Source organism: Medicago sativa, chromosome 7 (assembly GCF_051527215.1).
Source record: "Medicago sativa cultivar Bolivia chromosome 7, Bolivia_mono, whole genome shotgun sequence".
NCBI classification, from domain to species: domain Eukaryota; kingdom Viridiplantae; phylum Streptophyta; class Magnoliopsida; order Fabales; family Fabaceae; genus Medicago; species Medicago sativa.
Genome location: NC_140755.1, coordinates 12,922,957 through 12,995,045, shown reverse-complemented (window position 1 = coordinate 12,995,045; position 72,089 = coordinate 12,922,957). Strand labels below are relative to the sequence as shown.

General features: G+C 35.8%; 2 protein-coding genes across 3 annotated transcripts; both read left to right on the top strand.

The window, feature by feature from the left end:
- Positions 1–9,598: 9,598 nt before the first annotated feature.
- On the top strand, positions 9,599–16,711 carry LOC146904366 (UDP-glycosyltransferase 83A1-like). 2 transcript variants are annotated; one of them, XM_085725563.1, is made up of 2 exons: positions 9,599–10,150; positions 15,627–16,711. In XM_085725563.1, exons 1-2 carry the CDS (start codon positions 9,676–9,678, stop codon positions 16,472–16,474), a joined length of 1,323 nt encoding a protein of 440 aa, XP_085581689.1. In that variant the 5' UTR covers positions 9,599–9,675; the 3' UTR covers positions 16,475–16,711. The 2 variants fall into 2 exon arrangements, with proteins under 2 accessions (XP_085581689.1, XP_085581688.1); XM_085725562.1 differs by lacking the exon at positions 9,599–10,150 and adding an exon at positions 13,894–14,441.
- A 16,972-nt stretch (positions 16,712–33,683) lies between these two features.
- Positions 33,684–64,730, top strand: LOC146904365 (UDP-glycosyltransferase 83A1-like). Its single transcript, XM_085727212.1, has 3 exons — positions 33,684–34,256; positions 35,252–35,531; positions 63,908–64,730. The coding sequence occupies exons 1-3, from the start codon at positions 34,037–34,039 to the stop codon at positions 64,320–64,322; spliced, it is 915 nt and encodes a 304-aa protein (XP_085583338.1). The 5' UTR covers positions 33,684–34,036; the 3' UTR covers positions 64,323–64,730.
- The last annotated feature ends 7,359 nt before the right edge of the window (positions 64,731–72,089 follow it).

Below are 72,089 nucleotides of genomic sequence, written 5' to 3'. Positions count from 1 at the left end.
AGGGGGAGATCTGTTCATCTCTTGGGTTAATATTTTGTTGTGGGACTGTAAAGAGGTTAGAAAATGAGTGATGTTATAATGGTGATGAAATTGTTGATGGGGCTGTTTAATTCTTAAGATAGGATTGTTGTTATGACACATAATTCCACTGAAAAATTATGATGAATGAAAATAAAATTGTTGTTGAAAGAGTAAAACTAAGGGAAATTAGTTTAGAGATTGCAGTTAAGAATTTGACCCTGAAAGAGTGTAAAATTGGATAGGTTAAGAGGGAATTAACGTCGAAACAGTAGGATGACCCTAAAGTGATGTTTAGGGACCATTTGGGTAAGTTAAGGGTCCCAAAAATGGGAGTTTGGGACGACTTAGGATTGATCCCGAATTACCGTACATGGGTCATATTGTGTTTTTCATGGAACTTCAACACAATCCTTTCAATGGACCTTAAAACATCATAGAATATAATAGTGAGTTTAAGAAAGGTGCTACAAGAAAGGTAAAATTAAGGATCCCTAGACTATATATCTAAATGAGGAAGTGTGTTTAGGCATAAATAGAAGTGATTACCTTAAGGAAATGGTGAGTCTAAAACATGAACTGGTGATAGTGGGGAAAACAATAGAAGATAGTAACGATGGAACTATATATGAAGATAGGATCCTAAACTTAATGAGCTTAAAAAAATAGGGGCAAAACATTATGAGGGATGATGAATGGAGTGAAAAATATCTTCAGACTAAGAGTGAAGGGTAAGACCTGTCACCAGGGCAAAAGATGTAGAAAATGGAGATATAACTAATGATGGATGTGTGTGCTAAACATGATGTTGAAATAACGAAGACGTAAACTATATATATGATGATGATATGTAGATATGATGTTAATCTATGAATGAGATGTTAACGTTATAACATGATGATGCATGATGATAGTATAAATGTTATATGACGATGATGAACAACGTAATAAATGATGCTTATGAAGGACTTGAAGGTAAAGTAGAGAGAGTTGCAATAGGTTAATTCTTGAACTAATAAAGATGAAAATAGTACTAAATTTAAGTAAAGGATAAATGTAGCGACAAGTATATATGAAGAGCGATAACATAGGCAGGTTGTTAGGTTGAAGAGAAGAAGAGTCAAGGTAGATGGTAATGATAAAGATACGATGAGGTGTAGGTAACCGATGATAGAGGGGAATAGGTTAAATAAAGGGATATGGTGAGAGATGTCAGTCACGGTAAGGATGAATGTCAAGTTACTCATGAATAATTGGACAAGATCTTAACGGAGGGGATTGATGAATAGGTTAAATTAGAGAATTGATGACGATGAGGGGATTGTTATGAAATGTAAACGAAGATAGGGAGTTGTGTATGAAGTAAATGAATGACGTGAGGGGTAGTAAGAGTTGTGAGTTAGGATATGCATCGATTATAAGAGAGAAAGATGATTAGGAAAGAGGATAAGAGATATTAGTTATAAGGTTAGACTATGATAATAACAACTGGTATCAAGAGAATAAAACATTGAATTATGATGAAGTTGTAGTGAGGAAAATTGCTGAAGTTGAAGGTAATGATAAGGTGTGATAATAATTTTAAATTAAAATGAAGTTAAGATTAAGAGAATGGTTGATGTATAGATGACGACGAATGTGAGAATTAGGTAATAAGAAATAAAGTCGCTTTAAGGAGAAGAGTAAGTATGAAAGAGTTAATGACAATGGTGAGGAAGAACCAAGTTATATAACGAGGAGAAGTTGTATGTAATGATAATGATTAAGAAAACATCTTGAGACTAAGAATGATGAATAGGGTATCATATCAAGGATAAAGTTTATAAAGAGCCTAAAATAAATGAGAGAATAGAGTATGTCTGTAAGATGAATAATAAAATAAAATAGAGGGATATTGACGTAGAAATGAGTCACGCGTAAGGGTTGGATTAATGAAGAGATAAGGTGGTGATATAAACAGCTTGATAAAGAGTAATGATGAGGAATCCTATAATTGTGACAAAGAGTGATGGCGATTGATATTTTACATATATATGTGTGTGTGTGTGTGTGTGTGTGTGTGTGTGTGTGTGTGTGTGTGTGTGTGTGTGAATAAATAAATACGATGAGGAACAATGTTTATATTATAATGATGAGGAGAGTACTGATGGTTAAATTATGATGAGGATGATAATGTCTATATTATAGAGACGATGAGAATGACGATAACTATAATAGTATGATGGAGAGAGATGATGTTTTATCTATAATGATGAGGAGAGTAATAATGTTTTGTGTGCTTGCAATAGAGTCGTGAATCTTAGGAAGAGTCTTGCATTAATATATGGGTTATGTGACTATGTGTTTAAGTGTATATGTGCAATACTTGCTGAATTTATTTCCTTGTGTCCATATAGAGTCTAGGGCATGAAGTCAGTAACATACCTCTGGCAAACTATGTAGAGAAAAGTCCAGTAACATAACTCTGGAAAAATGGAAGAGTAGGTGTGGTACCACATTCATATCGGTTGTTAGGAGAGGCCATATGCATGTATATGATGATGTTTGTACTTGATGTTTAAGTGTGAAAATGATGTGCTATTGTGATATGTGTAATGAAGTGATTATACATAATAACTGTTGAGAGTGATGAGATGGTGAGGATTATATTCTTTTGATATTTAATTAACGTGCGTGCTTTTCCCTATTATTATGTTATGGTAGGATTTCTCACCCCTTATTTTGTTGTGTTGTTTTTTTTGTTCTTTTAACAACATAATTGCTAACATTTGTTATTAAAAAAAATATTTTATTTTGAGGACAAAACTTATGTGCATTTTCTTACGTGCTTTTTTATGGTTCTTCACATGAATTTAACTTTGTGGTTACAGAAAATTTTCAGAGAATTGTGGATTTGAGAAATCATGGGTATATAGTTATAAGTATTTCATGTAAAGAACCACAACAAAAGCATTTAAGGAAATGCATATAAGTTTTATCCTTAGGTGCTTTTCATATGGTGCCTAACTAAACTACTCATGATTTTCATAAACCCACAATTTTCTCAAAGTTTGTTATAGGCACATAAAATATTTTTTTAGCTAAGAACCATATGTAAAACACATAAGGAGATCACACAAGCTTTGTCTTAAATTCTAACTATTTATTTGTTTAACAATTCATTATTTTTTAAATAGTAAATTGATAGAGAAAAATTTAGATAATTACTCTCTTTGTTTCTTTTTAATTGTCATATGAGTTTGATTTTATGTTTTTACTTAACTGTCGTTTTGATAGTTTAAGGGTACAATTTGTTAATTAAAAGAAAAATGTTACACCAAAACACAATATATAATTTTTTTGATGGAAAAACACAAGGTCAAAATAAATGTTTTTTTTATAGGTTTTTTTTATAGTTTCCCATAATACTTATGGATTATTCCTCCTATTGCTTTAGTGTATTCATATTTAATTGAGATTTAACTATTATTTTAATTAATAATTTAAATAATATTATAAAATTAATAAAATAGTTTAAATGAATAGTAAAAAAATGAAAAACTCAATTTTTTAGGGGTTTGTTCAGGGGTTTGTTCAACTAAAACAGTTGTATCCCCTTTATATACTGTTATGATATAGAATAAATTAAGGGATGTTTGTTTCAAATTATTATTGTCTAAAAAAAAGTATTTTTTTATGGAAATAAAAGGATATAATATATGCATTCTTATGTTTTCTATAAGGTTATTAAATTCTTTTCTTGGATGATAAAATTATTTTATTTCCCATAAAAAGAGTAGAAAAAAGTTCCCATTAAAGAGCTTTAAAGAAGTGATTTTCATTTTGGTAAATAAACACAAAACTTCTACTTTTTAAAAAATACTAGTTAAATTTTTAAAACACTTTTTTTTATGCTACAAAGTCATTTTCTAAATAAATTTTTATATATGTGTTTTACATCATTATGCTACAAATCCATTTTAGAAATAAATTTTCATAGATTTACCCCACATTAATGTACTACTTCATATATCTACTCCATTTTATAAAAACGATAGTAATAGATAAAAAAAAAGGAACAATAGATAAAAAAAATGTGATTCACAAGTTTGTTGGAAAAGAAAAACTATACATGTGTTATTTTTTTATCAATGGGACGACTACAATGGCAACAAGAAAAGATAGTAGAGAAAAAACTAAGGTGGGAGAATAATGTTCTCCTAACATCAACTAAATAGTATCTCAAGAGGAGAGATGGACAAGTTTGGGTGATCTACTCATGAGAAAGTGATGCATCCAATTTAGCAGGCCAATTTATGCAAGAGTTTCCTTAACGCAAAGCATGAGCAAACACAACATTCCAATCTTCGACATAAAGGAATGAATGTTATCAACGAGAGACGCATAAGAGTGAGTACATGAGACATCAATTGTTGTGTTAGAATGATTTTATAATACAAATTAGGTTACTGATAACGATGAGATCAATTCCACCGGTTCAAGAAGTATTTCTACTTTATATGAAGGAGTCATATCATGGAAGTATTTCAAACAAACTTGTATAGCATGTTCTACTATGGAGTCCGAGTTCATTGCTTTCTTGATCTGGTAGTTCAAGAAACATAATGGTTGAGAAACTTGAAGGCAGATGTGTAAGTCACATTCCATTCTTTACAAAACGCAAAATAACAAAAACACAAAATTGTGAATTAAAGACTAAACTCAAAATTGTGAAGTAAAAGCTAAACTACAAAAGCAAAACATAAAACCTTTGATAATGCAAACGCATTCAGAATCATAAAATTCATTACCATTATCTTGGACAGAAAATTCAAAATAAATTTATTTTTCTTTTGTCACAATATTAGAAGGTCAATCATTAACGTCATTGAAGAGGCAAAATACTTTTTGGTAATTTTGTATTGTATTCAATATGTGAGCCATCAAGAACAAATGACTCTTATATTTTGTGGCATGAATTTATTATCTTCACTAGTGAAAAGACGTGTCCGTCTTTCCGCTCTTTTTATTATACTAACGTTTACAAATTATGAACAGTTTTTTTTTTACGAAATTTTAATTTTGTTTAAAAGTAAAAAAATATAATTTTTTTTTCTTTCAAATTATTACAAATCAAACTAACCATGATTATCTATTTCAATGAAAGCAACAATATAACAAAAAAAATATAATCTAAATTTTTATTTTTTTTAATGACACTGTTTAAGGGTATAATTGGTATAATGAAAAAGTAAGTATAGACACACTCATCTAGTTTGTTACACTTTTTAAATGACATAGGAAAAAATTGGACATTTGTGTTTGTTACACTTTTATTTTAATATTTAAATTTATTCTTCTCTATTTGTTACATGTGTTATTTATATTGAAAATTGAGGGTATTTTTAGAAAGGAAAAATCCAGCCCAAAAGTGCTGAAAGATGTAGTTTTCTTTATATATAGTATAGATATGATAATTTGTTTGCTATTAATATGTTCAACAAAAAGTTGGAATTTAAATCTATGTGCATCAGCCTTTAAGAAAAAAAAACTATGTGCATCGATGCTACCATAAAACAATCAGAATCTATGTTGCTATAATAAAAAAAAATCTATGTGCATCGAGGATACCATAAAACAATCAGAATCTATGTTATTATATTACTAATAAAAAGATGGGCACTCACGTGCACGTCTTGCTGCTTTTTTAATTGCGCTAACGTATGTATATTATCAACGATAATTTATCAAAATTTGCGTGTAAAATACAAATTATATTTTATATAATTTTTGCGATTCTTCAAAAAATATAATTTTTTTGATATAGATTAAAATTATATAGTATAGATATTTGTAAAATACAAATTATATTTTATATAATTTTTGCGATTCTTCAAAAAATATAATTTTTTTGATATAGATTAAAATTATATAGTATAGATATTTGTGGCTTTCAAATGTAACAAACTCAACAAACCATATTTATCATTTTATATTGACAACAATAATCTAACATATATAATAAAAATTCTTATCGTTTTAATTTTTTTTTTTGAAAGAATTAGTTCTTATCTTTTTTAATAACACACTAGTATAACATTATTATAGGAAAATATGTTTAAGGGGGTACTTGAAATAACAAAAAGTCAGCCCAAAAGAGCTGAAGCATGCTATTTTCTTTATATAGCGTATAGATATAGATTTTGAAATCTATCCAAAGGTAGGTTTTATAAAAAAGTACGGATCTTGCAAAAAGTGTTGCACTTGAAATGAATGTTGAACAAGCGCCTTGTGAAATATTGTGAGATAAATTTGGTATGCCTACATATTATTTTACTTAACTTTGTTTGGTTTGGTTCGGCAATTTGGATTGCCAATATTTATGTTCCTGTGAAATATTTTGAGATAAATTTGGTACGCCTACATATAATTTGTTGCAAATCAGTTTTAATTATTTGTTGAGTTTGAGCTATTATTAAGGGAGTGATAATGTTGTTAAGGGAGCAATTATTTGTTGAGTTTGAGCTATTATTTGTTGAGTTTTAATCAGTTTTCTCATTTAATTTATTGCGTATTTGTTAATGCGGACGAAATGTTATGTCTTTTGGCTGCTTGTTTTCTTGTTTTGAGGTTCTCTGTATAAAAGTTTTGATTTCTTTTATGCCATGAGTAAAAATAAAATAAAAATGTTAGAATATTATATGATCTTGCTGCATTCTAAAGATTGTTATTGATATAAACGGCTTAATTAAGTGCTCATAATATAAGTGCTTGTATAAGCTATTTCTATAATAAAAGGTAAAATAAAGTCAAATCGTTTTCATAGTTGTTTCAATTTCTGCATCCAGTTATATTTTATAACCATTTCTATGATTTTGGCATCCATGATGTAATAACCAAGTTGATTGAGGCGCGGAGATGGGCTGGGATCCATTGTCGGAGCTCCATTTAAGGAACAATTTTCAGAATATGCCCTATGATAAGGTTATGTAGGTTAAGTTGGTGGAAAACCGTTTGGAAGGAAGCTGGAATTTTTTGTTGACAAAGCTTTTTTTCTATGATTGAAATTAAAATCTTCACTAATTCATCTAAGGAACAATTTTCAGAATATGCCCTATGATAAGGAAATAGAAAATTTCACTAGCATTGTTGATTTATATAATCATCTAAATTGAAATTGTCGCCTTAGGTCTTAGCAAGATTCAAAAGCAAATGAACTCATCTTTTCATGTGCATTGTCATCTTCATTAAAAAGTTATGTTAGTTAATTATTGTACCCTAAGAAAATTCCTAGGCCTTGCATAGGCACACACAATTGTAATGTGGAAAAATCAAAAATACAACTAGCATTGCAAATTGTAAAACAATCCATAATAAGTGCATTTAACTTGACTAACTTTAGTCTCTGCTTGAAGGATCTCCATAGAAGGATGATTGTGGCAATGTCCAAGTGGTTCCCTCACTTGATCGAATTTTGACGAATCTTCTTAGTATTTTGTTTTTTGAAAAATGATATTTTGTAACCATTCTCGAACAACTTGTAAGACAACTCTCTTTCATATTCATGTTCTGCTTTTATCATTGAATACAAATTCACGAGGTATCTCAAACGTATTCAAAATATATTTTTAAATCACTAAAAAATTGAATACTTCTACGATACATATTAGAAAGTATGTTAGGAATATCCATAAAATATCTCAAAAGTATCCAACAATATATATTTGGAAATTACTTTTTACACCCTGTTTTTTTTTTTAAGAAATTGCCCATGTGATTTTCGGATTTTAGAATCCAAACAGAGTTTTTCCTTTGTTATAGGATGAAAAAAATGAGTTTTTCACCAATTCATATTTTGTAATCTGAAACCCTAAAAAAAATAGGGCACGCTACTTGCTTTTTTCGGATTATAGAATGCGAACACCCCCCAAACACCCTTTTTCAAGTGAAAAACAGTTCGGATTATATAATCCGAACTGTATCAGCACAAATTTTGAGTATGTTTGTAACATGAATAATCAGTTTAAGGACCTTATTAATCTTCCTAATTCCCATCCTTCTGTTTTAGGTCATTGTTAGTTGTTCTTAATAAAAAAATCTGGCTTTTAGGCTACTTGATTAGATTGCTCTGAAACATCCCAGAAAATCAGAAGAAAAAAAATCAAGGATCAAGACTCCTGTCGAAGAGACTTCTTACGGAGTTCCGTCCATCAAAATCCAAAATTTATTCGTTTCGACCCATTTTTTTTTCTTTCATTTTTCATATTCTCAAGAAAAATTCTAATTTTTTTTGCATTAGTTTTATTTGATTTTTAGAATTTTTTGATCGTATTTTTATATTTTTAAGATTTTATTTGACAAGTTTTATTATTTTTAACTTTTTTTTTGTTGTTTTTAAAAACAAAATTCAAAACTGCCGAAATGAGAGAGATTCTAATTGTTGATTATTCATAAGCATATTTTGGATTATAAAATCCGAACTCAGATTGGATGTTTTCGGATTTTAAAATCCGAAAATCGCAGAGGCATTTTTATCAATTTTGCAGGATGCGTAAGAATAACATAGGTTGGGAAAAGTAATAATCTATATATATATATATATATATATATATATATATATATATATATATTCTTTTTTTTGTTTACCTATATATATATATATATATATATATATATATATATATATATATATTCTTTAAAATAATGGACCTAAAGAAAAGTTGTATTAAAGTGCTCGTCTTCTCTGACCTTTGGCTACGAGTGTAACGGGGTTACACTTGTAGCTATGGGAAAATAACGATTTTCTTGACCTTTCAACATTTTTGCATTTACTTGGTGCTCAAGTACCATAATTTATTTCATTATCCTCAAAGTTAGGTAATTTGCATGTTTCTCATAATTTTCTTCATTTTACTTGCTCTTCTCCTAAAAATAAAAAAAATAACCAAAATATAGTGAATTGAAACTAAAATCAAATAAAAACACGAGCATATTAAATAAAATAAAATCATAATGTTATATAAAACCTAGCATTATCGTTTATATGTGTCATTTCTAAACTATGATACTTTTTAATTTAACTTTTTATAAGGTTTCCTCAATTCTCTCATAGTTTTCTCAATTCATATATCTTAATCTCTAAAAAAATAAAATATTTGTTAAAAGTCTCATCCAATATAAACTTATTATTTTGATTTTTATTAACAAGTGCAACCTTTAAAAATAAAAAAAAGAAAAACCCATAAAATATAGTTGTAAAAAATATCTGATCATATTAGTCAAAAAAAGTCAAGATATTATATAATCATTTGTCAATGAAGGTGTTGAATTTTAGTGGTGCATCATTAAAATTATACTTCAAATTAAAATGAAAGACGTAACCCAAATCCAATCAAACATTTTAGAATAGTATTAGAGCATTGCTTCTGCCAATGGTCGCCAAGACTTTTCTCAAGAATTTAACATGTTGCAATGAAAGTTATTTTCAAATATTTGAAAAGTAATAATTGAAATTTCCATATTCACCAACCCTGACTTTGATTTGTACATAGTTTTCCCGAATATGTGACTATAAAATGAATACAAAGTACAAATATTTCACCAAGAACCATTCTTCTGTCCTAAAAATATTTTCACTTCTTGTCATAATAATATAATTAATTTCTAGCAACAAAGCAAATGGGAGTATTGCCACATTTTCTTGTTATACCATATCCAGGTCAAGGACATGTTAACCCCCTTATGCAATTCTCACAAGTTCTAGCCAAACATGGTTGCAAGGTCACTTTTCTACATACTGAGTTTAACCATAAACGATCGAAAACCGGTGTTTCCGAGCAAGACAAGATACAAGTGGTGACACTACCAGATGGTTTGGAACCTGAAGATGATAGAAGTGATATGAAGAAAGTTCTATTATCAATTAAAAGCACCATGCCTCCAAGACTTCCAAAGCTTATAGAAGAAGTTAATGCTTTGAATGTTGACAACAAGATCAATTGTATTGTTGTTACATTTATTATGGGTTGGGCTTTGGAAGTGGGACACAATTTAGGAATCAAAGGGGCTCTACTTTGTCCAGCTTCTGCCACTACTTTGGCGTGTGCTGTCTTCATACCTAAACTTATTGAAGATGGGATTATTGATTCTGAAGGTAATACTTTTTACTGTTTTAGTATAGATTTCACAATTAGTATTTTGGGAATAGAATTCCATAAAGCTAGTTTCTTATTCATCAATTTTGTTGTTATCATGATCATTTCTTCAGCTTCTGTGGCTTTTGTGTGTGTGGCTCATTTGGAAAGAACGTAATAATAGAATCTTTAAGAATATTAATTCTTCCATTCTAGAGATGACAGAAAAAGTTAAGTTCCACGCTTATTGGTGGTTAAAGGCGAATAATGCCTCTTTTGTGTACGGTTGTGAGCAGTGGCTGTAACACCCATACTAGACGTATCTAGAAAGTCTAGCAAGTGCGTTAATTTAGTACTGGATACATTAAAAATTTACAACAAATAATACTTCGAATGAATACATTATACAAATAAATGTGTTCGTACATAAAAATACAACTCAACTTGTCCAAAACATAAAAGGTGCATCCTTGAACGTCCATATCATCCTTTAACGGTACGAACGAACACTTGTTGTATCATCCATTCGGCATCTAGCTTGACGTTCATCCTGTTTATCTGAAACAAATAAGGATTGGGATGAGACATAATGTCTCAGTGAGTTCCACCTAATCCTAGGCTATAGGCAACCACGGGGGAAAACCTAAGGTCACCACGTGTCTATTTTACAACCAGACGGTTGATTATACGTGTGTGGGGACTTGCATGCTTAGACGGTGGTGCATACTAGGACCGTCATAAATCATCTTACTTGTTAAGGGCTTACTATAATCATATGTGTCATGGCGGTCGAGGGAACCTAAGACCACTATGCCAAGATACGGTAAACGCATCGAGGTCTTCATATAACATGTTCATGACACCATCCTAAGCCGGACGATTAGGGAAACCTAAGAACGTCATCGGCATCACATTCTTTACTTGTCCTAGTCTTGACTTGTACTTAACATTTCATACATAAGTTCATTCATAATCATAATCATGTCATATCATAATCGCATCTAAGTTCATTAATCATTATGTTAGCGTTGAACAAACATTCTTATCTTGATTCATTTTACGGATAGTCCCGGGTGGAGTAACCCCGAGTACAATCCCATACATGACCGATGTACGTACATCGGACTCCCTCGGTGTCGTGCGGGTCCCTTGCGGCTTAAACCGTTCCCCTCAGGTCGAGAACCTCCCGTATCCCCCTGGCGTGGATAACAAGAGACACGAGCACCTACATCTTGTTAATTTCAGTGAAATGCGGGTCCCTTACGGCTTGAATCGTTCTCATATTGAGAACCCCTTGTATCCCCCTGGCGTGGATAACAAGAGACATGCCACCTACTTATACTTGTCATGGTCTTGTCTTATTTAGGTTAAACCTATTCATACTTAAAGCTTACCTCGGAACCTTGATCGATCTGAATAGCGGAAAGTGTTCATACTTGTTCATTCATAACGTGGTGTAAAGATAACTATCTTGTCCACGACTTATGCATTGCTATATCTATCTTAATCATGTGCGAAGATAACATACTTCGCTCCTAATCATTCTAGTGATTCTTACTATCATTCCAGTTCTCGACTACTATGTCGAGGCCCTAGTCCCATTCCCTTACTTGGAATATAACTTGCTACCCGATTGTGATTCAAATAACGCCCTCATAAGCCATGCTTCTCTATACTAAATGAATACTTGCTTTACTTAATTTTCCAAAGGAAACATTTTTAAAGTCCATGTCTTGGAGTCATATGTTGAGGGGTTTAATACTGTAAAAGAATGTTCGAAGAAACTGGACCGAAGTACGCCAAAAAGGGCCTGAAGCGAGCAAACAGGGTGCTGCTCCCTGTAGCTCGCCATTGCGAGCTTGCTTACTCGCCATTGCGAGTTCACTAACACGCCGTTGCGAGTTGGTTGCGAGTGAACACTCCAGGACGAGTGTTTTGCTCGCCTAGGCAAGCTGTTTGCTCGCCGTGGCGAGTTATGACAGTCCAGACCTGCAAAAATGGTGTTTTTGACCCAAAAATCCTCAACACAAGCTTCCCAAGGCATGGCACACTACTAGAGATCATAAAGAACATGTAAAACCATTTTATAACAAGTATTCATTTGTATAAGGATGCATGATACAAAAAGGGGTGACTTTTCTATATAAAAACCCTAGGGAAAAATACATAGTTTTCTTGCAAGCTTAAATCACATGATCCCAAAGGTGGGAACTAACTAAGGAACTCACCTTGCAAGCTCTTAAAGCATTTCCAAGCCTCAAGCTCAAGCAAGCATCATCCTCCACTTTCCAACTTCCAAAACCCTAGCTTGATCCTCTTGTGTCCTTAGCTCTTGCTATACAATCCCCATGTTACTTCTTCCTTTATGGTTCTTGACTTCAAGGAACCCAAAACCTAACCAAGCTACCACTTAACAATTAACAAACCCTAGATTCCCAAAATAACCTCAAAGCTTCATACCAAATCATAGTTGTTCTTGCTTGCTATGTTGTTAATAATTCATGCTTAGTTCTCTCACAATAACTTGAAAGAATTCTTGCTTCATAGAAGAAAAGATGAAATGAACTTCATGGGAGAAAAGAAGAGATCCATCATAAAGCCAAGCTTCCACAACTTATAGTGACATGAGAGGGCAAGGGTGAATTCTTAACATGATAGGAGAAGAAGTTTGGAAGGTTTGATGGAGAAGAGAAGAGAGGGTGGCGTGGATGAAGGGAAGAGAGAAGGAAGAGAAAGTTGTTCCCAAACCTAGAGAGAGAAAAGAATAAGAAGAATGAAAATATCTTGCCCAAAAACACTTAAATATCCTTTATCCATGAAATTACCATTTTACCCCTGCCTTAAACGTGCTATATCCAACTCTGATAATTATTACGTAATGAGCTGACGTAGCGTAATAAACATTTCCATTCATACTTATTTTCCATGAACTTAATTCTCTGACACAAACGACTGATAATAATCCGTTACTGACAGGCGGGATATTACAGTGGCGGTCGGACCCTTTGTTTTTCTCTAACACAAAAGTTAGGTAATTTGCATGTTTCTCATAATTTTCTTCATTTTACTTGCTCTTCTCCTAAAAATAAAAAAAATAACCAAAATATAGTGAATTGAAACTAAAATCAAATAAAAACACGAGCATATTAAATAAAATAAAATCATAATGTTATATAAAACCTAGCATTATCGTTTATATGTGTCATTTCTAAACTATGATACTTTTTAATTTAACTTTTTATAAGGTTTCCTCAATTCTCTCATAGTTTTCTCAATTCATATATCTTAATCTCTAAAAAAATAAAATATTTGTTAAATGTCTCATCCAATATAAACTTATTATTTTGATTTTTATTAACATGTGCAACTTTTAAAAATAAAAAAAAAAAAAGAAAAACCCATAAAATATAGTTGTAAAAAATATCTGATCATATTAGTCAAAAAAAGTCAAGATATTATATAATCATTTGTCAATGAAGGTGTTGAATTTTAGTGGTGCATCATTAAACTTATACTTCAAATTAAAATGAAAGACGTAACCCAAATCCAATCAAACATTTTAGAATAGTATTAGAGCATTGCTTCTGCCAATGGTTGCCAAGACTTTTCTCAAGAATTTGACATGTTGCAATGAAAGTTATTTTCAAATATTTGAAAAGTAATAATTGACATTTCCAAATTCACCAACCCTGACTTTGATTTGTACATAGTTTTCCCGAATATGTGACTATAAAATGAATACAAAGTACAAATATTTCACCAAGAACCATTCTTCTGTCCTAAAAATATTTACACTTCTTGTCATAAAATATAATTAATTTCTAGCAACAAAGCAAATGGGTGTATTGCCACATTTTCTTGTTATACCATATCCAGTTCAAGGACATGTTAACCCCCTTATGCAATTCTCACAAGTTCTAGCCAAACATGGTTGCAAGGTCACTTTTCTACATACTGAGTTTAACCATAAACGATCGAAAACCGGTGTTTCCGAGCAAGACAAGATACAAGTGGTGACACTACCAGATGGTTTGGAACCTGAAGATGATAGAAGTGATATGAAGAAAGTTCTATTATCAATTAAAAGCACCATGCCTCCAAGACTTCCAAAGCTTATAGAAGAAGTTAATGCTTTGAATGTTGACAACAAGATCAATTGTATTGTTGTTACATTTTTTATGGGTTGGGCTTTGGAAGTGGGACACAATTTAGGAATCAAAGGGGCTCTACTTTGTCCAGCTTCTGCCACTACTTTGGCGTGTGCTGTCCTCATACCTAAACTTATTGAAGATGGGATTATTGATTCTGAAGGTAATAACTGTTTTGGTATAGATTTCACAATTAGTATTTTGGGAATAGAATTCCATAAAGCTAGTTTCTTATTCATCAATTTTGTTGTTATCATGATCATTTCTTTAGCTTCTGTGGCTTTTGTGTGTGGCTCATTTGGAAAGAACGTAATAATAGAATCTTTAATAATATTAATTCTTCCATTCTAGAGATGACAGAAAAGTTAAATTCCACGCTTATTGGTGGTTAAAGGCGAATAATGCCTCTTTTGTGTATGGTTGTGTGCAGTGGCGGTCAGACTCTTTGTTTTGTTTGGATATCGGCTGATGCCTACCTTTGTAATTATTTGACAGACACTTTGTTCTTGAGCGCCTTCTTTAGTACACCTTATGCTTAAGAGGCGTCTCTATTATTGTTAATATATCCCATTTTAGTTTCTTCGAAAAAAAAAATCAACTTTTTTTATTTATGGAATGAACATTTCACATTATTTTATTATTGTCAAAATTTAAGAAGATAGTTATATCAATTTTAATAGTATTAAAAACATTGTGTATTACAAAATATATAAAAAATATATATTTAAAGTAAAAGTTATATGAATTTAAATAACGTATGTTTTTTTAATAAATAATTTAAATAACATATGTTAATAATTTTTTTTAAACTAAACAATTTAAAATTCAAATAAAACAGACCACAATCCTGAAGAAGAAAGTTATTCAATAAAATTGTAGGAATAGGAGTAAATAGTCATATTTCTCATCAACAATTTTTTTTAATAAACTCATCATCTCAATTAAAACTTATCTAGCTTATGATTATTCTAATTTGTTTTCAATTAATTTGTTGAGCATGACTCTTAGACACATAAGAGAGGAAGGGGCGTGGGAGGTGATCATCTAGCATGGCATTGCAAAGTTCCCTTCTACATTAGAGATATTGTTGTAATCTGGACCGTAGTATCATACATATGACTTGGAAAATTATAAACCTTAATTCACTAAAGTAATATATGGAACTACCGTTACTCTTTAGTCGCAGTGGTAGGTACATTTGGCCGTGTTGCATAAACAAATGATCATGTTCCATTGTTTGTGAAATATGTTTCTATAATCTTTTGTAACTAATTCTTGATGTAACATAATATCAAATTCAGGTTGAGATTAACATAAAATATTTCATGATGTCCTTTTCGCATTGCAGGAAATCCCACCAAAAAACAAGAAATTCAAATCTCCCCTGATATACCTATGATGGACACAACAAACTTCCCATTGCGCGGCGTAGATAAGATCTTCTTTGATCATTCTGTGCAAGAGATACAAGCTATAAATTTTGGAGAATGGTGGCTTTGCAACACTGCTTATGATCTTGAGCCTGGTGTATTTTCCATATCACCAAAGTTCCTACCAATTGGTCCATTGATGGAAAGTAACAACAACAAAAGTTCATTTTGGCAAGAAGATACAACTTGCTTAGATTGGTTGGATAAACAAGCACCTCAATCTGTCATATATGTTTCCTTTGGTAGTGTGGTAGTAATGGACCAAAACCAATTTAATGAACTAGCCCTAGGACTTGATCTTCTAGACAAGCCTTTTCTTTGGGTTGTTCGTCCTAGTAATGACAACAAGGTAAACTATGCATACCCTAATGATTTCCATGGAAGTAAAGGTAAAATTGTTAGTTGGGCACCACAAAGTAAAATATTGAACCATCCAGCCATTGCTTGCTTCATAAGTCATTGTGGATGGAATTCTACCATAGAAGGTGTACATGCTGGTGTGCGTTTCTTGTGCTGGCCATTTTTTAGTGATCAATTTCTCAATAAATCATATATTTGTGATGTGTGGAAGACTGGACTTGAATTAGAGAAAGATGATAATGGATTTATATCAAGGCAAGAGATAAGGAAGAAGGTGGATCAAGTAGTTGGTGATGATGACATAAAGGCAATGTGTTTGAAAATGAAGAAAATGACTATTAATAATATAGAAGAAGGTGGCCAGGCATCACATAATCTCCAAAAGTTTATTAGTTGGGCGAACTAATGTGTTTATAATCTATTTCTTGTGGTTTTGAAGAAGTGGTGTTCTCTTTTTTCTCTTTTCATATAGGTGTGTCTTAGTGTCGGACACACGACATGACATCTATGATTATCTTGAATCATGTCATTTTTTTAAATTATTTTCCGCGTCGGCGTGTTTGTGTTGTGTCCCGTATCTCTGTGTTTCTTTGCTTTATAGGCTGAAAGTATTATCGAACACGATTGCGAACACCATTCTTAATCGAGGTTTGAATCTTAATTTGTTTATGGGAGTCTAACTATTGCTCTAAACCCAACTTCGTTTGTAGAGTAGTATTCTCCTTTTATAATAGTCAACCATAATCAATAATACTATTTTGAGGGAAAAAAAATTACCACCAAATGCTTTTCTATCTAGAAGATTGATTGATTTGGATGTAATACAAATTTGCCTCTCTTGAATGAAATCTCGTTCATCATTAAAAATAATTTTTGAGGCCACTATGGCCGGTATGTCAGTTTCAAGAACCTCGTTGATCCTTGAAATTGGCTAGAGCAAATTGTCCACTATGTCATTTTCATGAATTTTAGAAACCACACAACATTAGAGATATTTGTATGCATCAACAAACTAATGTCATATATACATCAATGCCAATTTTATTTGTATGCATAATGCCTTATATACATCATTGCCAATTTCATACTGGTATATTTAAAAAAAGGAGAAAAAATAACCCATCAAAACTATCGGAGCCTAGAACAAAATCCCTAATTCACGAAAAAACAAACTCTTAACTTATCCCAAAAAGCTCAACGAGCAGAGTTGTATAAAATCAACAAGGCAATATGTGAAACAAATAAAAATGGCAACCAACAACCAAACTATCCAAGCAAACCAAGAACAAATCAAGCAACTTTAAGTGTAAACAATCAATGAGGTAAAAAAAAAAAAAAACTCAAGTTATAGACAATTTATAAATAGACTAAAATACCCTAAGTCAGTATTTCACCTCAATTTCCTATTGACTTCAAAACAATGGCAATACTAATTATTTATCCATCAACCACAGTACTGCTCTCACCTATGCTACCGAGCACTTTTAGCACTGTCTCTAAAATAATGATAAATATTATTATCACTGTCTCTCTAGGATGATGTTGACTGTTCTTAGCACTGTTTCTCTAAAATGAGGTTGAATATTCTTATCATCGTCTCTCTAGGTTGAGGTTGAGTTATTCGCAGCCTTTAGGCCATTTTTAGTTCCAACATTTCTAGTTTTGTTCTATCACCTAGAAATGCTTGTTTAACAATAAACCATCTAAACTTGTGTCCCTCCCTAACATGCACCAACTCAAAATCTCACAGCTTCGTTATTTCAGGTGAGTCTTAACTGTTGGATTAATTATTTAATTAATCAATTATGGATTGACAATAATAAATTATTATAAGTTAATGTCATAATATAAATTATGGTCTATTATGTTAAGCACTAATTAGTTGATGAATATGTGTGATTGGGCTACTCTTTTCTAAATGGACCGTGATGGATTGGACCATTTAGCTAAGCCCAATGAGAGGTCTCTGCCCTCAGCCGTTTAGCTATTTAAACGTCATCCCATCAGACGGTTAAACTGCTCTGATACCAATTGATAAAAGTTTTAGGATTTAGCCATGGATCATTAGATACAAATTATATCATATCAAGACAAGAAAGAAGGAATAAGAGATTGTGTACCTTTAAGATTTAGGATTCATGAAGATGGCTGTCAGAAGGATGAGAGGGATGATTATGTTAAGTAATGTCATACCAATAGGGTATGTCCATCACGTTACACAATACATAGCAAGGATTCTTCCACTTGATAGAGAATAGATAATAATAGTTGAATATTTTATTTAAAATATCTTTCAAATTTTTTTAATTCAACTATTATTATCTATTCTCTATCAAGTGGGAGAATCCTTGCTATGTATTGTGTAACGTGATGGACATACCCTATCGGTATGACATTACTTAACATAATCATCCCTCTCATCATTCTGACAGCCATCTTCATGAATCCTAAATCTTAAAGGTACACAATCTCTTATTCCTTCTTTCTTGTCTTGATATGCTATAATTTGTATCTAATGATCCATGGCTAAGTCCTAAATTTTTTATCATTAACTAGATAACCATGTATGACCAATAATAGTTTTACCATCTAACATGTACAAATCACACACACTTTACCATCTCTACTCTACCTATCATCTTTTTATCTTGAAAAATTTCCATTATCCCATTCTCAGTTCATTTTCATAGCCTAATCCATGAAATATTCTTATTGATAATAAATTTTGTTTAAGTTTGGGAACATACCTTACATTATGCAAAAGAAACTCACATTTATCAAACATCAACTTCAAAGTCTCAAATATTTCTTTCTTGGAAACTTGTGATAAGAGGATGTAAGGGTCCCACACACTAAGGCAAATGAGAAAATCAATTCAGTTAGAGCAAGTCCGGATATTGAGGAAGGAAGAGGCCAGCGCATCAAGAGTGCCAATATCAGAATGAAGGACTATATAACTAAGTGAGAAGGCAACTTATAGGGTGTGAATGATATGATTTATCTCTTCCCTCTTTAGACTCTCTCTCTCTCTTGTTCTCAGTGAGAACGTTCTTTTCTGTTACTAGTTTCCTTTCTGTTACTAGTGAGAAATTGTAAGATCACTATTCCTCTTGAGTGCATGTACTGAGAGTGATTTATTGCTTCAATTAATTCAAATACATAGTGATCCTTATTATCTTTAATTGAGATATAACAACTGGTGCTTTCATCGCTTCCATGGCCGACGGAACCCGCTTTAAAACCATCGAAACTCAACTTTCTCAATTGACGGAGATAGTCAACAACCAGATGCGCCAACAACTCGAAACACTCACAGACACCGTCGCAGCTCACAGCTCTTCCATTGCTACCACCGCATCCACCTTGGCTCGCATGGAAGCCGTGCTTCACTCTATGGCTCAGAACACCGTCACCCATGGAAATCACAACCACCGTGACCAGCCATTCCACGTTCGCAACGTCTGACTCAAATTTCCCCGATTTGACGGTACTGACGCATTGGTATGGATTTTCAAGGCAGATCAATTCTTTGATTATTATAACACACCAGATCCGGAACGTCTCACTATTGCAGCAGTACACATGGATCACAAGGTTATTCCATGGTTTCAGATGTTCCAATGATCTGACCCATTCCGCTCATGGCAGGAACTCACCCGTGCAGTTGAATTGGAATTTGGTCCATCGATGTCCGATCGTCCTCGTAATGCTTTGTTCAAACTTTCTCAAACTGGAACCATCAGTGAGTATTACGTTTCATTCACGACGTTGGCAAACAGGGTCATTGGATCTCACCGGAAGCTTTATTGGACTGCTTTGTCAGTGGGCTAAAACTGGATTTGCAGTGTGAGGTAATTTCCCAAGCCCCAAAATCTTTGGTACAAGCTGTTTCTATTGCTAGATTGTTTGAGGAAAAATTTGCACCCCCAAAGAATTTTTCCCCCAATTCCAAAGGTCCTACCCCAAACATATCTATCCCTAACCGGTCAAATAGTTCACAAGCCTCAAATACCCACCCGACCCGACCCAACCACCAATTACCCCCTTTACTTCCTACACCCACCTCATCCACCACTACGGCCTCTTCAACCAACCGTTCCATTAAACGTATCTCGCCGGCAGAGATGCACCTCCGGCGAGAGAATGGGCTATGCTATTATTGTGATGACCGTTTTTCTTTTCAACATCGATGTCCCAACAAACATCTTTTCTTACTTCAATTAGATGATAGTGAAGAAATTGAACCAGAAATTGACCCACTCACTCTTTCCCTAAACTTACCACAACCCGACCCCCTGACCCTTCCTTAGTCACAAATCAGCTTGAACCACGACACTTGGAACATCATTTGTCCTTAAATGCCATGAATGGGTCACGTCGTACCATGCGTTTCACTGGTTATATTGTAAGAAAACCGATTCAGGTTTTGATTGATGGTGGCAGTTCTGATAACTTCTTTCAGCCTCGCCTAGCGCATTTCCTCCGGTTACCTATCAAACCAGCACCAGGGTTTACCATTCTTGTGGGAAATGGCCAAACTCTGAATGCGGAGGGACAAATCTCGAACCTCGATGTCTCCATTCAGGGTCATGAATTACAAGTCCCTGTCTTCTTATTGTCCTTCTCAGGAGCGGATTTGATATTGGGATCATCATGGTTAGCCACTCTCGGCCCTCATATTGCTGATTATCGTACTCTTAGCTTGAAATTTTTCCATAATGGAAAATTTATTACTCTCAAAGGGCAAGACCTTCCACTCCCCGACAGGGCACAGTTACATCACATTCGTCGTCTTCAGACCACAGATGCTATTGCAGAGGTGTTCACCATGCAGCTGTTTCACATAGAGCAAGCACCGAACGCTTCATTGGTATTACCAACCAATACACCAATTGACCTGCATAAATTATTATCCTCATATCAACAAGTTTTTCAAGAGCCTACCACACTGCCCCCAAATCGCTCCCAAAATCATGCTATTCCATTAATGGATGAGTCTCAGATCATTAAGGTGCGACCATATCGGTATCCTCATAGTCAAAAGGCACAAATTGAGACAATGGTGGCAGATATGCTTGCTCAGGGCATTATCCAACCAAGCACAAGTCCGTTTTCATCCCCGGTTATTTTAGTTAAGAAAAAGGATGGTACATGGCGGTTTTGCACGGACTATCGAGCTTTAAATGCTATCACCATAAAGGATAGTTTTCCGTTACCTACTATGGATGAACTCTTAGATGAATTATATGGTGCTAAATTCTTTTCCAAATTGGATCTCCGTTCTGGATATCACCAGATTTTGATGCATCCAGCAGACCGTCACAAAACAGCGTTTCGTACCTACCAAGGGCATTATGAATGGTTGGTGATGCCTTTTGGATTGTCGAATACACCAGCCACATTTCAGTGTTTGATGAATGAGATCTTTCAACATGCTCTGCGTAAGTATGTGTTGGTATTCTTTGACGATATTTTGGTATATAGCCCTACTTGGCAGACTCACTTAGATCACTTGACTCGAGTGTTAGAAACATTACAGTAACACAAACTATTTGTCAAGTTGTCTAAATGCTCATTTGGAATGACAGAGGTTGATTATTTGGGTCACACAGTTTCAGGGAGCGGTGTGGCTATGGATAAGTGCAAGGTCAAAGATATATTGAATTGGCCACCTCCAACCACAATCAAACAGTTGCGAGGATTTCTTGGTCTTACCGGGTATTACCGTCGTTTCATCAAATCATACTCGTCCATCGCTTTGCCACTTACCAATCTCTTGAAGAAAGATATGTTTAAGTGGGACAAGGACACTGCTGCTGCATTTATTCTACTGCAACAGGCAGTCTCCACAGCACCTGTTCTTGCATTACCTAACTTTACACAACCATTTGTATTGGAAATGGATGCTTCTAGTTCGGGAATTGGTGCTATCCTAAGTCAGCGTGGCCATCCAATTGCTTTCTTTTCCAAGAAACTGGGACTTAAGGCGCAACAACAGTCTGCCTATGTTCGGGAATTTCGTGCCATAACGGAGGCTTTGGCCAAGTTTGTCATTATCTCTTGGGACACAAGTTTATCATTCAAACTGATCAAAAAAGTCTCAAAGCCTTACTTGAGCAAACACTGCAGACACCCGAACAACAAGCTTGGTTGCATAAATTTCTTGGATTCGATTTTACTATCGAATACAAACCAGGCAAGGAGAACCTGGCAGCAGACGCGTTATCTCGCATGTTTTCATTATCATGGTCTGAACCACAAAGTCAATTCTTGACTAAACTGAAAGCTGCATTGTTACTTAATGATCAACGCGGGATCTGGTTCGCCAATGTGAATCACAGTTTTGCACCGATCCTCATTATACTATGTCTGATGGATTATTATTTTGGAAAAACAGATTGGTTCTTCCCCCAAACACGCCATTTACTTCTCAGGTTTTGAATGAATATCATGCTTCCCCGGTAGGAGGCCATTCTGGTGTTACTCGTACCATTGCCTGTATAGCTTCTCAGTTTTATTGGCCTAATATGCGCCGTGATATCCATCACTTCATCCAACATTGCACAGTCTGCCAACAGGCCAAGACAATTACTTCTTTACCTGCAGGGTTACTGAACCCATTACCTATTCCTGTACAAATATGGGAGGATATTGCCATGGATTTCATAACGGGTCTTCCAAACTCTAATGGTTTTACTGTAATCATGGTGGTAGTGGATCGGCTATCGAAATATGCTCATTTTTTTCCACGGAAAACTGATTATGATAGCAGAAAAGTGGCTGAAGTTTTTCTGAGTAATATTGTCAAACTTCATGGAATGTCATCTTCCATTGTCTCGGATCGTGACAAGGTTTTCACTAGTTCCTTTTGGACTCATTTGTTCAAACTTCAGGGGACTACCTTGAACATGAGTTCAGCGTATCATCCTCAAACAGACGGGCAATCGGAAGCTCTCAACAAATGTTTAGAAATGTATTTAAGGTGTTTAACATTTCACAAACCTTCTTCTTGGTCTAAGGCGCTACTGTGGGTAGAGTACTGGTATAATACTTCTCACCACAGCAGTTCAGCAATGACACCTTTTAAGGCCGTGTATGGACGAGATCCACCACAGCTTCTGCGCTCCAAGGGCAGCACCACAGACCCACCAGATTTACAGATCCTGCTACGTCAACGGAATGACCTCTTGCAACAACTTCAGCGTAACTTACACAAAGCTCAGCAACATATGAAGTTTTATGCGGATAAAGGTCGTCGTTCCTTGGAGTTCCAAATAGGTGATCAAGTTCTTGTTAAGCTCCAACCATATAGGCAGAACTCTGTTGCACTTCGTAAAAATTAGAAGCTGGGGTTAAGGTACTTTGGTCCTTTTCCTATTATTAGTTGCATTGGTGATGTTGCCTACAAGGTTCAACTTCCCCCGGAGGCAAAAATCCACCCAGTTTTTCACGTGTCTCAGCTCAAGCTATTTCATGGTTCCAACACGCCTCCGTACTTTCCATTGCCTCTTCTGACTACTGAGCTTGGACCGGTGTTACAACCAGACTGGATTTTAAAGCGTCGCACTATCATACAAGGGTCTCAGCCTGTGCTGCAGATTCGTGTCAAATGGTGGAACCTAACTGAAGAAAATGCCACTTGGGAGACTTTGTCTGAGTTCCTGGTAGACTATCCAAATTTTAATCTTGAGGACAAGATTACTGTTAATGGGGGAAGTAGTGTAAGGGTCCCACACACTAAGGCAAATGAGAAAATCAATTCAGTTAGAGCAAGTCCGGATATTGAGGAAGGAAGTGGCCAGCGCATCAAGAGTGCCAATATCAGAATGAAGGACTATATAACTAAGTGAGAAGGCAACTTATAGGGTGTGAATGATATGATTTATCTCTTCCCTCTTTAGACTCTCTCTCTCTCTCTTGTTCTCAGTGAGAACGTTCTTTTCTGTTACTAGTTTCCTTTCTGTTACTAGTGAGAAATTGTAAGATCACTATTCCTCTTGAGTGCATGTACTGAGAGTGATTTATTGCTTCAATTAATTCAAATAGATAGTGATCCTTATTATCTTTAATTGAGATATAAGAGAGGATCAATAGTTCATTACCCAATTCTTTTCTAGTTCCTAACTTCTCACCACTAGTACCTTCAGAGTCGCATAATTATCATATAAGGCAAAGGCAACATAAACTTGTATGAAATCATCATTGCTCCCCCAACTTGGGACAATTCTTCTTGAAGTGAACGATCTTATGACAATTGAAACACTCCAACATGTCACCACCCCTTGATTTTTATTTTTTTCGTTATTCTGTCTAGTCTTATTTCTTTCTATTGACACATTCAAGACTTCCACGATATTCTTCACCTTCAAGTCTTTAACCATAGTTGACTCCTCAGTTTAATCGTTGATTGGGCCCCCCACCCCAAAGGCAATAACACCTTTCTTTTCATAAAGTAGCAGTGCTATAAGGAGTTTGGAAAATGAGTTCAGCAAGGGTAAAGTCTTATACTCATTATTAAGGTTCACGAAGTTGTCAATTATTTTGATAAACTCTATCAATTGCTCCATTATAGATTTTGATTATACTATCTTAAATGGGTAAATATATTGTTTCAGACATAACCTATGACTCAATGACTTGATCATATACAATGTTTCTAGCTTGGTCCACATTGGGTCTGTGCTCTTTCCATTGTGACCTCCCTTAACATTATATCTTTGAGGCACAATATAAATTGTCTTATCTATCATTTCGGTCTTCGGTGATTATGTTTGGCTCATCGGCACCAATGCCTCGCCCTTCAAAGATTATACTAATTTTTATTGAAATTGTATTGCTCCGGTCTTCGCTTTTCACATTCCGAAATCGTTGTTTCTAGAAAATTTCTTATTGTCAAATTTAGTATACATGATGTTCACTTGAAGAGTTTGTTTCGTTTCCCCACGATGGGCGCTGCTTGTTATGAATTTGAACCCTTCTGCAAATCCAACAAGACAATAAGTAGAACAAACAACAACTAAATAATCCAAGTAACAATATTTAACCAAGAACACATCTAGAAACATATGGATATAGCAAATTCTCTCTCAAATCAAAGAACAAAGATAAAGACAATAAACGAATAAAAACATCAAAATTATTACCTAGTTGGCCTTTACCCTATCACCCCAATGAAACAGAATGAAAGAACCTTTACCCTTTTTACCATCCTGCCCTTTGAATGTTTGAATTTATGTTGTAAAATGCATCTTAACATCCTCCAAAATTTCCTTTAAGAAGCGAAATTAATGGAATCAAAGTCCCACACCGCATAATGCCAACTCCAATTTGAATTCGGTGAATACAAAAGCTATCTACATTGTACATCTTAGTGTATCCTTACAAATACTTGGATATTATAAGACACAATTATAATTTTAAAAATAAAGAGAATGCAATCTATCTTCTCGCTCTAGTTAAGACAAGCACCGTCTGACCCCATTTTGAATTGGAATTCTCATTCTAATTGAATTCCTTATTATATTTGTTTTGTCTGCATCACGTCTACATAGATTTTCAATTTGCTATATATATTGGATTTGTTTTTGGTCCCGTATATAGAGCCTATTCGAGTAAACAACTAATTCATAGTTTATAATACATGTGTTTATCATGATAAGTGTTCATGTATAAACTTGTCTAAGTTATTTTTGTAGCGAATGATATAATACCGTTGAATTGATTTTGTATATGCTATGTTTATTTTATAAGATATGTTAGAAAACTTATGCAAATAAATTATAAAAAAAAAACTTATGAAAATTGTCATATGTTGTTTTCATGTATTCTTTTAAATTGTTTCACAAAACTTATGCAAGTAATATACAATTGTGAAAGTGGTGGTACAATTTAACAACGCAAGGAAGTAATAACAACGTAAGTTCCAGGCGATGAGAGGGGTTGAGAGAGCGAACAGCATCGGACAGTGGCACCGCCACAGTCAAACTCATCGGCACTCTTCGCCGGAGGTGAGGATCATTGGGGGGGGGAGGGGGATGAGGGAGATTGGTTCGACGTGAGACCGCGACGGAGGAAAGCACCGCAACAGGAATCTCAAGGTCAGGATCACGAGAGAGCACGACTTCGGAACAGGGACAACAGGGACTTCAAGCTTCGTCAGGCTAGGGTTAGGTTTTCACAATGGGATGAACGCTACTACGGGGACTCAGATACAGGTTCGGATTATTACGGTGATAAGACTCTGCAGTGGGGTGATTTGGACTATGATGAGGATTATGGCAGTGGGGTGATTTGGACTATGATGAGGATTATGATCACGACTATGACACTGAAAGGCAAATACCACCAACGCAGATGGCAATGCAATGGCAAGATGGGAAGTGCACGGTTGTTTCTCCCAAACAGAGACCGCATGCGATTGCAACAAATAGCAGGCAGGAACCGCTTGTGATTGCAACAAACAGCAGGCAGGAAACACGTCTGCAGATAGATGACACAAAGGGAACCGAATCTGCCTCATCTGTAAAACGGTTCGTTACTTTCTATATTACAAATTTTCCTCTGCAGGCTCTAAATTTTCTCCTACGAAAAGGTTTCGAAGTCTGTGGTATTCTTGAAGATGTTTTTGTGGCAAACAATAGGAATATTTATGGTGAGGTTTATGGCTTTGTGCGTTTTGCAAAGGTTCGTGACACGGACAAATTATTAAAAGCTTTAAACAATGCGTGCTTTGTTCAATACAATGTATGTGTTGTGCTGGCTAGGTTTGATAAAAAGTAACCAAGGAAGGGGGTTGTGGTGAGAGAGTCCAAGGGTCTAGTAGGTAAGACTGTCGACGAGGGTGGGGAGGTTAGCGTGAGGAAGAAGGAGCCTGAAGGAGAAAAAAGTGTGAGAGATTGGACAAGAGGTGAGGGTGGAGGAGCGAAGAAGTTAGGGGGTGAGCAGAAGGGTGGAGCGGGTAAGGTGAGTGTGAGATCGGTGTGGGTGAGCATGGGGGGAGAGCTGAAGAAGGACGAGGCTGGTGAGGAAGTAGAGAAGGTCGTAGGGGTTCAGGGGAATGTGGGTAGGAACGCTAGCACAGACAAGACGATAATAATATAAATCTTGTGAGGAGGATATGAATTGGGCTTCTCGAGGTTTGGTTGGTACTGTGATCAACGGTGACTCGATACCACTCATTCAAAAGAGGGTAGAGGATGCTGTTTTTCAGGATATTGACATCATTCCATTGGGTGCCGAGAAGGTTTTTATTCATTCACTTTTTGGTCATAATGTTTCTAGTATTGTGGGGAAAGCGAAAGAATTCTTCAATCTTATTTTTTCTAGTTTGGTTGGTTGGGATAAAGCGGTAATGCCTTTTCAGGGGGAGCATGGTTGCGTTTGTATGGGATACCGTTACATGCTTGGAACGAAGGCTTCTTTAAGCTATGTGTTTTTGACTGTGGAAGGTACTTAAAAACAGACGCGTGTTCTCTGAATAGAGAAAGGTTTGATTACGCAAGAGTGTTGATTTCTTTGTCGACTTTGGGTGAACATGTTTGTTTGTATGACGAGGATGATAAATCGGTTACATCTTTACCAGACAACGCTGAATTTCGTGATGATTTTGATATTAATAAAAATGTGGAGATTCTTGCGGATAATATTATCAAAGATCTTGTTGAAATCAATGGCTCCGAGGACGAAATTGATGGCAGATGCATGAGGAACTCTTTGGAGACTACGGAGCGTTTGGATGTGCATGCAACTAATGCGCTTTCAAATAGTCGTCTAGACAGTCCTAAGGAACATTATCATACGGTCGATTCGTCAACATCTAGAGATGATTTGATATCAAAAGATGGAACAGAAAAGGCATCTCACATGACTAAACCGGTGCAGGATGTGTCACAATTAGGTGGCCTGGACTCTTATATACAGGTTGAAGCATTTGTTGACAAGGTGGGTGTCTCTAGAAAAAGAAGATTAAAAATATCAACAATTTCTTCTGACGATACTCGTTCTCTACGATCGGGGCCATGGAGTGTGGACTGGCTACGAAATGTTCAATAGGGATATATAGGCCTTATTTCCTCAAACAAGAAACGCCTGAAGAAGGTAGTTAGAGAAAGTGGTGCTGGGGGGACTATCAAACACGCAAGCAAAAGAAAAGTGGGAGGTGTGCTTCGACATCCAGTCCTTACGCTGAAAAAGGTGCCAAGATTACCGAGCAAAGATAGAGCGGAGGTAATGAAAGTATTGAAAAAATCCACAGTTATGGAGGCTTTGAAACAAAAAAATCACAAACCGTCGCCGTCGAAGGGAGAAAATTTACCAAGTCATTGGATCTGGGTCATCATAATTCTAAGAATGAATCTTCTTCTACGGCTTCCGTGAATAATGATTGGCAAAATTGGGTGGCTTTACAAGGGCCTAAGAATGGAAAGAAGAACGATATTAAGAGTTTAGGAAAGGTCATTGGAGTCTCTTACACAGGCGATATTAACAATCAATTCAGTATTCTTTCTCATCCAAAGAAGGTGTACGTTGGGCTAGTTTTGAAGACTGTGGGAACTGTCGAAGGCGTGGAGGATGGGGGCAATTAGGTGTGGAGGTTCGGTCTCAAGGAAGGTCGTGGAGGGTGTTCTAAATGAAGTTGTTTTCTTAGAATGTGAGGGGTTTAGGGGGCGCATAGAAGAGGAAGGAAGTAAGGAAGTAAGGAATTTAGTTGCCGAGAAACGGCCTCAAATCTTGTGTCTGCAAGAAACTAAATTGGTGTTGTGTGATGAGACTATGTGCACCACATTGTGGGGTGATTCGAGTTTTTCTTTCTCTTATCGTCCTTCAGTGGGGGCATCAGGAGGGATTTTAACGGTGTGGGATACTTTGGAAGTGGAGGTTTGGTCATCTGTCAGTTACAATCACGTGCTTCAAATCCATGGCAGATTTATTCATACTAAAGAAGAATTTTACTTGTTCAACATTTATGCACCTTGTGATTCGAGAGAAAAACAATTGTTATGGGCATCTTTGTCTGTGAAATTACAATCTCTAAGGGGAAAGAACGTCTGTGTATGTGGGGATTTTAATGCCATCAGGAATGTCGACGAAAGGTGGCCTCTCAGGGGGGCGCTACTTCTGACTTAAATCAATTCAACATGTTTATTGAAGACAATGGTTTGGTAGTGGAGTGTAGGGTCTTACTTGATGGTATTGTTTTGTCCTCTGATATTTCTGACAGGTGGCAGTGGGACCCTGACATCTCAAAGGGTTACACTGTGAATGGAGCGTACCAGATCCTAACTAGCCAGGCCACTCATTCTCATGATGCTTTGGGAGATATTGTTTGGCATAAGCAGGTTCCGCTGAAGGTGTCGATTATGGCATGGAGATTGTTGCAAGATAGGTTACCAACTAAAAACAACCTTTTGAGGCGCAACATCATTCATCAGGACGCGGCCAGATGTGTCGCAGGATGTGGGCACCTCGAAACAGCATCTCATTTGTTCATTCACTGTGGTTTATTTAGTTCATTATGGCAATATATTAGGTCCTGGTTAGGTGTAACGGGTGTTGATCCTCATTCCATCAGCGACCCTTTTCACCAGTTTATACATTGCACAGGTATCTCAAGGCGCCGCAAATCATTTCTCCAACTTATGTGGCTGTTGGGAGTTTGGTTAATATGGGTTGAGCAAAATAACATGATGTTTAATAACATTCAAACTCCAATGGATCAGATTCTAGACAAAGTTAAATTTCTTTCCTATTGGTGGCTAAAAGCTAAAAACACCATGTTTCTGAACGGTTCCTAGAGATGGTGGTCAGACCCTTTGGTTTTCCTGGGTCTTGACTGAACTATATTTTTGTAACTATGTTTTGACTCTTGGTTTGGTGGAGTGGTCCCGTTAGTACACCTTGTGCTAGGGATATTACACTCCAATGTTAATATATTTCATTTTTTCTTCTTTAAAAAAAAACTTATATGTAAGTAAATAAGCTTAAATAAATCAATTCAAACATCCCCATATTTTGTTGGTCCTCGTCTAGGGTGGACGAGTGGTTAAGTAGTCCATCATACTAGTGTTTATTATTAACAACAGTTATGCTAAGAAGCTTTAGTCGCCCATATTTTTAAAACAAGATACTTTCCTTCAGTGAGTTTTCTCATAGCCATGTTGGGCCACAATTCGAGTTATGTTTGGTGAAGTATTCTGCAAGAACGTTTCATTGTTCTAGGTGGACAAAGTTGATGCATCGGTGCAGGTACTTCCATCCCTATTCTTGATGAACTTTTGCTGCAAAATGGTAGATGCATTGATGGTAATATACCAGGCGCCCCTTTGCTTCGAAACTATACAGTTAATAGCCTAATCTATACTACACATCAAAGGTGGAACATGAGCCTAGTTCATCGGATTTTTAGTGAGGATATAACAACTAAAATTTCTTAGTTTGGAAAGTCGAAAATAATGGTCTTTATTCCGTTAGGAGACCTTGCAGGCTATGTATGGAAGAGCTTGTAGACACCTTACATTTACGTCATCCATGGTTTTGGTCGGGTATATGGAAGTTAAAGGCACCATCAAAAATTAAGAATTTTCTATGGCGGATGTGTCGTGGATGTTTTCCCACTAGAGTCTGGTTGCAGGACAAAGGATTACAAATTTACAATGTCCAATATCTTGAATTACTTTTAATGGTGATGTTGAGGACCTAGCTCTCCTTTTCTTCATTGTCCTTTTGCATTTAGCTAGGTTATGGGATGGCATCTCTATTTCTCTCCAAAACACGATTTTCATGGAGGAAGCCATTTTTGCCTTGATTGTACCACAATTTGCAGGTCGACTTGCAGCAGAGACTGGTTGATGTGCTATGGAGCCTTTAGAAGTATCTTAACCTCAATTTCTAAAAAATAAAAAATGAGTTTTGTGTTCGTGTCATGGATCGAGAAAGCAATCTGATTGATGAGTGGCTATCAGCGAATGCTCCTCCTAATAAGTCATGCACGCAATCAGATTCGGCACAAGCTGTTGGAACATTAGTGTGATGTTGGGAGAAAAATTGGAAGATTAAACGCCAAGTAATTATACTTTGATCTAATGTTGTGTGAATTGAAAAAATAGAGTGTGGGGGTCTCACATAAAATAGAACACACACATTAATAGTGTTTAAATAGTGGTATTTAATTTTAAATACCTGATAATGATGAAAATAATAATAATAATAATAATAATAATAATAATAATAATAATAATTATTATTATTATTATTATTATTATTATTATTATTATTATTATTATTCTTTATTCATGGATATCACTTCCCATAATTTTAGGTTATGTTTGTTGTGATAAGACTGAGAATTCAACTGAATTTCATATCTTTCCTTCATTAGTTTGTTTCAGCTAATCTTGTGGGTTTGTTTCTTTTTTAACTTATCCGATTAGTTTGTTATTTGAGCTGATCTGTAGGTTGCTTAATTTTTAAGTTTACTTAATTCTTAAGTTTCTCCAAATTAGTTACAAACTCTCCCTATAAAAGGAGAGCTCACCTAGTTCAAAAAACACACCAAAAAGTTTCATTGAGTTGTCGAGAACTCTTTCTCTCTTCTCCCTTTCATGACTTATGTTGACGAGTCTTTCTTCTCTTCATCTCCTTTTTTTGTCCCTTCGAAATTAAGAGTGTTCTTAAGATCATAGTCTCTTTTTGGTTTAATGTCCCTTCGGAATTAAGAATGGTATTAAGTTCATAGTCCCTTCCATATTTTTATGTCCTTCGGAATAAATAATAAAAGATCATAGTCCCTCTTTCAGTATAATGTCCCTTCAAAATTATGAATGATCTTAAAATTCTTCTTCGACTCTCGAAGAAGTTAGAATGGTGTAAAACCATATTTGAGTGATCATAGTATCATAGTTGGAGAAGTTAATAATTAGAATGTTGGTAACACCATATTTGAGTGGTCTCAACACCATAATAGAGTGGTAACAGTACCATATTAAAGTGGTTTCAGTATTAAAAGAATGGTCTTGGTACCATATTGGAGGTGTAATTCTCAAACGGTTTTCTACAGTGCAGTAGTTAATCAAACAGTTTTAGCTGGACTTGTTTTATCCTGGGGGCGGCATGGTTGATAGTCTGTCTTGTACAATTTTGGGAAGTGTCACGAAACGTCTTAAAGAGAGCGACCTGGTCGTGACTCAACCTAGTAACAACTTCGGTAGATAATAGAATTTGGAGATCCAAAAACAACACAAGCTATTGTTATTTCTCTGCAAGTTGTTTCCATGAACGAGCAACAGACTAGTCATCCATCAACAAGATCAGATAGGTGGCAGAAACCGCAGCCGGATAGGATAAAATGTAACATTGATGCCTCATTTTCTTCCTTATGGAACAGAACTGGCGTAGGTATATGTGCTTGCTAAAACTATGAGTTTGTCTCTTAAGCATACGATTGAAGTCGGAAAAGCTCTTGGATTGTTTTACATGCTACCGTGGTTAGTAGACATGCAGTTCAACAGTGTGAATTTTGTGGTAGTTTCGAAGATCACAACAGATGCTTCCTACTCAAATTGTCAAGATGTAATAGAGTATGGTACCATTATTTCAGCATGTTAGAAACTTTTTTCCTCACATTTTACAAACTCTAGGGTAGAGTTTAATAGGCTATAAATAAATGTGGTTGCTCATGCCCTTGCAGGTGAGGCCATGTTGTCAGCTAGTCCTACAATTTATTATGATGTTCCCAACTCTATCAATACTATTATTATAAATGATATGGTATAAACATCTTTTCCTAAATAAAGATTCGATAGAATAAATTATACTTGTGGGTGCCTTGAAGAAGGAAAGAAAGAAAACCGGAAGAGACGACATGACAGATTTCAGGAGAATCAGACGGCCCCCAAAGAAAGAAATTTACTATTCCAGTTCGACAATCTATTATTGATATGGTTCAACACCGACTTCCAAAAATCCAATCTCCAAACATCCCCACCAATAGTTTAGTGTCATTTCTAAACTATGATACTTTTTATTTTATTTTATTTTATTAGAAAGGTTTCCTCAATTTTCATCCAATATAAATTTATTATTTTGATTTTTTTAAACTCATAAAATATATTATCTTCGTCTCTAATTATAAGACTCGTTTGAATTTTTTTTGGTCCCTTTGTATAAGTTTAATTTGCTATTTTCAACTACATTAATTATTTCTTTACATACTTACCTCTATTTATTTTACATCTTTTTCTCAATCAGCAATAAATAACATGTTAAAAACATAAACTAAATCTCTTTTTTAAAAAATATCTAGTCATATTAGTCAAAAAAAAAAAGATATTATATAATCATTTGTCGATGAAGTGTTGAATTTGAGTGGTGTCATCAAACTTATACTTCAAATTAAAATGAAATACGTAACCCAAATCCAGTCAAACATTTTAAAATAGTATTAGAGTATTGCTTCAGCCAATGGTTGCTATGCCTTTTCTCAAGAATTTGACATGTTGCAATGATAGTTAATTTCAAAAGTTTGAAAAGTAAGTAGAAATTTCCAACCATGACTTTGATTTGTATATAATTTTCTAGAGTATGTGTTTATTTAGCCACCACACCACTATAAAATGAATACAAAGTACAAATATTTCACCCAAGAGCCATTCTTCTGTCCTAAAAATATTTTCTATTATTGTCATAATAATATAATATTTTTCCAGCAACTAAGCAAATGGTTATATTGCCTCATTTTCTTGCTATACCATATCCAGTTCAAGGACATGTTAACCCCCTTATGCAATTCTCACAAGTTCTAACCAAACACGGTTGCAAAGTCACATTTTAACATACCGAGTTTAACCATGAACGATTGAAAACCGATGTTTCCGAGCAAGACAAGATACAAGTGGTGACACTTCCAGATGGTTTGGAACCTGAAGATGATAGAAGTGATATAAAGAAAGTTCTTTTATCAATTAAAAGCACCATGCCTCCTAGACTTCCAAAGCTTATAGAAGAAGTTAATGCTCTGAATGTTGACAACAAGGTCAATTGTATTATTGTTACATTTAATATGGGTTGGGCCTTGGAAGTGGGCCACAATTTGGGAATTAAAGGGGCTCTACTTTGTCCTGCTTCTTCCACTACTTTGGCATGTGCTGTCTGCATACCTAAACTTATTGAAGATGGGATTATTGATTCTGAAGGTAATACTTTTTATTGTTTTGGTATAGATTTCACAATTAGAATTCTTGTAATAAAATTCCATAAAGCTAGTTTATTATTCATTGCTTTTGTTGTTATCATAATTTATCATCTTTTTTTTTTTATTTATGGAATGAACATTTTACTTTATTTTATTAGACAATTGCTTTTCTACATTCATAAGTTCCTAATGACACATGAAAAATATCAAATTGCCCCAGCGGTAGTTAACTACCGCTGAAATCATTTCTTCACGGCTTCACCAATTTTTTTTTCCTCATCAATCTGTTGAAGAGCTGTCTCTTTCTCCATGGCCAAGCTTTTGTTTTTTGTCTTCGTATCCTCCAAATTTTGACAAGTAAATATGTGGGACTTGTTAATTTCCAACCGTTTCCATTCTTTCAGAATATAGAGATTCATGTTCTAATCTTCCATCATATTTTTGTCTCCAATTAATTATTATTCTCTTCTAATAAAAAGAATCCATTTCAGTATTTTGATGTCACTTTTACACTATTTTCATATTGTTGAGGAAAAGAAGATTGATGAGGAAAAGAAGATTACAGATGAACTAAGAAACTGGCAGATGTCTGAGATAGTGGGAGATTGGTGAAGTTGTGAAGAAATGAATTCAGCGGTAGGTAGTTAACTACCGTTGGGGGCAATTTAGTATTTTCCATGTGTCATTAGGAACTTATGAATGTTAGAAAAGCAATTGTCATTTTATTATTGGAAAAAATTAACAAGATAGTTATATCAACTTTTTTGTTTGGTAGAAAGAGAGGGCCACAGCCCAAATAGTTATATCAACTACTGCTACTCTTTGGTCGCAGTGGTAGGCGTACACGTGGCTGAATTGCATAAACAATTGATCATGTTCCATTGTTTGTGATATATTTTTTTATACTCTTTTGTTACTAATTTCTGATGTAACATAATTTCGAGCTCGGGTTGAGATTAACATAAAATACTTAATGATCTCCTTTTCACATTGCAGGAAATCCCATCAAAAAACAAGAAATTCAAATCTCCCCTGATATACCTATGATGAACACAACAAACTTCCCATGGCGCGGCGTAGATAAGATCTTCTTTGATCATTTTGTGCAAGAGATACAAACTATAAATTTTGGAGAATGGTGGCTTTGCAACACTGCTTATGATCTTGAGCCTGGTGTATTTTCCATATCACCAAAGTTCCTACCAATTGGTCCATTGATGGAAAGTAACAACAACAAAAGTTCATTTTGGCAAGAAGATACAACTTGCTTAGATTGGTTGTGTTGTAAATTTAATATATATTTCAAAAGTTTCAAATATTTTGTGTCCCATATTTTTAACTGAGAAATATAGAAAAGTATTTTAATTAAAAATTATTATCATATGAGTAATTATTGTGTTTGACTTGGTTTTCCAGACATGCTTTTAAATCCAAATTTTTGTAACTGCCTTTCCTTTATATCTCTTGAATGTGGGAATATTATTGTTCTTTTTCTTAACTATTTTATTTGAGCACTTATTTGCCAAGTCAAAGTATAACGTTTCTTTTAATAGCAATTTAGAAGGAATTATTCTTGCTTGACTTAACAATGATATGGTGCATATAAAATGAATTCACGTATTGCATGGATAATGGCTTTTATCACTTGGCTTTGAGCTTTATCAAAAAACAAGAAACTTGTCCCTCACTTTCTATTGTCTTTTGGGTTACATCTTCCTGAAATTATTTTTCTTGTCAGTTCTGTTTCCTCGATTTTACATCGAGAAGGGTCTGTTAAATCCTGGGGGATTAGCGTATAATTACGCGGAAAATCCTTAAGGACAGTGCGATCAACACGTCTCAGACTACGTCCATCGTTTGTTCGTTTTTGTAGTCTTTGCGGTTGATTCTACGACGAGTTTGATTCAAGTTGTCTCAAGACGGTGATATAATTCTACACCAAAATCAAGACAGATAAGTTTCCTTGAAACCTCTCTTGATTTTTCTCATTATATTTAATTGATTCTTATATTTATATATTGATTATTATTTATAGAGATAATGTATGCCTAAATTTACAACAATCTTAAGGATTTTCTTTTTCGACTAAACCTAAATTACGAATTAATTTTTGCCGGTAGCATTTATCCAAACTTAATTGACGAGAATTAACTTTGATGAACTGAAGAAATGGGTTTATGTTGTGCCAAGCCATGCGATCCTATTGCATTGAAGAAATAAGATAGACTAATTTAGCTACATATGAGAAACCGTATGATTGAATGGTGGAAAGCCAAGTAAGTGGTATTTATCATGCTTAATTTTTTTATCAGCTATTTGATTGTCAAATATGCATCGGTTTCTATATATCTAAGTGAATAATTTGATTGTCAAATATGCATCGGTTTTTATATATCTAAGTGAATAATTTTTGTTTACTGGCTCAAAATCCATGTGATTGTGAATGATAAGATAATTGCAGAATTATATATAAATATAAGTTTGACAAACTTGTGCAATTCCAGAATACTTTATTTTAGACCGAAATGGTTTAATCTGTTTCCTTTTCCTTGTAAAGTTGACCTATCACCAAATTAGTGAAATTTTGTGAAGATATCATGTTTATATTTCATTTGATATACATTGAAAGTTTTGTCTTGAGAAAATATCGACATCTTTTAATTTATTGATTCAGCTTTAAAGTATGAATATTCATTTTGTTATATTATAAAGTTTGTGCTATGTTCACCTTTTGTCTAACTTTACCAATATGCCAATTTAAACTGTGTTGCATGTGTTTTTAAGAAGTTGCCACAAAGTTTTACCACTATTTGTCTGTGATATGTAAAGTTGATATGTTCTGCTAAAGAAATGGTAAATTTGAAGTTGTTTAATTTGTACTTAGTTTGACCTCATGATATTACATGATTTTTCCATGCTCAGTGTCTTCAACATTATGATGAACAATTACTATAAAGCATGTTATGTTTTAATGTTTTAGACAATGGACTGTTTGAAGGTGAGAAAAACACAAGAAGGGGGGTTGAATTGTGTTTTAGAAAAATTCTTCGTTTCTCCTAAAAACTGAACACACTGATCAGAAGCTAAGCGAGACAGCTTCTGAAGTGATAATCAGAATCTAAATGCAGCGGAATAAAACAGAGAGAGAGAGAAGAAGAACGACACAAAGCAATTATACTGGTTCCTTCCACAATCCGGAAGTAGTCCAGTCCCCCTTGCACTTCCAAGGAGATTTCACTATGAGTAATATCTGATTACAAATGCTCAAGCACACAAGCAAGAGACTTCCAATGCTCAAGCACACAAGCAAGAGACTTCCTTTGCTCAAGAACACAATCAAGAGACTTCCTGCTCAAGCACAACTGCAAGAGACTTCCTAACTAAACAAAATTACACAGAAAATTGTTTAAGGTTGAACACTTGATATACAATCAGAGGTGCTCACAATACAAATCAGATACAGACTCAATGGACTTAAGAATTTCTAAGATATGACTTTGAGACACAGAAATTCTAAGTGAATGCAGAACAATTTCAGCAGAGGTTTGGTACTTGTGAAAATCTTGTGAGTCTTTCGTTCAGCGTTCTTGCATTACCAATTCTCTAGGTCTTCACTCCTTTATATAGAGGTGTGAGAGAGACGTTGTGAAATTGCCAGCACACCAAAGAGTCGTTGTTGAAGCTTGATCTTTCACCAATAATCTTTTGCCTGATTTGGCTGTTGTCCTATGAAGAACAAATTTGAAATCCATTCCTTATCCAAAGGAACATCTATGCAGGCGAAACCGTATTCTGGAGCTGTTTTCTTGTCCTGTAGCGCGGACACAAAACAGAGTAGTGGAGAACGTGGTTGTACAATTCGTACAAAGTACAATGTCAACGCTTTCGTCCAAATTGCAAACACACGCCTTCAAACACCTTTGAAATGACCGTTGCAAACTCCACTAATCCTTTGTTTGTGTTTTCGAATCCAATAGACAGCTTTTGCATTGATAATTCTTCAATTCTTGATTCTTTGCAAATCCAGTTGATATTCAGCTTCTGGTGAAATGGCTTCTGATGAGGCAGCTTCTGATGATGCAGCTTCTGATGATATGACTTCTGCAGCTTCTGATGACGCAGCTTCTGATGATGTGGCTTCTGGACCTCTTGTCTTCAGAAGCACTATTCTTCAGGAGCAGCTTACTTCAGGAGCGCTATTTCTTCAGGAGCAGCTTGACTTCAGGAGCGCTTTTTCTCTTCAGTAGCAAGTTGCCTTCAGGAGCGTCCAAGCTTCAAATTTTTGTTGTTTCCATAGCTCTTTATTTGCTCATTCAGAACCAATGATGATGTAACTTTATAATTATGGTCCTGTACACTTGAACAAATATTAGCTAGTCCAATTTACAATTTTTAATACCATGTTATCATCAAAACCCTTTAAGGTTCATTGTTAAACACATTTTGTTCCAACAATCTCCCCCTTTTTGATGATGACAAACAAAAGTATTTAAAATTGATCAATTGTTGTTAATCTAATTAACAAGTTGACTTTGGGGTTCTGAGGTTTGTAAGCTCAGAATCTGAGGTTTGTAAGCTCAAACTCCACCTGAGTCTGATAGTCTTTAAGGTGAGGTTTGTAAGCTCCCCCTAAGTTCTATCCAGGTTAATTAAATTCATTTTTCGCGCTATAATATTATCAGAGCTTAAAAACAAAATTGAATCATTGAAAGAATTAACTTATAGATAAGAAGAATGGTTCAATTAATTTTACTTGAATTTTGATACTCCTTCGTTCGTTCATAGCTTATACCAATAAGGTAAAAAAAATGATAGAAGGTTTTCAAAAATTTCAAATGCCATTAATGGGGCTCAGAGCCTTTAAATACTTGTCACATATACTCCCCCTTTTGTCATTATCAAAAAAAAAAATTAAAATAAATTTAAGCATAAAAGACAAAAAGATATGAGAAAAACTCAAACAGGAGAGAGTATAAAAGAAAGTGAACTAAATAAGTCAGAGCAAAATATATGAACATGTATATCAATTGTCAGAAGCAGCTAAACAGTCAGAATCAGTAAGCATTCAGAAGCAAGAGAAATAAGACAAGATGGTTTCAGAAGCAAGGACTAAGAAATTTTAAAACAGACAACAAACAAAGAAAAACACAAGGGTGTGCAACTAAGGGTTGGTTTGTTGTTGTTTCTTCATCTCTTCCATTTCTTCAATCTTCTTCTTCAACAGTTCTTCAAGTTGTTGTTGCCTCTGAAGAAGAGCTTGTTCCCTTTCTCTAGCTTCTTGCTGCTGCTGTGCCATCTGTTTCTTCAGAAGCTTACACAGCCTTGCTTCTCTGGTCAAGTAATCCGTTTCAAAGAAGAAAGGCTGGTTTGCCAGGAGCAGTGTAGAACTTCTTACTCTAAGACTCTGATTCACTTGCTCCATTAGCCTTCTGACTGAAGCTTGCTTGACTCTGATGCATTTGGCCTTGATTTCTTCAATAACCCCAACTGCCCGGTTTTGAAGAGATGCCCAGGAGTCTTCATATGCACCTGTGAGATCAATTGTCCTTCTTTGATCCACCAGATTATGCATCTGACTCAAGATTGTGAGAAGCTCAGAATTAATATATCCAGATTCCAGGATGTTTGTGGGTGGATGATCAAGGGTTTCAAGATCAGAATCACTGATTTCTAAATCTTGAATGGGGTTAGGAATTGGAAAGGTAAGGTGTGTTTGTGTGTTTGAAGACGAAGGCTGGTCAGAATCAATGTGTGTGGTGGAGGTTGAGTCTTGAACATTGACTTGAGAGATGTCAACATCCATGGGAGTTGGTTCTGGAGAGTGTTCAGGTAAAGGTTGAAATTCAGTTTCAGTTGGTGGTTGTTGTAGTGAAGTTGTTGTTTGATTGTTGAGTTGGTGGTCAATGATGGCTATTGGTGATTGTGGGGGTGTTGTGGGTTTTTGTGGTTAAGGTGTTTGTTGATGGGGGTTTTCTGAAACAACATTTTCAGAAGCAGCTGCTTCTAGAGTTGCTTCAGAGGCCTTTTCTGTTGTAGACTCAACATTTTCTGGAGGAATCATGTTGAGAGGTTGAATGTTAAGAGGTTGAGGGTGAAGGCGAAAAATAGTATCAATGACTCTTTCTCTCTGCTCGGCCAGTTCAACCAACTTCTCATTAATTATGTGACCAACTGGTTCATAAGTAGTTGACTGAGAGGGCTTATTGTTGGTTTTGGTTGATGTTGATTGGCTTTTTACTGGTTTTCGAAACAGTTGAGCTAAGGGTATATCATCATTAGAATCATCAGAGTCTGATAATGATTTGGATGCGGAATCTGATGATATATTAATTACCTTCTCTGGTTCAGGATCAGAATCCTCTTGAGCAAACTCACTGGTCATCTGCAACATTTTCTTGGCTTCTGAGACTACAGACTCTTGTAGCTCAGCAGCAATTTCCAAGACTTTTTCAGCTGCTGCCTTCTTCTCTTGTAACTCCTTTAACTCCAAATCAGAAGCATCTTGAGCTGTAGAGGTGATATGAGGAAAATCCTTGGTCCTCCTCAAGGCTGGCTTCCTCTTCCTCTTTGGTATAGCAGGTTGATCAAGAGAAATGCCAACATCCATGATCAACCTGGAATCCATGTCTTCAATGGCTTCTTCAATAGAAGGTACTGATGAACTACCAATTTTGAGCTTGTCAGTAGCAACTTTTGCCTTTTTAGCAGGTTGTTCAACCTCTAGATATTGCACTGCAGTTATCTTCCTTTTTGACTTTCTGCCTCTGGCTCGTGGCAGAGCACCACCATACATTTCCTCTGGAATATCTTCCAATCTGATTCTCTCATTGGTTGCCTCAAAATGTTCCTTGATATAGTACATCTGCACTTCAATGGGATCCTTCTTGCAGATGGGTGGAAAGTCCTTCATAAGATCAGACTTAACAAATGATTCACTTAAATCAGTTTGAAGTTTGGTGACTTCACTGATTAGCTTCATATTCAAGAGAGTATGAGCATTAATGAATTTTCCAGTTTTTGTGTCAAGTAGCTGATCTGTGAAGCCTTGAGATTGACTGAGACTGTCCAAGATACCTCCTTGATAGAATATCTCTGAGAGGAGTCTTCCATAAGGAACCAAGGGTTTATCCAGTAGCTGACTCTGTTTCAAACACTCTACCAAGTACTTGAACATGTATTTGGGCACATTCACCTTTTCCTTCTTGATGAAGTGCTGGAGAAGGACCTTCTGAGCTAGATTTGGTTTCACACAGTCACCACTTGGAAACAGGTTCTCATTCTGAATCTTCAGAAGCATCTTAGTTTCCATGCTCAATTCAGCATATTTCTTCTCCTTCTCAGAATTGTATATCACCAAGTTGGCTTGCTTTTTCCAAATGCGTTTTTCAGCAGCATCTGAAAGATCAATTCCAGAGTAGTATCCAGAGGCTGCAGCCTTGAGAACATACTCTATGTGCCATTGTGCAAGTCTTACTGGAATACCACAGATGCTGGACCTGATTTCATCTTCAACAAATGGCGCAAGACCCATTTCTTCTCTTGTTTTCCCTTCTAATTCAGGATACATTAGCACCATCTGACTTTCCTCAGCTAAGGATGCCGCTTTGTTGTAGAATTTTGCTCTTACCCAGAAGTGTCTAACCAGAGCTTCATATGTTGGTCCATTCAACATTTTGAAATAATCCATGAGTCCTTGCTCTTCATAGTAGCTTCTGATTGAACACCTATGAAAATTCAGAGAATCAAAGTCCACTGGATTCTCTATCTGAACCTGCAAATCCCATTCTTCCAATTTCATGCTTCTTCCTCTGTAGTCATATTCAGGGACCATTCGTGAAGTAGATACTGAAACTTCTCGTTGCGAGCTTGATGATGCCATTTGATGATTGACGAAGACTTGAAGAAGATGAAGATTTTAGGGTTCTAAGGTTGAGAGAATGCGCTTACTTCGCAAGAGGTTTGAGAGCAAATGTGTTTGTTGTGAGTGAGTAGTGTGTGAATTGACAAAGTGTTAAAAGTAAAACGATTGCAATTCAAAAGAGACAAACAAACATAACATTAATGACAAAATTGGGGGCGCGTGAAAAGTACTTTCAAAGCTTTTAAATCATCATTGCCCTTTTAGTTATACACCAACACATACAGGCCACGTAAGAAGTTCACAGAGTAACTACCAAGTTAGTGGGCCAAAAGTTACTTTTTAAAAGGTAACTTCCAACGTTTCCACTAATTCAACTATTCAGAAGCAATAAATCCAGCTTCTGGACTTCAGATGCTGACGTCATCATCAGAAGCGAGTTTTCCTCAGAACCTCAATAAAGAGCTTCTGATGGACTACTGCTTCTGAACTAACTTCAGAACCTAAAATCCTATTCAGGAGCAAGCAAGCATTTAATCAGATACAAAGTGCATGTTCAAATTTTTCTTTATAAAATCAAATCTTTCAACAGTTAAAGGCTTAGTAAATATATCAGCCCATTGATTTTCAGTATCAATGAATTGTATATCTAAAATTCCTTTTTGAACATAATCTCTGATAAAATGGTGTTTGATTTCAATGTGCTTCGCTCTTGAATGCAAAATTGGATTTTTAGACAAACAAATAGCAGCAGTATTATCACAATAAATGGGAATACTGTTAGCAGTTATCTGATAATCTTCCAACTGATGTTTCATCCAAAGTAGTTGTGTACAACAACTTGCAGCTGAAATGTATTCTGCTTCTGCTGTAGACATAGCAATAGTTGTTTGTCTTTTGCTAGCCCAGGATATAAGATTATCACCCAGAAATTGACAATTGCCACTGGTTGACTTTCTTTCAATCCTATCACCAGCATAATCAGCATCGCAGAATCCAATTAGCTTATAATCTAAGGATTTCCTATAAAGGAGTCCAAGATTGGTTGTTCCTTTCAAATACCTGAAGATTCTCTTGACAGCAGTCATATGAGATTCTCTAGGATCTGATTGGAATCTTGCACACAAGCATACACTGAATAAAATTTCTGGCCTAGATGCAGTGAGGTATAACAAAGAACCAATCATACCTCTATACAGCTTCTGATCTACTTTAGTTCCTTCATCTTCTTTGCTCAGGTTGCACGTAGGATGCATTGGAGTGTTCATCACTTTACAATCTTCAAGTTTGAACTTCTTCAGAAGCTCCTTTGTGTACTTTGATTGATGAACATAGACTCCATCTTTGCATTGATTGATTTGAATGCCAAGGAAGAACTTCAGCTCTCCCATCATGCTCATTTCAAATTCATCCTGCATTAACTCAGAAAATTCCTTGCAAAGAGATGCATTAGTAGAACCAAATATTATATCATCAACATATATTTGCACAACAAGAATATCTTTCCCAAGGGTCCTTCTGAAGAGTGTAGTGTCAACCTGTCCTCTCTTAAAATCATTTTTGATTAAGAAATTACTTAGTCTATCATACCAAGCTCTGGGAGCTTGTTTCAAGCCATATAGTGATTTCTTCAATTTAAAAACATGGTCAGGATATTTAATATCCTCAAATCCAGGAGGTTGCTTAACATACACTTCTTCTTCTATGACACCATTGAGAAATGCACTCTTGACATCCATCTGATATAATATTATGCGATGATTAACTGCATAGGAAAGAAGTAACCTGATTGCTTCCAATCTTGCAACTGGGGCAAACGTTTCAGTGTAATCAATGCCTTCTTGTTGACTATACCCTTGTGCAACAAGTCTGGCTTTGTTTCTTGTTACTTCACCTTGCTCATTCAGCTTGTTTCTGAATACCCATTTTGTTCCAATAATGTTCTTGTGCTGAGGTTTGGGTACCAGATCCCACACATCATTTCTTTGAAATTGATTCAACTCTTCTTGCATAGCTAGGATCCATCCATCATCTGAAAGTGCTTCATCAACTGTTGTAGGTTCAATCATTGAGATTAGTCCAATCATTGACTCTTCTTGTCTGAAATGTGATCTTGTTCTTCTTGGACTATCTTTGTTTCCAATGATTAGCTCTTCAGGATGTGAAGACTTGTGTTTGAATGTGTTTCTGGGAGGATCTTCTTGATGTGAGTCATCTTGTGCTTCATCAGAAGCAGCTTCATCTTGTGCTTCTGATGTGGGTTCAGCTTCTGGACTATCTTCAGACTCAGCTATCTGATCAGGTTCTGGAGTAGCTTCAGGAACCTGTATCTCTGCAAAACTTTCACCTTGCTTTGAAGTTTTATCTTCAAGCTCTTTGTCATCAAATTTAACGTGCATAGATTCTTCAACACAGAGTGTTTCTGAATTATACACCCTGTATGCCTTTGACCTTTCAGAGTAACCTAAAAAGATTCCTCTTTGGGCCTTGGCATCAAATTTCTTTAGGTAGAGCTTGTTGTTCAGAATGTAACATGTACATCCAAATTGATGAAAGTAAGAGATATTGGGTTTTCTTCCTTTAAAGAGTTCATATGCTGTTTTCTCCAAAATAGGTCTAATATAGATCCTGTTTTGAACATAGCATGCTGTATTCACTGCTTCTGCCCAAAAATGTTTTGGTAAATTGTTTTCATGAATCATGGTTCTGGCCATTTCTTGTAAAGTTCTATTCTTTCTCTCTACAACCCCATTTTGTTGTGGTGTTCTAGGAGAAGAGAATTCATGGAAAATTCCATGTTTTTCACAAAAAGCTTCAAATGGCTCATTTTCAAATTCTCCACCATGATCACTTCTGACTTTCAAAATTTTTGATTCTTTTTCAGATTGAATTTGAGTGCAGAAGCTACTGAATACATCACACGCAACATCTTTACTCTTTATGAATTTCACCCAAGTCCATCTGCTGTAATCATCAACAATGACTAATCCATATCTACTTCCATATAAGGATGCAGTACTTACTGGTCCAAATAAATCAATATGGAGTAATTCTAAAGGTCTTGAGGTTGAAACAATATCTTTTGTTTTAAAAGATGATTTCACAATTTTCCCTCTCTGACATGCACCACAGAGTGCATCTGAATAATAGTCAATGTCTGGTAGCCCTTTCACAAGTTGTAACTTACTAAGCTTAGAGATTAACCTCCAGTTAGCATGTCCCAACCTTCTGTGCCACATCCATTTCTTATCATTCACTGATAGTAGGCACATCACCTTCTGATCAGCCAGTTCAGAAAAATTGATTTTATAGACATTGTCAACTCTCTTTCCTTTGAACACAATGGATTTGTCTTCCTTGTTGATTACTGTACAGTTGGGTTTTTCAAAAAGCACATCATAACCATTATCACAAAATTGACTAATGCTCAAAAGGTTATGTTCAAGACCATCTACCAACCATACATTATTAATTGAGGTAGAGGAGTTACCAATAGTTCCTGTACCTATGATCTTGCCTGACTGGTTGCCTCCAAATTTCACATTTCCTCCCTCTTTCATTGTTAGGCTGAGGAACATGGACTTGTCTCCTGTCATGTGTCTTGAGCAACCACTGTCTAGGTACCATGATCTTTGCTTTGGCACTGCTCTTAGACATACCTGCATCATTGACATTTTTAGATTTAGGTACCCATTGTTCTATGGGTCCTGGAAGGTTAGTACTTAAGGCTTTACTCTTCACTTCTTGTACCTTGTGCTGTGAGTTGGGTTGCTTCTGATTAACCATCACCTTAGGTTTTGGTACTTCAGAAGCAGTAACTGTCTTCTTCTGAAACTTAGACTTCAGAACCCCAGATTTTGGTTTCACCAGACTCTGAGGAATAGGTTCTGATCTTTTCAGGATCCTAACCTTTGAAGTTTTGGAATCAGATTTGATCATAGCCTTTGACTTAGAGTTCTTTGGCTTTGAAGTAATCTTAGCCTTAGAACTAGAAGCTTCAGGTTCTGATTGAACAACAGTTTCCAACTCAGCCCCTTCTGGTACAAAGAATGTTTTCAGACCTTCCTTGATGCATTCACAACAAGACTTTAGATTGGTTTTCTCCAGTTTCACTTCTGGAAAACCAATTCCTCTGCCATTGTTCTTGTAAATGCTATAAATCATAGAAGCCACTCTGCTTCTGTCAATGCCAGATATAATAAAATCTTCAAGAGCAATTTCATGGTTACTTAAAGGTTTTTCATTACACTTTTCTTGTAGCTTCTGACATAAGAACCTGAGCTGATCTTCATATGTTTTACACATGAAGTCAAAGCCCCTAAGTCCTTGTTCAGAAGCTTTCAGATCCAATAAAGTTGATTTTTGCTGTTGTACCAAATCAGCATATTTTTCTTTTAAATCCTTCAACTCATTGGTTCTTACTTCAAAATGTGTAAGAAGTTCTTTAAGTGACTCAACAAGTTCATCTCTGGGAATTTTGGAATATACCTCGTTTTCATCTTCTGAGTCTGAATCTGACCCAGCTTCTGAAGTTGCTGTTGCTACCAACCCAACAACTACCTTTGCATCTTCATCAGCTTCCTCTTTATCAGATCCAGATTCACTACCCAAATCATCCCAGGTTGCCATTAAACTCTGCTTAATCTGCTTCTTGAATTTGCTTGGTTTGAATGTAGACCTCTTTGACTTGTCCTTTGACTTTTCTCTTTGAAGATCAGGGCATTCAGCAATGAAGTGACCTGGCTTCTTACAGTTGAAGCATCCCTTCTGATCTTCTTTCCTTGAGCTTCTGGAGTTACCCCTTCTGGAGAGAAACTTTCTGTTCTTCTTGGCCAGATATTGAAGTCTGTTTGAGAGCATGGCCATTTCTGCAGCATCTGGTTCAGAGTCTGAACTTGACTGTTCTTCCTCTTCAGATTCAACCACTTTGAGAGCTTTTGATGACTTGCCTTTGGATGGAAGAGCTATTGATTTACTCTTCTTAGTAGACTCATGTTCATTAAGACTTAACTCATGAACTTTGAGAGAACTAACAAGATCTTCGACACTTAAAGTGTTTAAATCTTTAGCTTCCTCAATGGCAGTCACTTTTGGTCTCCATCTGGCAGGTAAGCTTCTGAGTATCTTGCTTACATGATCAGAAGCAACATAGCTCTTCTTTAGAATCTGTAGACCAGAAACTAAGGTTTGAAACCTTGAGTACATCTCCTCAATAGTTTCATCATCCTTCATTTTGAATAACTCATACTGATGTACAAGCAGGAGAGCCTTTGCTTCTTTGACCTTCTTGCTCCCTTCATAATTTGAACAGAGAGAAGCAAACATAGCTTTAGCAGTGGATTTGTCACTCATCTTCATGTATTCTGCTTTGGGTATGGCAGTGACAAGAGCTCCTCTGATAATATGATGCTTCTTGTAAAGTTTCCTCAGTTCTGGAGTATGTTTCTTTCTATCCACAGCAGCTCCTTCTTCATCAAGGACTAAATCACCAACACCATCTTCCAGAATATCCCATAATTCTTCATCTAGGCTCATGATGTAACTGTAAAAGTTGGTCTTCCACCAAGAGAACTCTTCAGCATCTCCATTGAACTTTGGAACTTTTCCAATACTGGTTTTCTTACTATCACTATAATCATGTGAGACATGTTTATAGCTAGTATCACCAGGACCAGTAGGAGTATGAGTAGACATGTTTTTCTCAGATCTTTGACTGTTGCACGGTTAAGTGTTACACAACAGACCAAGGCTCTAGATACCAATTGAAGGTGAGAAAAACACAAGAAGGGGGGTTGAATTGTGTTTTAGAAAAATTCTTCGTTTCTCCTAAAAACTGAACACACTGATCAGAAGCTAAGCGAGACAGCTTCTGAAGTGATAATCAGAATCTAAATGCAGCGGAATAAAACAGAGAGAGAGAGAAGAAGAACGACACAAAGCAATTATACTGGTTCCTTCCACAATCCGGAAGTAGTCCAGTCCCCCTTGCACTTCCAAGGAGATTTCACTATGAGTAATATCTGATTACAAATGCTCAAGCACACAAGCAAGAGACTTCCAATGCTCAAGCACACAAGCAAGAGACTTCCTTTGCTCAAGAACACAATCAAGAGACTTCCTGCTCAAGCACAACTGCAAGAGACTTCCTAACTAAACAAAATTACACAGAAAATTGTTTAAGGTTGAACACTTGATATACAATCAGAGGTGCTCACAATACAAATCAGATACAGACTCAATGGACTTAAGAATTTCTAAGATATGACTTTGAGACACAGAAATTCTAAGTGAATGCAGAACAATTTCAGCAGAGGTTTGGTACTTGTGAAAATCTTGTGAGTCTTTCGTTCAGCGTTCTTGCATTACCAATTCTCTAGGTCTTCACTCCTTTATATAGAGGTGTGAGAGAGACGTTGTGAAATTGCCAGCACACCAAAGAGTCGTTGTTGAAGCTTGATCTTTCACCAATAATCTTTTGCCTGATTTGGCTGTTGTCCTATGAAGAACAAATTTGAAATCCATTCCTTATCCAAAGGAACATCTATGCAGGCGAAACCGTATTCTGGAGCTGTTTTCTTGTCCTGTAGCGCGGACACAAAACAGAGTAGTGGAGAACGTGGTTGTACAATTCGTACAAAGTACAATGTCAACGCTTTCGTCCAAATTGCAAACACACGCCTTCAAACACCTTTGAAATGACCGTTGCAAACTCCACTAATCCTTTGTTTGTGTTTTCGAATCCAATAGACAGCTTTTGCATTGATAATTCTTCAATTCTTGATTCTTTGCAAATCCAGTTGATATTCAGCTTCTGGTGAAATGGCTTCTGATGAGGCAGCTTCTGATGATGCAGCTTCTGATGATATGACTTCTGCAGCTTCTGATGACGCAGCTTCTGATGATGTGGCTTCTGGACCTCTTGTCTTCAGAAGCACTATTCTTCAGGAGCAGCTTACTTCAGGAGCGCTATTTCTTCAGGAGCAGCTTGACTTCAGGAGCGCTTTTTCTCTTCAGTAGCAAGTTGCCTTCAGGAGCGTCCAAGCTTCAAATTTTTGTTGTTTCCATAGCTCTTTATTTGCTCATTCAGAACCAATGATGATGTAACTATATAATTATGGTCCTGTACACTTGAACAAATATTAGCTAGTCCAATTTACAATTTTTAATACCTTGTTATCATCAAAACCCTTTAAGGTTCATTGTTAAACACATTTTGTTCCAACACTGTTGTTTCAGAAAAATATTTATTGTTGAATATGAGAAATTATTTGGAAATAATTTTGTGTGACTATATAATTTTGAGCTAGCTTTCGTTTGGTCTAGGATTGGCCATGATATTATTAGTACAAGAGTATTGAAATGATCTTTGCTGCCAAATGACTATTAAATCGTGTATTGCCTTTATAATATTTTGGTTCTTAATTTGTACGTGGGTAAATTAAGAGCATAATTTAATAATTTATTTTGTGAATTATCATTTAAATTATTAGTAGTAAAATTGAGAAATTCATGGAGATGCATAGTGAAACAATTGTCATTAAGATGTTGTCGTTTAAAAATAATCTAAGTAGACCTGAATATAATTTTGTGACACTTGCTAAACCCATGAGATATATACCGAGATACACCGTAAAATATTGGTGTAATGTTGTCGAATATCTATTGTATTAAAATAATACTATGATGTTGATTTTTCTATGTGTGGATTTATTTTCTCCAATGTGGGTGTGTTGTCACTTGAAAAATAATTCAAGTAGACTTGAATAAAATTCACACATAGAGTTATATTTTCTCAATGTGGGGGTTTGTCGCTTAGAATTTATCTAAGTAGACCTGATGAAGTATACGAAGGAAGTCAGTTTGACAATATATGAAATATTGTTTAGAGTTGATGAACCATTGTATCAAAATAATGCAATGATGTTAATTGAAATTGAAATTCAATAAGAATAAATCAAAATGTACAATTACTTTACTTATTGTGGTGATCTTGTCGCTTGAAGTCATTCAAGCAGACCTGTATTATAAATCTACAAATAGATTTATATTTATCCACATTGATATTGATGTTGCTTAATAATAATGTAAGCAGACATGTATAAAAATAATTATAGAGATCAAGTTTATTATTATAGACTTTGATAAATATATGAAGTTGATTGACTTTGAGACGTCTTAGTCAATCTTATATGATGAAAGAAAATTGTCTTCATCATTTGTGTATAAAGTAGCTACTAAACAAAACCCCTTGGGATGAAATAAATTGTGTACATCGAGGGGATTGGGACTTAAGCCACTCGAAATTAATAAGTGATGGGAACCCAACCTTTGTGATTGGAGATCCCATGAATAAGGTTCATATGGGTAAGAACAAGTCACTTATTAGTTCTGCTAGCACCAAAAATTAGTTAATTAATTTTTGTTTTCGTCCCTTTCCTATGGTGTGTATGAGAAGTGCTAGACACTGCATTATTGAGAGGATAAGCCTATAAAGCTTTTAATGAATTTCATATCCCTTATGGGTGGTGTATGATTTGCAGCATACACTTGATGAAATCACCTATGTGAGTGTCAAGTGGGGCCGCTTGTATGGGATCTTGGCGAAATCTCTGGAGCACTCATGAAATAATCCAGGCACGCGCACGGCCTATTCGCGCACCGCAGCGCCAACGACAAGAATTGTGGGGGTGTGATGCGAATGGTATACCGCTAACATACATCAAGTGATTTTGGTTCATATAGCTTGCTACACCAACTTCACTGTGTGTTAAGTATTATCATTCTAGGGCTGGTTCATATAGCTTGCTACACCAGTTTGATGCATCACATCTAGGATGTTAACCCAGGAAGTCCTTTTTCTAACTTATTTTAAACTTTTGAAATATGTGGGGGATTGTTGTAAATTTAATATATATTTCAAAAGTTTCAAATATTTTGTGTCCCATATTTTTAACTGAGAAATATAGAAAAGTATTTTAATTAAAAATTATTATCATATGAGTAATTATTGTGTTTGACTTGGTTTTCCAGACATGCTTTTAAATCCAAATTTTTGTAACTGCCTTTCCTTTATATCTCTTGAATGTGGGAATATTATTGTTCTTTTTCTTAACTATTTTATTTGAGCACTTATTTGCCAAGTCAAAGTATAACGTTTCTTTTAATAGCAATTTAGAAGGAATTATTCTTGCTTGACTTAACAATGATATGGTGCATATAAAATGAATTCACGTATTGCATGGATAATGGCTTTTATCACTTGGCTTTGAGCTTTATCAAAAAACAAGAAACTTGTCCCTCACTTTCTATTGTCTTTTGGGTTACATCTTCCTGAAATTATTTTTCTTGTCAGTTCTGTTTCCTCGATTTTACATCGAGAAGGGTCTGTTAAATCCTGGGGGATTAGCGTATAATTACGCGGAAAATCCTTAAGGACAGTGCGATCAGCACGTCTCAGACTACGTCCATCGTTTGTTCGTTTTTGTAGTCTTTGCGGTTGATTCTACGACGAGTTTGATTCAAGTTGTCTCAAGACGGTGATATAATTCTACACCAAAATCAAGACAGATAAGTTTCCTTGAAACCTCTCTTGATTTTTCTCATTATATTTAATTGATTCTTATATTTATATATTGATTATGTTGGAACAAAATGTGTTTAACAATGAACCTTAAAGGGTTTTGATGATAACAAGGTATTAAAAATTGTAAATTGGACTAGCTAATATTTGTTCAAGTGTACAGGACCATAATTATAAAGTTACATCATCATTGGTTCTGAATGAGGAAATAAAGAGCTATGGAAACAACAAAAATTTGAAGCTTGGACGCTCCTGAAGGCAACTTGCTACTGAAGAGAAAAAGCGCTCCTGAAGTCAAGCTGCTCCTGAAGAAATAGCGCTCCTGAAGTAAGCTGCTCCTGAAGAATAGTGCTTCTGAAGACAAGAGGTCCAGAAGCCACATCATCAGAAGCTGCGTCATCAGAAGCTGCAGAAGTCATATCATCAGAAGCTGCATCATCAGAAGCTGCCTCATCAGAAGCCATTTCACCAGAAGCTGAATATCAACTGGATTTGCAAAGAATCAAGAATTGAAGAATTATCAATGCAAAAGCTGTCTATTGGATTCGAAAACACAAACAAAGGATTAGTGGAGTTTGCAACGGTCATTTCAAAGGTGTTTGAAGGCGTGTGTTTGCAATTTGGACGAAAGCGTTGACATTGTACTTTGTACGAATTGTACAACCACGTTCTCCACTACTCTGTTTTGTGTCCGCGCTACAGGACAAGAAAACAGCTCCAGAATACGGTTTCGCCTGCATAGATGTTCCTTTGGATAAGGAATGGATTTCAAATTTGTTCTTCATAGGACAACAGCCAAATCAGGCAAAAGATTATTGGTGAAAGATCAAGCTTCAACAACGACTCTTTGGTGTGCTGGCAATTTCACAACGTCTCTCTCACACCTCTATATAAAGGAGTGAAGACCTAGAGAATTGGTAATGCAAGAACGCTGAACGAAAGACTCACAAGATTTTCACAAGTACCAAACCTCTGCTGAAATTGTTCTGCATTCACTTAGAATTTCTGTGTCTCAAAGTCATATCTTAGAAATTCTTAAGTCCATTGAGTCTGTATCTGATTTGTATTGTGAGCACCTCTGATTGTATATCAAGTGTTCAACCTTAAACAATTTTCTGTGTAATTTTGTTTAGTTAGGAAGTCTCTTGCAGTTGTGCTTGAGCAGGAAGTCTCTTGATTGTGTTCTTGAGCAAAGGAAGTCTCTTGCTTGTGTGCTTGAGCATTGGAAGTCTCTTGCTTGTGTGCTTGAGCATTTGTAATCAGATATTACTCATAGTGAAATCTCCTTGGAAGTGCAAGGGGGACTGGACTACTTCCGGATTGTGGAAGGAACCAGTATAATTGCTTTGTGTCGTTCTTCTTCTCTCTCTCTCTCTGTTTTATTCCGCTGCATTTAGATTCTGATTATCACTTCAGAAGCTGTCTCGCTTAGCTTCTGATCAGTGTGTTCAGTTTTTAGGAGAAACGAAGAATTTTTCTAAAACACAATTCAACCCCCCTTCTTGTGTTTTTTTCACCTTCAATTGGTATCAGAGCCTTGGTCTGTTGTGTAACACTTAACCGTGCAACAGTCAAAGATCTGAGAAAAACATGTCTACTCCTACTCCTACTGGTCCTGGTGATACTAGCTATAAACATGTCTCACATGATTATAGTGATAGTAAGAAAACCAGTATTGGAAAAGTTCCAAAGTTCAATGGAGATGCTGAAGAGTTCTCTTGGTGGAAGACCAACTTTTACAGTTACATCATGAGCCTAGATGAAGAATTATGGGATATTCTGGAAGATGGTGTTGGTGATTTAGTCCTTGATGAAGAAGGAGCTGCTGTGGATAGAAAGAAACATACTCCAGAACTGAGGAAACTTTACAAGAAGCATCATATTATCAGAGGAGCTCTTGTCACTGCCATACCCAAAGCAGAATACATGAAGATGAGTGACAAATCCACTGCTAAAGCTATGTTTGCTTCTCTCTGTTCAAATTATGAAGGGAGCAAGAAGGTCAAAGAAGCAAAGGCTCTCCTGCTTGTACATCAGTATGAGTTATTCAAAATGAAGGATGATGAAACTATTGAGGAGATGTACTCAAGGTTTCAAACCTTAGTTTCTGGTCTACAGATTCTAAGGAAGAGCTATGTTGCTTCTGATCATGTAAGCAAGATACTCAGAAGCTTACCTGCCAGATGGAGACCAAAAGTAACTGCCATTGAGGAAGCTAAAGATTTAAACACTTTAAGTGTCGAAGATCTTGTTAGTTCTCTAAAAGTTCATGAGTTAAGTCTTAATGAACATGAGTCTACTAAGAAGAGTAAATCAATAGCTCTTCCATCCAAAGGCAAGTCATCAAAAGCTCTCAAAGTGGTTGAATCTGAAGAGGAAGAACAGTCAAGTTCAGACTCTGAACCAGATGCTGCAGAAATGGCCATGCTCTCAAACAGACTTCAATATCTGGCCAAGAAGAACAGAAAGTTTCTCTCCAGAAGGGGTAACTCCAGAAGCTCAAGGAAAGAAGATCAGAAGGGATGCTTCAACTGTAAGAAGCCAGGTCACTTCATTGCTGAATGCCCTGATCTTCAAAGAGAAAAGTCAAAGGACAAGTCAAAGAGGTCTACATTCAAACCAAGCAAATTCAAGAAGCAGATTAAGCAGAGTTTAATGGCAACCTGGGATGATTTGGGTAGTGAATCTGGATCTGATAAAGAGGAAGCTGATGAAGATGCAAAGGTAGTTGTTGGGTTGGTAGCAACAGCAACTTCAGAAGCTGGGTCAGATTCAGACTCAGAAGATGAAAACGAGGTATATTCCAAAATTCCCAGAGATGAACTTGTTGAGTCACTTAAAGAACTTCTTACACATTTTGAAGTAAGAACCAATGAGTTGAAGGATTTAAAAGAAAAATATGCTGATTTGGTACAACAGCAAAAATCAACTTTATTGGATCTGAAAGCTTCTGAACAAGGACTTAGGGGCTTTGACTTCATGTGTAAAACATATGAAGATCAGCTCAGGTTCTTATGTCAGAAGCTACAAGAAAAGTGTAATGAAAAACCTTTAAGTAACCATGAAATTGCTCTTGAAGATTTTATTATATCTGGCATTGACAGAAGCAGAGTGGCTTCTATGATTTATAGCATTTACAAGAACAATGGCAGAGGAATTGGTTTTCCAGAAGTGAAACTGGAGAAAACCAATCTAAAGTCTTGTTGTGAATGCATCAAGGAAGGTCTGAAAACATTCTTTGTACCAGAAGGGGCTGAGTTGGAAACTGTTGTTCAATCAGAACCTGAAGCTTCTAGTTCTAAGGCTAAGATTACTTCAAAGCCAAAGAACTCTAAGTCAAAGGCTATGATCAAATCTGATTCCAAAACTTCAAAGGTTAGGATCCTGAAAAGATCAGAACCTATTCCTCAGAGTCTGGTGAAACCAAAATCTGGGGTTCTGAAGTCTAAGTTTCAGAAGAAGACAGTTACTGCTTCTGAAGTACCAAAACCTAAGGTGATGGTTAATCAGAAGCAACCCAACTCACAGCACAAGGTACAAGAAGTGAAGAGTAAAGCCTTAAGTACTAACCTTCCAGGACCCATAGAACAATGGGTACCTAAATCTAAAAATGTCAATGATGCAGGTATGTCTAAGAGCAGTGCCAAAGCAAAGATCATGGTACCTAGACAGTGGTTGCTCAAGACACATGACAGGAGACAAGTCCATGTTCCTCAGCCTAACAATGAAAGAGGGAGGAAATGTGAAATTTGGAGGCAACCAGTCAGGAAAGATCATAGGTACAGGAACTATTGGTAACTCCTCTACCTCAATTAATAATGTATGGTTGGTAGATGGTCTTGAACATAACCTTTTGAGCATTAGTCAATTTTGTGATAATGGTTATGATGTGCTTTTTGAAAAACCCAACTGTACAGTAATCAACAAGGAAGACAAATCCATTGTGTTTAAAGGAAAGAGAGTTGACAATGTCTATAAAATCAATTTTTCTGAACTGGCTGATCAGAAGGTGATGTGCCTACTATCAGTGAATGATAAGAAATGGATGTGGCACAGAAGGTTGGGACATGCTAACTGGAGGTTAATCTCTAAGCTTAGTAAGTTACAACTTGTGAAAGGGCTACCAGACATTGACTATTATTCAGATGCACTCTGTGGTGCATGTCAGAGAGGGAAAATTGTGAAATCATCTTTTAAAACAAAAGATATTGTTTCAACCTCAAGACCTTTAGAATTACTCCATATTGATTTATTTGGACCAGTAAGTACTGCATCCTTATATGGAAGTAGATATGGATTAGTCATTGTTGATGATTACAGCAGATGGACTTGGGTGAAATTCATAAAGAGTAAAGATGTTGCGTGTGATGTATTCAGTAGCTTCTGCACTCAAATTCAATCTGAAAAAGAATCAAAAATTTTGAAAGTCAGAAGTGATCATGGTGGAGAATTTGAAAATGAGCCATTTGAAGCTTTTTGTGAAAAACATGGAATTTTCCATGAATTCTCTTCTCCTAGAACACCACAACAAAATGGGGTTGTAGAGAGAAAGAATAGAACTTTACAAGAAATGGCCAGAACCATGATTCATGAAAACAATTTACCAAAACATTTTTGGGCAGAAGCAGTGAATACAGCATGCTATGTTCAAAACAGGATCTATATTAGACCTATTTTGGAGAAAACAGCATATGAACTCTTTAAAGGAAGAAAACCCAATATCTCTTACTTTCATCAATTTGGATGTACATGTTACATTCTGAACAACAAGCTCTACCTAAAGAAATTTGATGCCAAGGCCCAAAGAGGAATCTTTTTAGGTTACTCTGAAAGGTCAAAGGCATACAGGGTGTATAATTCAGAAACACTCTGTGTTGAAGAATCTATGCACGTTAAATTTGATGACAAAGAGCTTGAAGATAAAACTTCAAAGCAAGGTGAAAGTTTTGCAGAGATACAGGTTCCTGAAGCTACTCCAGAACCTGATCAGATAGCTGAGTCTGAAGATAGTCCAGAAGCTGAACCCACATCAGAAGCACAAGATGAAGCTGCTTCTGATGAAGCACAAGATGACTCACATCAAGAAGATCCTCCCAGAAACACATTCAAACACAAGTCTTCACATCCTGAAGAGCTAATCATTGGAAACAAAGATAGTTCAAGAAGAACAAGATCACATTTCAGACAAGAAGAGTCAATGATTGGACTAATCTCAATGATTGAACCTACAACAGTTGATGAAGCACTTTCAGATGATGGATGGATCCTAGCTATGTAAGAAGAGTTGAATCAATTTCAAAGAAATGATGTGTGGGATCTGGTACCCAAACCTCAGCACAAGAACATTATTGGAACAAAATGGGTATTCAGAAACAAGCTGAATGAGCAAGGTGAAGTAACAAGAAACAAAGCCAGACTTGTTGCACAAGGGTATAGTCAACAAGAAGGCATTGATTACACTGAAACGTTTGCTCCAGTTGCAAGATTGGAAGCAATCAGGTTACTTCTTTCCTATGCAGTTAATCATGGCATAATATTATATCAGATGGATGTCAAGAGTGCATTTCTCAATGGTGTCATAGAAGAAGAAGTGTATGTTAAGCAACCTCCTGGATTTGAGGATATTAAATATCCTGACCATGTTTTTAAATTGAAGAAATCACTATATGGCTTGAAACAAGCTCCCAGAGCTTGGTATGATAGACTAAGTAATTTCTTAATCAAAAATGATTTTAAGAGAGGACAGGTTGACACTACACTCTTCAGAAGGACCCTTGGGAAAGATATTCTTGTTGTGCAAATATATGTTGATGATATAATATTTGGTTCTACTAATGCATCTCTTTGCAAGGAATTTTCTGAGTTAATGCAGGATGAATTTGAAATGAGCATGATGGGAGAGCTGAAGTTCTTCCTTGGCATTCAAATCAATCAATGCAAAGATGGAGTCTATGTTCATCAATCAAAGTACACAAAGGAGCTTCTGAAGAAGTTCAAACTTGAAGATTGTAAAGTGATGAACACTCCAATGCATCCTACGTGCAACCTGAGCAAAGAAGATGAAGGAACTAAAGTAGATCAGAAGCTGTATAGAGGTATGATTGGTTCTTTGTTATACCTCACTGCATCTAGGCCAGATATTTTATTCAGTGTATGCTTGTGTGCAAGATTCCAATCAGATCCTAGAGAATCTCATATGACTGCTGTCAAGAGAATCTTCAGGTATTTGAAAGGAACAACCAATCTTGGACTCCTTTATAGGAAATCCTTAGATTATAAGCTAATTGGATTCTGTGATGCTGATTATGCTGGTGATAGGATTGAAAGAAAGTCAACCAGTGGCAATTGTCAATTTCTGGGTGATAATCTTATATCCTGGGCTAGCAAAAGACAAACAACTATTGCTATGTCTACAGCAGAAGCAGAATACATTTCAGCTGCAAGTTGTTGTACACAACTACTTTGGATGAAACATCAGTTGGAAGATTATCAGATAACTGCTAACAGTATTCCCATTTATTGTGATAATACTGCTGCTATTTGTTTGTCTAAAAATCCAATTTTGCATTCAAGAGCGAAGCACATTGAAATCAAACACCATTTTATCAGAGATTATGTTCAAAAAGGAATTTTAGATATACAATTCATTGATACTGAAAATCAATGGGCTGATATATTTACTAAGCCTTTAACTGTTGAAAGATTTGATTTTATAAAGAAAAATTTGAACATGCACTTTGTATCTGATTAAATGCTTGCTTGCTCCTGAATAGGATTTTAGGTTCTGAAGTTAGTTCAGAAGCAGTAGTCCATCAGAAGCTCTTTATTGAGGTTCTGAGGAAAACTCGCTTCTGATGATGACGTCAGCATCTGAAGTCCAGAAGCTGGATTTATTGCTTCTGAATAGTTGAATTAGTGGAAACGTTGGAAGTTACCTTTTAAAAAGTAACTTTTGGCCCACTAACTTGGTAGTTACTCTGTGAACTTCTTACGTGGCCTGTATGTGTTGGTGTATAACTAAAAGGGCAATGATGATTTAAAAGCTTTGAAAGTACTTTTCACGCGCCCCCAATTTTGTCATTAATGTTATGTTTGTTTGTCTCTTTTGAATTGCAATCGTTTTACTTTTAACACTTTGTCAATTCACACACTACTCACTCACAACAAACACATTTGCTCTCAAACCTCTTGCGAAGTAAGCGCATTCTCTCAACCTTAGAACCCTAAAATCTTCATCTTCTTCAAATCTTCGTAAATCATCAAATGGCATCATCAAGCTCAAAAGTTTCAGAATCTACATCAAACAAGCAAAGCGTATCAGAATCTGGGTCCATCTACAAAAAGAAGACTATGGATATTCCATGGGAATCCTTAATAGTTCAAGTAGAGTCACCGGTGGATTTTGCTTCACTCAAGAAGTATGAAGTAAACATGGAAGGTTTGATAGAAACTCAGATGATGTCTGAGTATTTCAAGATGCTAAATGGGCCAACATATGTGAACTTGGTCAAGGACTTTTGGTTAAAAGCTGAAGTGTACAATGAAAAGCCTGCAAAAGTCGTAAGCAAACAAGCGGGGTCAAAGAAAGGGAAAATGGTCATGGATATGAATCCTACATCATTTGATAGCTTAGAAATAAGGTCTGAAGTGATGGGCATTCCTATAACCATCACTGAGGACGTTATAGCTAAAGCTTGTAGGATGCATGCAGAGGGAAGATTCCAAGAAATAGTCAGGAAGGAAGATGTCCTGCTAAAAGGTTACTACAACTCTCTTCTGGGTGGGAAGAAAGATGCCAAGCCTTCAGAGATGGAGATTCACAACAGAATGTTGGTGAAATTCAGTAATGATTGCTTCTTTCAAAGAGCAGGAGGGTCTGACCAACCCAACAACCAACAGAAGCTAGCAATTTATTTCATGACCAATCTTGAAAAGATAAACTTCCCCAGATATGTAATGGATCATCTCTGCTGGGCCATAAACGAAAGCACTACAAGAGGAAGAAAACAAGTACCCTATGGAAGATTGCTTTCTGAAATCTTTCATCAAGGAAGGGTGCTGGAGTTCTTAAAAAGGACAAGGAGTGCTTCTGATAAATGTTTCGAAGTCTCTACTGCTGAAAGGACTATCAGTAGCAGGAGCTTATGCTCTATGAAGTTCATCAAAGAAGCCCCTAAAGATGAAAAGTGGTTAGAGATGACAACTGCTGAAACTGAGATAATCAGGGACTTTCCTCCCATCTTTAAGGAAAGTGACTCTGATTTCCTAGTTCAATCAGTAGCTGAGTACGTCTTGGAGGAAGATGCAAGGTCTCAGGAGGAAGCTGCTCTTGCTAAAGGGAAAGGCAAGAAGGCCAAGGCAGTTGCTGTGTCAGAAGCTGCTGTTTCTGAGGCACCTGAAGGGAAAAGGGCCAGAACTAGTTCTGAATCAGAAGCTGCTCCTACTAAAGGAAAGAAGGCCAGAACTAGTACTGAGTCAGAAGCTGCTAAACCTGTTTTTATCAAGGAAAAAGGAAAGATGCAGAAGGTTGGTGCTGCTTCTATTCCACAGAAGAGGAGAAAAGGTAAGGCAGACTTGGTAATCACTCAAGAGCAGCTGGATGAAGCTCTTGAAGAAATAGAGAAAGAGGAGGCTGATCCCAAGCTGAAGAAGAAGAAGGCTCCCCTTCAACTTGTGAGTCCTATGGTTGAGATGACTCGAATAAGGAAAAGGATGGCAGATGAACGTGCTGCTGATCTTATATCAGAAAGAAAGGATCAAAAAGCTCAATACATTCATCAAAGAGATGAAAAGCTCAAGGCTTTGGGATTGGAGGACTGTGATAGGTTCTACAAAGATAAACTGGCTGAAGTAAGAGCCATTGCTGGTAAACCTACTGAAGACAATGAGGAAGACGATATGATGCTCGTCTTTGAAAATGCTCCAGAAGAGGGAACTTCAGAAGCAGTTTCTCAATCTGCTGATCCACAGAAGATCACTTCTGAAGCTGACCCTGCAGATCAGGTAATCCAGATTCCAGTCACCTCTATCCCCACTTCACCCTCTTCACCATCAGCACCTGAACAAATAGAAGACACTTCTGTCTTAGACAATCTTGCTCTCCACTACTCAGGTGAATTACCCATAGACAAAACTTCAGAAAAGGCCTCTGAAACAACTCCAGAAGCAGCTGCTTCTGAAAATGTTGTTTCAGAAAACCCCCATCAACAAACACCTGAACCACAAAAACCCACAACACCCCCACAATCACCAATAGCCATCATTGACCCCCAACTCAACAATCAAACAACAACTTCACTACAACAACCACCAACTGAAACTGAATTTCAACCTTTACCTGAACACTCTCCAGAACCAACTCCCATGGATGTTGACATCTCTCAAGTCAATGTTCAAGACTCAACCTCCACCACACACATTGATTCTGACCAGCCTTCGTCTTCAAACACACAAACACACCTTACCTTTCCAATTCCTAACCCCATTCAAGATTTAGAAATCAGTGATTCTGATCTTGAAACCCTTGATCATCCACCCACAAACATCCTGGAATCTGGATATATTAATTCTGAGCTTCTCACAATCTTGAGTCAGATGCATAATCTGGTGGATCAAAGAAGGACAATTGATCTCACAGGTGCATATGAAGACTCCTGGGCATCTCTTCAAAACTGGGCAGCTGGGGTTATTGAAGAAATCAAGGCCAAATGCATCAGAGTCAAGCAAGCTTCAGTCAGAAGGCTAATGGAGCAAGTGAATCAGAGTCTTAGAGTAAGAAGTTCTACACTGCTCCTGGCAAACCAGCCTTTCTTCTTTGAAACGGATTACTTGACCAGAGAAGCAAGGCTGTGTAAGCTTCTGAAGAAACAGATGGCACAGCAGCAGCAAGAAGCTAGAGAAAGGGAACAAGCTCTTCTTCAGAGGCAACAACAACTTGAAGAACTGTTGAAGAAGAAGATTGAAGAAATGGAAGAGATGAAGAAACAACAACAAACCAACCCTTAGTTGCACACCCTTGTGTTTTTCTTTGTTTGTTGTCTGTTTTAAAATTTCTTAGTCCTTGCTTCTGAAACCATCTTGTCTTATTTCTCTTGCTTCTGAATGCTTACTGATTCTGACTGTTTAGCTGCTTCTGACAATTGTTATACATGTTCATATATTTTGCTCTGACTTATTTAGTTCACTTTCTTTTATACTCTCTCCTGTTTGAGTTTTTCTCATATCTTTTTGTCTTTTATGCTTAAATTTATTTTAATTTTTTTTTTGATAATGACAAAAGGGGGAGTATATGTGACAAGTATTTAAAGGCTCTGAGCCCCATTAATGGCATTTGAAATTTTTGAAAACCTTCTATCATTTTTTTACCTTATTGGTATAAGCTATGAACGAACGAAGGAGTATCAAAATTCAAGTAAAATTAATTGAACCATTCTTCTTATCTATAAGTTAATTCTTTCAATGATTCAATTTTGTTTTTAAGCTCTGATAATATTATTGCGCGAAAAATGAATTTAATTAACCTGGATAGAACTTAGGGGGAGCTTACAAACCTCACCTTAAAGACTATCAGACTCAGGGGGAGTTTGAGCTTACAAACCTCAGATTCTGAGCTTACAAACCTCAGAACCCCAAAGTCAACTTGTTAATTAGATTAACAACAATTGATCAATTTTAAATACTTTTGTTTGTCATCATCAAAAAGGGGGAGATTGTTGGAACAAAATGTGTTTAACAATGAACCTTAAAGGGTTTTGATGATAACAAGGTATTAAAAATTGTAAATTGGACTAGCTAATATTTGTTCAAGTGTACAGGACCATAATTATAAAGTTACATCATCATTGGTTCTGAATGAGGAAATAAAGAGCTATGGAAACAACAAAAATTTGAAGCTTGGACGCTCCTGAAGGCAACTTGCTACTGAAGAGAAAAAGCGCTCCTGAAGTCAAGCTGCTCCTGAAGAAATAGCGCTCCTGAAGTAAGCTGCTCCTGAAGAATAGTGCTTCTGAAGACAAGAGGTCCAGAAGCCACATCATCAGAAGCTGCGTCATCAGAAGCTGCAGAAGTCATATCATCAGAAGCTGCATCATCAGAAGCTGCCTCATCAGAAGCCATTTCACCAGAAGCTGAATATCAACTGGATTTGCAAAGAATCAAGAATTGAAGAATTATCAATGCAAAAGCTGTCTATTGGATTCGAAAACACAAACAAAGGATTAGTGGAGTTTGCAACGGTCATTTCAAAGGTGTTTGAAGGCGTGTGTTTGCAATTTGGACGAAAGCGTTGACATTGTACTTTGTACGAATTGTACAACCACGTTCTCCACTACTCTGTTTTGTGTCCGCGCTACAGGACAAGAAAACAGCTCCAGAATACGGTTTCGCCTGCATAGATGTTCCTTTGGATAAGGAATGGATTTCAAATTTGTTCTTCATAGGACAACAGCCAAATCAGGCAAAAGATTATTGGTGAAAGATCAAGCTTCAACAACGACTCTTTGGTGTGCTGGCAATTTCACAACGTCTCTCTCACACCTCTATATAAAGGAGTGAAGACCTAGAGAATTGGTAATGCAAGAACGCTGAACGAAAGACTCACAAGATTTTCACAAGTACCAAACCTCTGCTGAAATTGTTCTGCATTCACTTAGAATTTCTGTGTCTCAAAGTCATATCTTAGAAATTCTTAAGTCCATTGAGTCTGTATCTGATTTGTATTGTGAGCACCTCTGATTGTATATCAAGTGTTCAACCTTAAACAATTTTCTGTGTAATTTTGTTTAGTTAGGAAGTCTCTTGCAGTTGTGCTTGAGCAGGAAGTCTCTTGATTGTGTTCTTGAGCAAAGGAAGTCTCTTGCTTGTGTGGTTGAGCATTGGAAGTCTCTTGCTTGTGTGCTTGAGCATTTGTAATCAGATATTACTCATAGTGAAATCTCCTTGGAAGTGCAAGGGGGACTGGACTACTTCCGGATTGTGGAAGGAACCAGTATAATTGCTTTGTGTCGTTCTTCTTCTCTCTCTCTCTGTTTTATTCCGCTGCATTTAGATTCTGATTATCACTTCAGAAGCTGTCTCGCTTAGCTTCTGATCAGTGTGTTCAGTTTTTAGGAGAAACGAAGAATTTTTCTAAAACACAATTCAACCCCCCTTCTTGTGTTTTTCTCACCTTCAGATTATTATTTATAGAGATAATGTATGCCTAAATTTACAACAGGTTGGATAAACATGCACCTCAATCTGTCATATATGTTTCCTTTGGTAGTGTGGTAGTAATGGACCAAAACCAATTTAATGAACTAGCCCTAGGACTTGATCTTCTAGACAAGCCTTTTCTTTGGGTTGTTCGACCTAGTAATGACAACAAGGTAAACTATGCATACCCTAATGATTTCCATGGAATTAAAGGTAAAATTGTTAGTTGGGCACCACAGAGTAAAATATTGAACCATCCAGCCATTGCTTGCTTCGTAAGTCATTGTGGATGGAATTCTACCATAGAAGGTGTACATGCTGGTGTACGTTTCTTGTGCTGGCCATTTTTTACTGATCAATTTCTCAATAAATCGTATATTTGTGATGTGTGGAAGACTGGACTTGAATTAGAGAAAGATGATGATGGCTTTATATAGTGGCAAGAGTTAAGGAAGAAGGTGGATCAAGTAGTTGGTGATGATGGCATAAAGGCAATGTGTTTGAAAATGAAGAAAATGACTATTAATAATATAGAAGAAGGTGGCCAGTCATCACATAATCTCCAAAAGTTTATTAGTTGGGCGAATTAATGTGTTTATAATCTATTTCTTGTGGTTTTGAATAAGTGGTGTTCTCTTTTTTTCTATTTTCATATAGGCGTGTCTTAGTGTTGGACACACGACATGACATCTATGATTATCTTGAATCATGTCATTTTTTCAAATTATTATCTGCGTCGGCGTGTTTGTGTTTCCTTGCTTTATAGGCTGAAAGTATTATCGAACACTATTGTGAACACCATTTTTAATCGGGATTTGAATTTTAATTTGCTCGTGGGAGTCTAACCCTTCCTCTAGACCCAACTTCGTTTGTAGAGTTGTATTCTCCTTTTATGATAGTTGAACATAAGGTCAAATGCATCTAAAGGTCCTTTAAGTTTTTCGTTTTTCCCAAAGTGGTCCTTTAAGTTTCAAAATTCCCAAACAAGTCCTTTTAGTTTTTGAATCGTTTCAAACAAGTCCTATTGTAGATAGCATAGTTGGTAATTGCTTCCTAACTCATCTTTGGTACCAAATCTAGCTCCTACCACCCACATTTAAAATTAGTCATCTTTTTAGGCATGACAAATGGTGGGTAATGCTCTTTGTTGCTATCATCTGAATCATCACCATCATCCTCTAAAAGGACTTGTTTGAAACAATTCAAAAACCAAAAGGACTTGTTTGGGACTTTTGAAACTTAAATGACTTGTTTGGGACTTTTGAAACTTAAAGGACCACTTTGGGAAAAACGAAAAACTTAAAGGACCTTTAGATGCATTTGACCTGAACATAATCAATAATACTATTTTGAGAAAAAAAATTACCTCCAAATGCTTTCCTATCTAGAAGATTAATTGATTTGGATGTAATACAAATTGATTTGCAAATTTTCCCCTCTTGAATGAAATCTCGTTGATCATTGAAAATAATTTATGGGGCCACTATGGCCGGTATGTCAGTTTCAAGAACCTAGTTGATCCTTGAAATTGGCTAGAGCAATCGGTCCACTATGTCAGTTTCATGAATTGTAGAAAAAATAAAGATACTTAGACATCTTTAATGTGTACACCCTTTTGTAACATTCTGGAAAATTTCAGTTAACCAAATATATGGTCTGTGTGACCACATGTTTTCAGTTGCGTGACCACTATTTTTCCAGCATTTAAAAGCTGAAAAATGTGGTCACGCAAGCCATATATTTGGTTAACTTAAATTTTTCACAATGGTACAAAGGGGTGTACATATTAGGGGTGTCTACCTATCATTACTCTTTTAGAAACCACGCCACAACCTTAGAGATATTTGTATGCATCAACAAACTAATGTTATATACATCAATGCAAATTTCATATTTTGTATGTTTGAAAAAAAAGAAAAAATAACCGACTAAAATTGTCGGAGCCTAGATTTATCATTGTTGTGAATTCGAACCTTGTGTAAAATCAGCAAGACAATATGTGAAACAAATAACAATGACAACCAACGACCAAACTATCCAAGCAAATCAAGCAACTTAAGTGTATGCAAACAATGAGGTAAAAAATATCTTTTTATAGACAATTTATTATTTATAAACAAACTAAAATACCCCTGTTTTTAAGTCAGTATTTCAACTCAATTATTCCCATTGACTTCAAAACAATGATGATGATGCTAATTTTTTCATCAACCACTTTATTGCTCTCACCTATGCTATCGAGTATTTTTAGCACCGCCTCTAGAATAATGATAAATATTTACCACTGTCTCTCTAAGATGATGTTGAGTATTCTTAGCACTACCTTTCTAAAATGAGATTGAGTATTCTTATCATCACCACTCCAAGTTGAGGTTGAGTATTATTAGCAACCTCCTTATGCCATTTTTAGTTTCCAACATTTCTTGTTTTGTTATATCACCTAGAAAAGCTTGTTTAGCTATAATCTGTCTAAACTTGTGTCACTAACATGCACCAACTCAAAATCTCACTACTTAGTTATTTCATGCGAGTCTTAACTAGGTAGCCATGTAAGACCAATAATAGTATAAGCATCTAACATGTACAAATCACACACTTTAGCATCTCTACCTATCATCTTTTTATCATGTAAAATTTCCATTATCCCATTCTCAATTCATTTGCATAGCCTAATCCATGAAACATTTATCATACCTCAACTTAAAGTCTCAAAGCATTTCTTTCTTGGATACTTGTGATAAGAGGATCAAGAGTCCATTACCCAACTCTTCTCTGGTTCCAAAATTTTCACCACTCGTGCCTTCACAGTCTCATAACCATCCTCTAAGGCTAAGGCAACATTAACTTGTATGAAATTATCATTGCTCCCCCAACTCTAGACAATTCTTCTTGTAGTGGATGATCTTCTGACAATTGAAACACTCCAACATGTCACCACCCCTTGATTTTGATTTTTTTCGTTATTCTCTCTAGTCTCATTTCTTTCTATTGAGACATTCAAGACTTTCACAACATTCTTCACCTTCAAGTCTTTAACCATAGTTAACTCCTTAATTTAATCTTTGATTGGATCCCCCACCCCAAAGGCAATAACACCTTTCTTTTCATAAAGTAGCGGTGCTAAAAGGAGTTGGGAAAATTAGTTCAACAAGGGTAAAGCCTTATACTCATTATCAAGGTTCACCAAGTTGTCAATTATTTTAATAAACTCTATCAATTGCTCCGTTATAGATTTTGACTATACTATCTGTTGGAACACTAGTTAATTCTAGTGAAGAAAATTGGAAAGAAAAACACTATGAAAGAACTAGTGTGTAGGTGTGACTTAAAAATGTCCCACATTGGAGGGTCACCCCAACTAGTAAGTGTTTATATATGGGTCGTGGATAAAAAAAATGATATATATATATATATATATATATATATATATATATATTGTTACTTGAAAATGTTAAATTAATTAATTAATTAATTTAATCATTATCCGTAAGCGCTACGCGTAACAAATAAATTTGTTACGATCCGACCCAATCCAAAACGCGATCCAGAAACTTCCGGATATATCCAATTAAGAAACAAAACGCGTTTGCTTAAGGATTAAGCAGACTTAATCCCCAAGTCACTCGTTTTTTGTTACAAACTTTCCCTATAAAAGGAGAAGTTCCCCCCCACTCATTCTTCACACCGAAAAGAATTTCATTGAGTTGTCGGGAATTCTTTTCTTCTCTTCTCCCTCCGACTTGCGATAGCGAGTTTCTTCTGCTTCTACTCCTTTCTGTCCCTTCGGTATTAAGAGTGTTCTTAAGACCATAGTCCCTTGGTCTTAAGTTCATAGTCCCTTCGATAATATATGATTCTTCGGAATATAGAGTACTATTAAGATCATGTTAAAGAATGATCTTAACAGTATATATATTATTTTAATAATTTTAAGGAGAAATGGTGGTATCACCATATTTGAGTGGTCGTAGTGCCATATTCATGTTTTGGAGAAGTTAGAATGGTGGTAACACCATATTTGAGTGGTCTCAGCACCATAATAGAATGGTAATAATACCATATTAATTTGAACGGTTTCGAATAGAGCGGTTACGTACCGTATCGAGTGGCTTCGATCAAACGATTGAGCCATATTTTGAGGGTGTAATTCTCGAACGATTTTTCTACAGTGCAGTAGTTAATCGAACAGTTGTAGCTGGGCTTGTTTTATCCTGGAGGCGGCGTGGTTGATAGTCTACCTTGCACAACTTTGGGTAGTGCCACGAAACGTCTTAAAGAGAGCGACCTGGTCGTGACTCAACCTAGTAACAACTTCGGTAGATAACAGAATTTGGAAATCCAAATTTAACAGTTTGGAAATCCAAAAACAACAATTTTAAGACGTTTCTATTTGCTATGTCTACCGAAGAAGTTACATATTGAGGTTAAGTTGTCCCTAAATAGATTAAGGATAAATCAAGCTATAGAAATGCACCTTTCGACTGAAACAATGAAGTGTTTGTTGTTATAACAACAAACACTAAGAAATCCAAATATCACTTTTAATGGTAAAACGTGAAGTTATTGTGGATAGAAAAATTGTCTCTCGGCACTTCCACTTAGTTTGGCATAACATAATGTTCTTTATTTAATAAAAGGATTAATTAAACCTCATTCTCTGTTTGTTATGCAATCGATTGTTAACTTGGTGAGTATAAAGCAGTTTGCTTCTGTAGCCTCGTGGAGTAGCTAATGGTCCAGCTATAACCAAAGTTAATAGATGTAATGTACCGAGGAAAAAAGGACAATTTACCATCTAAACAGTCCATGTTTATATGTACAAAATATCAACATTGAAAAATCAAAGAATGGACCAAATTGAAAAGGTTTTTTGATGAACTAGAATTTATATGAGAAACTTGTTCTAAATGTTTCATATAAAATTAAGAAAGAATCTGAATTTCAGATTTCTATCGAATAAGACTGAGTTGACTCAGACTTAAAGAGAAACTTGTGTACCATGCATTCTTGTGGAAAAAGATTGCACTTTGATGGTATGTTAAAAATTAAATTCTCCTTCTATTTTATTAGTTGTGTGATTTTAATATTTGACATATCAAAATTGATCACGAACAAGTGTTTAATTTTAAACTTGAGTAACTTGGACTTAATTCCAAAGTTATATAATTAGACAATTTTATTTATTGCAGTCAAGATATATGAACCAAAAGTTCATATAAATCAGAATTTAGAGAATATGAATCTCTAAACATAATAAATTATGATATGTGTTAATTTGATGACACATAATTTAGAAATGATAAAATGATATTTTTATCATATTTATTGATGACTGTGAATTTTGAAAAATAAAATTGATATGCTTGAATGTTCAATTTTTTATAACGAAAATTGAAATTTATAGAGTACCCAAGTCTAAGAACAAAAATTCTAATTAAGAAATTTTTGAAGAAAAGACAATCCAATTTGTCTTATTTTTGAACTTGGGATTGTCTGGACTATATTTAGATCCTGGACCCCAAGAGAGTTGAACTCACTAGTAGAGCCTATGAATATGTATTCATCAGGTATGCGATAAATAACGAAACATATAGGTTTTATGACCTAAATGTTAAAGTGATCATAGAATTTAAAAGATGTCGAATTCTATGTAAATATATACCCCTTTAACTAAAGAATAGTGGGGGCACTAGCGGGGGCTCTAATGGGAGCACGACATTAGTGGGGGCAAATTAAATTTCCCTTTTAAAAATTAAGAACTAGTGGGGGCACTAAATCTGATCACATTCATGTTATCAGAAATAGTTATGAAATAGTTATGAAAACATCATACGAGATGTTATAGAACCTCAAGGAGGTAAGAAAGCTAAAATTGCTAAAGAGTATGAACTTGGTTTATACATTGGAAGAAGATTCATTAAGGCTTAAAGAAGTTACATCCTCATTGGATGCTGAATTATGGCAAGAAACAATAAACGATGAAATGGATTTTCTAGAGTCTAACAAAACATGACACTTGGTTGACTTGTCTCATAGTTGCAAAATCAATCGGTTGTATTTGGATTTTTGAAAAAAGGAACTAAAACCTGATGGTACGGTTGATGAATACAAGGCTTTCCTTGTAGTCAAAGGTTTTAAACAAAGAGAAAAATATAGACTTCTTCGACATTCATTCACCAGTCATGAAAATCATATCCATAAGAGTACTAGTCCCTTTAGCCGCCGTTTATAACTCGAAAGTACTCCAAATGGATGTGAAAGTTGCCTTTTTATGGTGAACTAGAAGAACAAGTCTATATGGAACAACCTGAAAAAGTTTGCAATTCATGGACAAGAAAACAAGGTCTGTAAGTTAGATAATTATTTGAATGGTCTAAAATAAACTCCTGAGGAATGGCATGAAAAATTTGACATTCTAATGTTATCGAATGAGTATAAAGTGAATGAAAGTGACAAATAATATTTGCACGATCATATGTCTCTATGAAGACGACTTGCTCATATTTGATTTAAAGATTCATGTTATGAATTATGTGAAATCATTGTTTATCAACAACATTGATAAGAAAGACCTAGACAAAAAAAAATTGAAGTAATTCTTGGTTTCAAGATTACTAGATCAGAAAAGATAACTTTTTTGATAAATCTCACAAAGTTGAGAAGATCTTAAGGAAATGTAATTATTTCACCGTAAACTTGCAATCATATATTATGATCCAAGTGTAAGAACACTTGAGATGGAGTTAGAAAAACAGAATATACGAGCATCATTGGCAGCACTTAGGTATGCCACTGAATGTATTAGATCCGACATTGTCGATGTCGTGAAACTCTTGTGCAAGTTTACTAGTAGACGGATGAGAAGCATTGCCATGCTATAGAAAGAGTCATGAGGTGCCTTAAGAAGACTATGACTCTAAGATTACTTCACTAGGAGTAACATATTGTACTTAAATGGTACAAGATATAAAATAGTGTTGGAACAAAATGTGTTTAACAATGAACCTTAAAGGGTTTTGATGATAACAAGGTATTAAAAATTGTAAATTGGACTAGCTAATATTTGTTCAAGTGTACAGGACCATAATTATAAAGTTACATCATCATTGGTTCTGAATGAGCAAATAAAGAGCTATGGAAACAACAAAAATTTGAAGCTTGGACGCTCCTGAAGGCAACTTGCTACTGAAGAGAAAAAGCGCTCCTGAAGTCAAGCTGCTCCTGAAGAAATAGCGCTCCTGAAGTAAGCTGCTCCTGAAGAATAGTGCTTCTGAAGACAAGAGGTCCAGAAGCCACATCATCAGAAGCTGCGTCATCAGAAGCTGCAGAAGTCATATCATCAGAAGCTGCATCATCAGAAGCTGCCTCATCAGAAGCCATTTCACCAGAAGCTGAATATCAACTGGATTTGCAAAGAATCAAGAATTGAAGAATTATCAATGCAAAAGCTGTCTATTGGATTCGAAAACACAAACAAAGGATTAGTGGAGTTTGCAACGGTCATTTCAAAGGTGTTTGAAGGCGTGTGTTTGCAATTTGGACGAAAGCGTTGACATTGTACTTTGTACGAATTGTACAACCACGTTCTCCACTACTCTGTTTTGTGTCCGCGCTACAGGACAAGAAAACAGCTCCAGAATACGGTTTCGCCTGCATAGATGTTCCTTTGGATAAGGAATGGATTTCAAATTTGTTCTTCATAGGACAACAGCCAAATCAGGCAAAAGATTATTGGTGAAAGATCAAGCTTCAACAACGACTCTTTGGTGTGCTGGCAATTTCACAACGTCTCTCTCACACCTCTATATAAAGGAGTGAAGACCTAGAGAATTGGTAATGCAAGAACGCTGAACGAAAGACTCACAAGATTTTCACAAGTACCAAACCTCTGCTGAAATTGTTCTGCATTCACTTAGAATTTCTGTGTCTCAAAGTCATATCTTAGAAATTCTTAAGTCCATTGAGTCTGTATCTGATTTGTATTGTGAGCACCTCTGATTGTATATCAAGTGTTCAACCTTAAACAATTTTCTGTGTAATTTTGTTTAGTTAGGAAGTCTCTTGCAGTTGTGCTTGAGCAGGAAGTCTCTTGATTATGTTCTTGAGCAAAGGAAGTCTCTTGCTTGTGTGCTTGAGCATTGGAAGTCTCTTGCTTGTGTGCTTGAGCATTTGTAATCAGATATTACTCATAGTGAAATCTCCTT

Bases quoted from the DNA above. Each gene is read 5' to 3' on its own strand.
- LOC146904365 (XM_085727212.1), top strand. From the start codon at position 34,037: ATGCCTCCTAGACTTCCAAAGCTTATAGAAGAAGTTAATGCTCTGAAT. The intron at 34,257-35,251 runs GTAATACTTTTT...TTCACATTGCAG, and splicing joins TGGGATTATTGATTCTGAAG to GAAATCCCATCAAAAAACAA. The intron at 35,532-63,907 runs GTTGTGTTGTAA...AATTTACAACAG, and splicing joins GATACAACTTGCTTAGATTG to GTTGGATAAACATGCACCTC.
- LOC146904366 (XM_085725563.1), top strand. From the start codon at position 9,676: ATGGGAGTATTGCCACATTTTCTTGTTATACCATATCCAGGTCAAGGA. The intron at 10,151-15,626 runs GTAATACTTTTT...TTCGCATTGCAG, and splicing joins TGGGATTATTGATTCTGAAG to GAAATCCCACCAAAAAACAA.